The sequence below is a fragment of the Vidua macroura genome, chromosome 5 (assembly GCF_024509145.1).
Source record: "Vidua macroura isolate BioBank_ID:100142 chromosome 5, ASM2450914v1, whole genome shotgun sequence".
NCBI classification, from domain to species: Eukaryota; Metazoa; Chordata; class Aves; order Passeriformes; family Viduidae; genus Vidua; species Vidua macroura.
Window position 1 is genome coordinate 19,770,373 of NC_071575.1, and position 60,948 is coordinate 19,831,320.

Here is a 60,948-nt window from a genome sequence, read left to right on the forward strand (position 1 = left end):
GGCAGGAAGGTAATGTGGTTCACTCTCTTTGTGCAAAACTGAGCCTGTTTGTTTGAAAACGTAAGCAATAGGAAAGCTCTTCTTTCAAAGTTAATGAGGAACTTTAAAGTGAGGCCCGAAGCAGTTCTCCATGGGGATAATAACACCCAGATCAGGGAAGTATCAAAATTGGGTGGCAGCTCTTATTACTGGCTGGAAAGACTATTAGGGCCAACACAAGTAATCAACATAATTTTTGAAGCATTATGTTGTCAAGGAGAGTAAACCTACCTGACAGACTGAATTTTGCCATTTGAAACTAAACTTGATTGTAGAGTCAATAGTATCCTTAAATAAATTACACTTTATTTTGTGGGAGGAAGAAAAAGAAGCAGAAGTGAATGGTGGCTCTAGAGATACCATCTGCAGGGGCAAAGATCTAACAGCAGCAACCTTGACTTTCCCCCTCTCTGGCAGGGTGTGAGCTCCTAGGAAAGAAGAGCAGTGCCACCTGAATACTGGGTAGGTAAGGACAGGTGGTGCCCCATGAGGGGAATGTCTTCAAAGGAGAGGGAAGAACAGGTACTAGCCTGTTGCATGTGCCTAGTGTTAAGCTGAAGCCAGGCGCCTTCTCATACTCCCAGCTGTCTGTCTAGCCATGCCCAGAGGATGCCAGCTGTGCTGGGACCCCAGGAGGTGGCTACCCCTTGGAGCAACCGCCCTATCCCTGTAAGTTTTTGAGGCCAGGCAGGATGAGGCTTCGAGCAACCTTTGAAGGAAGGTGTCCCTGGCAGGGGGGTTGAATGGGATGTTCTCTAAGGTCCCTTCCAACCCAAACCATTCTATGATTCCATAATCTTGGCTCTTTGCAGCCAGACTTCTCTGCCCGATGGAAGAGACAAGAAGGGGTTAGAGAAGCAGCAGCTGCCATAGCTGCTTTTCCTAGTTGGTCTCCAACCTGTTTCCCATGCTGGAAGTTGACGGGCAGCAGGCCACAGCAACCTTTGGATCTGCTGGACAACATTTCTTTCCCGCGCATCTGTGAGCGGCGGCGCAGGGACATGTCCCACTGCTGCTGGGCCAACGTCGCGTGCTCACTGAGCTCATCGGGCTGCTGGCTCCCTTCCCAGCTCTGCGACACCAGCTGAGCATCCTGCAGCAGAAAATAGAGGTAGCTGAGCTAGGGAATGGTGAGGGTGCCATTTTACAAGGCATCTCCACCCACGAGCAGCAAGGAGGCAGAACGGGCAGCAGTAGCAGCAGCTTTAATATGAATGCAAATAAAAGCACTGGAGTGTTATTAGTGTAGAACCTTTCCAGGGAAACTGTTTAGAATAGTTCCCAGATGCTCAGCCTTGAGCTAGCTTACTGTGAATAAGATTCATCAAGCCTCTTAATGGCCTATTGCTCCCTTGTTATGTGAATGGAAAGCAAAAAAAGGAAATTTGTTCCAGTGGGTACAAACTAATGTAAGCCCATACAGCCTCTGTTGTATCAGCAAGTCTCCACTTCCTTGCCACAGAAAGCAACAACAACTACTACCAGCACTATGTGAGTGTCAGAGAGGAGAGGACTGCAAATGTAAACCAAGAAAACACATTTGTTCAGGACACCAACTTCTTGCCTCTGAAATGATATAGCAGTAACAAACCTGGCTGCCAATGAACTTGCTCAGGCAAATGAGATTGAAAACATTGAAAAAGCTGTAGAGGAAAATCAAGGGGTAGGGGGAGGGTTCTAAAAACTTTAGCCAATCTTATACTCTGGGTTTTTTTTCCATGACTGCCTTATATTTCAGTCTTGCTGATGATCAACACAGCATCAGCACCTACAGCAATTACAGGCTTCTGAATGCCACAGGAAGGGGACTGGTGATTTTTAAAAGGGTGCACAGCAGCAGGGCCCTGAATAATTCAGAAAAGTTACAGTGAAAGGAAGTTCCTTATTTTGAGACATGAAGATCCATCAATTCAAGTCAAATGAAGAGTGTGAAAGAAGGCAGACTGCCTACTGTCTGCTTACAGCTCAAAATGTGGAACTCCAGCCAAGGCAGACTGAAGGGTGGTAGGTTGGAGAGGGATTAAAGGTTTGCATGTCTGTCTGTAGTTATGTTAAATAGGATTAACAGAGCCAACCACTAACTGGTGTGGGACACAAAAAGCATGAAGGTTGCTCTGCAGCTGTCTAGAGGGTTACACACACCTTTTTCTGAAGAAATAAGCTGTTGGCAGGGTTAAGCAGTAACATAGCCAAGCTAGTCTGTCCTGAGCTGCAGTGTTTGCATGCCAGCAAGATCATTTATCTCCTTTAATGGGAGGCAAAGACCAGGACTCTTTCTCCACCTGCCTGCACACTGCAATGGAGATGCAGAGGAGTTTCAGGACTAGGAGATTCTCTGCCCTATATAAATTCAGATGACACATCTGCTGCGCCTGGAAGTCACTCCTGCCATTCCTTAAAAGGGTGTGTGCGTGCAAAAGAGAGGAAGAGAGCAGCTGAAGGAGAAATGAGAAGTGCTCACTTGGAGAGCATGCACCTCTGTAATAGGGAAACTGGAGCTTGTGGGTGCAGCCAGCTTCCTTCATTTGGTGACTTCATTCACTTCTGACACTGCATGAGTGGACTGAAAATAATGCAAAGGCTGCATACCTGGGATACCTGAGCAGCCAAAATAGTATTGCCTAGGTCAGGGGACTGAATTTCTCTGTTAATTCACAGGGCCTGAAGCATTTCAATGAGAAAGTCAGCAAAGGTGAGCACTTCTGGCCCAGCAAGGGATGCTCATGGTAAGACCCTAAGATGGCCTTTGCACTGGAAATTAAGTATAACAAGAGTTTATGTGCAGCACTGCATGGCAAGGCTGTGAACACAGCAGGACAGAGGAAGGTAGGATGTCCCCAGGAGCTACTTGGACCATACTGAAAAAAAAATTAATATGCACAAAATGGAAGTTATGCCTATAGGAAGGACTATAGAGATACTTTCTGGTTTTTGGGGGTTTGTTTGTTTGGTTGGTTGGTTGGTTTGGTTTTGTTTTTTTCCCCTAAGGCCTAACTCTATGGGAAGATAAAGAAAACTGGTATTCTTCTGGCCAAAAATGTATAGATTTCCCACCCCCCAAAAAAGGCTATAAATGGACTCCTACTGTGTGAAACTGCATCAGAATAAGCCACATTTTCTTTCTATAGTCCAGTTTGGGAGCACTGGAGGAGCGTTAATCTCCCAAAGGACAGCCTGTCCTTGCAGCTATTTCTGGGCTTTCTGCCAGGGCAAGCGCTATTTGAAAGATTTTATCATCATTCTTTCTTCATTCCCCAACACTGCAGCTGTGGATTTATTTTTGTAAGCTTGCTGCAAAGGTGCATCTGATTCTCCACACACGCATGTGAAGTTGTCTGCAGTGATGGTTTCCCCTTTTCCTTTTGAAAGAGAAGGGCATGCACCTGGGTTTCTCTAAAGGCAGGGTGAAGAGGAAGGTAGTTATAGATATTATGATAACAGCAGAAACAAGCTTGAGAGAAGGGGCTTTGCAAGCAGTGAACTGTAAGAGATTGTTTAGTTATGTGGGGGAATATTGGACTCCTGTTTACTATGAAGCACAAAATTGGCTGAGGGATTGGAGCCTGAGGGTCATACACGCTGTACATGTGAAGTCTACTTCACTGCCCTTAATTCAGAGAAAAAATAACTGAGAAGAATGCCATCAGCTGTGCCAGCTTCAGATTCAAACAGCTTTTATATAATGCAGACTGGGGGAATGCTGCTGTTTCCAAGGATGTAGAAGAACTAGGCTCCTCCAGGGGTAGTAAAGCCCGCATTTCATGCACTACAATCTAATTCTGGACACGGTATCATTCTCTATGCAAGCTGCAAGGCATCAGTTGAAGCACATTTATTCTGTGAGGCTGTGAGAAAAAGGAGAGAGCTCCTGCAGTTTGAAAAATATAAAGGCAATTATTAGGCAGGAAGCTATCAGACTTTACCCTTGTGGGCTAGAGCTTGTGACAGTGCCCTGGGTGCTCCTTGACTCCTGCTGCAGGCTGGACAAGCTGCTGGGCTGCAGAGCCAAGCAGCGTGATGCTTGCTGTGCATAACTGAAGCCTGGAGGAAAAGTCTAGATAAAAAATGCAGATGAAGAATCAGCCCTGATCTCCAGCCCCTGTAAAATCTTAACTAAGTTACTAAGTACGGAAACACAGCGTCATTTCAGCAGGCGTTGCAGGAGATTGCCATATGGGCTGCCTCTGCAAAGCCACAAGCTCAGAGCCTCAGCAAGCACTGACAGTGCTGACTGCTCTTAAAGGGCAGGTTTCTGACTCTCCTGCAAGGAGTTCTGTAAAGCACATGAACAGCTGCAGAGAGCAAAGCAGCATGGATGCATCATGCATTCCTTCTCTCCTGTTCCAGCTCTGATCTTCCTTCCCTGGAGTGAGTGTAATTTGGTAAATTGGACCTGCATACCCTCTGCAGGGCTGTAGAAATCATGTACTTACTGGCTAGCTCAGACACTGCAGCTAAACACACAGACACTGTGGCTAAAATTTGTTTTAGCCACAAGTGGCTCACAGACAGCCCTGCCACGGAGTGGGGAAGGGATAAATGTGCTGCCAGTTTTTCCAGGCTTCAGGAGAACTGAGTAAGGGCAGCAGAACACAGGAGATGTTCCCTCAGCCCTGGCTGCTACCAGGTGTAATCAGAAGTTGCTATGGCTTTAAGGGAAGAGGAGGTGGTTGCCCTGTGGTGGGAAAGGGGGAATCAGTATGAGGAGAGGGGGGTTTTCCCCTGCACAGGGAAGCCACCAGCTGATAGATTCATAGCCACTTGTCTGCGGCTCAACTGAGACCAAGTGCCATGTCACTTCAGGTGCAAATTTGACCAAAACCTTGGGACTTTCTGCCTCTAATTATCTCCATCCTCAACCTGGCTGATGCAGCCGATTTGAAGGAAACCTAATGCATTAGTCTACTTCCTAAACCACAGCAGAGTCCCTTGTCCCTCCTTGCAGTCTCTAGTTTGTCTCATACAGTACATGGTCACCAGTGCCCTTAACCAGGAGGTTTGAGACTACTCAAATTGTCTTATGATACCAAGGAGAAAGTCTTAGCTATCCACTGCCTCCACAGCATGGCATGAGCCCTAACTCCTGATGGGGAGCCTTCTTGTAATTTAAATGGCACAGCTGTAAGCACAGACAGGTGCCACTGAGGGCTTGGCCCACTCAGCCCTCCATGGCAGCAACCAGCTCCTGCTGCCAGCAGCACCATCCATCGGCTGGAGTAGCCTTTGCATACCAGGGCCCCCAGGACACATCTGTTATCCTACCTCACCTAATGGCTTGGGCAAGGAGCTCAAATGTCAGAGACCTCCAACCCCAGCAGGCTGCAACTGGAAAAACCATTCTCCAAGGTTTCCCTAAGGACCTTTTCCCTCCCCACTCCAGCACTGACTGGAGCCCTGATGTCACTGCACTACACATTATGTGCCAGCCAGGCTCAGATGTCCAGCACCTGAGGCCCAGCAGCTCAGGAAGCCACACTAGTGGCATGTCCACGTGCCAAACCGATTAAGCAGTGTTAAATGGGAGTATCAGCAGCCAAAATAAGAAATTGAGCACACATGTAGTTAAAAATGACACATCCCAAATCCTTAACACCCAATACTCCCACACAAACACAGGCGGCTCCAGCACACCAATACCTTCCCTGCAAGCTGAGGCAGGACTAGAGCTGAACTAGTTTTATGGACCTACTCAGCTATAGCCTTGGTTAAGTAAAGGTAAATTTATCTTTAGTTTAAAATTTGTCTCATCAGTGGCTGGCTGAAGCAGCACTTTCACACTGGTACAGGAATGTGACCCATCAGTAAGAACACTTCAGTAACCCCATCCACCTGGCCCAGTTCACACCAGTTTGACAGGGCCAGGAGACAGCTCCTGCTCATGGTTTGGGCAACTGGGAGACCCACAGGCACGTGGGTTACCTGCAACGCAAAGGCAGTGAACACTGGCACTTGCTCTGGACTTGTCTCCTAGCAAGCTTTCTTAAACCAGTGTTCACAACTTTATTTTGTCCCTGGACCCTTTCCCTCCCTTCAGAGAAATATCCAAGTCTGAAAATAAGCACCTCCCACCACATGGTACTACTGACCTTTTGTCTTCCATCGACTCTCCAACCTCACTTGTTTCAATGGTCTTACAAATTTGCTGAAACCCCTGAGGCACCTCAGTGCGATGATGCCCTTACTTCAGACCACATGTAAATTATGGAGGGCACAGGTCAAATGAAACACTTTACACACACTCCAGTTCCAAGCACTCTGCACTTGCACTGTACCCAGCACCCAGAACAAGCAGCACAAGTGACACACTGCACTCACTAGACACACAACAGCTTGTTGTGCTTGTATTTACACCTAGGTGTGGTTCAAGTCATGCTGGTTTTACAGGTACCACTCATCACACACCATCATTGCACATTTACTACAAAATCATTTATTAGACAGCAATACACAGCTTTAGCAGGAAGCTTATATACATGTACACAACACTGCTGACTACCCTACTCGGGGACTCTAGCTCTTTTGCCCTTGGCCTTGCGGACCTCTTCTATCAGATCTTTTAAGTACTGAATTTCCTTACTAAGGGAATCTGCTTTCTCCTTCAGGGCCTGGTTCTTCTGCTCCAACTCTCTGCACTCCCCAGACAGCGCTTCCTGTTCCGCCCTCTTTTTCTGCCGGTAACGTGTGGCAGCAGTCTTATTCTGCTCCATCTTTTTTAGTTTTTTATCTATTTTCTTTTCTCCTTTCACCTTTGCTGACACTACCTTCTCTTCAGGATGATCGTATGGTTTGGACCTCACAGAGCCACAAGGGGCATCTGCAGGGAACTGGTTGCCATTGGGGGATCCAACTGAATTGGTGGGGCTGTGCTGGGGGGTTCCCAGGTAGGAGTCTGGGCTCATGCATATTCCACTATCATCAGAGTGGTTCTCGTCCTCTTTCTCAGACTTGGTGATCACCACCACAACAGTGGGGTACTCCCGTTTTCTTTCTCCTTCCAGAACATCCACTTCACTACCTAGTTCTAAACTAAATGAGTGGTCTGGAGTGGAAGTCAGAGACCCCGGGGAGAGGGGAAAAGACCAAAGGGAAGTCAATGGGGCCATTGGATCTGCTCCAATGGGGGATTCGGGGAGATGGGTGATTACATTATTCATCAGTGGAAGTTCTTTGTTGTGAAATTCCTGGATGGTAGCATTAAATAGATCACACGTGTCTTCCAACGTGGCCATCAGCTCGTCTGGTGAGACGGTGGCTTCCAGATGTTCCATACCTAACAGGGCATCAAAATCAAATTCCTTCAGATCCATCTTCTCCACCATCCACTCCATGCCAGAGAAGGCATCCTCTGCACAATACAGGAAGTAAATTACCACTTCAGTAAACCATCACACAGTGCAACTCAAGCTTATGAAAACAATCTATCAGTTTATCATCTTGCATCTTTCCTCCCTCATGTATTATAGCACAAGGAGTAAACCATCAGGAAAACACTCTTTCAATTAAGCTCCTAAAAACTGCAGGGTACAACATAACCAGCTCTTGTGACATTCCAACCCTCTTATTTAAATACTAAAAGAATTCAGGGACATGTGCAACATGCAACCATGCTTTCTTATTGTTATCTCTGCCAAGAAACAGTACCATTGAGAGCTGGTACGTTATTTCAAGGCCAACACAAGAGGTACTTTACTATAACCAGCAACTGTGTGTAGACTAAGCAGTGTAGCATACACTCTTTCCAAGCCCAGGTAACACATGCAAAATTGCCTTCAGATTTAAGAAAACCTAGCAATTTATTTTCAACTGGAATGTTGTGGTACTATGCAATTGATACCCTTTATGAAAATAAGCAATGCCTTACCCTGACTGCTATCTATGGTGTTGCCTAAACTGTCCACAGCAAGCCAATTGGAGGAGACTGCCTTAGCCTTGTCGCTGGAGAACCCATGCGAACCGAGGGGCTCGGCCACCTCCAGGTAGTCATCTAGGAGTCCCAGACTTTCCTCAGCCACCGAACACGGCTGGCTGAAGGGGGATATTGAATCCCCCAACAGCATCTCGTTGTTCAAGAAGCTCATTTTCGTCAGCTTTTAATGCTTTGACGTCGAAGGATGTAGACAAGTAGAAGGCTTTTTCGTCGACTACAGCAATGCTGCTGTGCGGTGCCGTGAAAAACCTGCGAACAGAATTTGTACCCATCAGTATTTGGTTTGACCAACATAGTAACCTTTTCTACCAGGGGCAGCTCAGAAAGTACGGCGGAACTTCACAGATTATCTCACTTCTTTATTTCTGCGCTGCTGCACGTCCCCCGCCTCCCTCAGGGGCCGGCCCCGCCCTCCCGCCGCCATTTCGCGGTCCCACCGCCATTTTGTGTCCTGCCACGTTTCCACCGCGGCTCAGGCACCGCACAGGGCTGTGCGCCCGACGGCCAGGGCAGACTTAACGCTGCACTAGTACAGTATTTAACATTACTACTGGTGTCAGATGAGTAACAACCCCCGTTCATCTATCTGCGATTATAGCACGTGCTCCTTAACCCTACAACCTCTAATGCCCCATTTTTCCCCACATACAGCAGCACTTTCCCTCGCGAGAGTAAAGAAACCCTCCCTGGGAAAGTCCCTGTACTCCCATAAAAAGCCCAAAAAATAAAATGCCAGATTTTTTTTCGAAAGCAAGGTTTCTCGAACGATAGGAAACGTAGACAGCCCTCGTAAATTCTTTCGAAATAGCATTTCCTGCTATTTCTGACACTGACCGCACACGGGGATACTGAGCTCTACAAGGATCTCCCCACCTCGCACCCGTTTAGAAATAACTAGATAATCATTGTATTAATTTAGTATACCTAGGTCTTTCTACCCGCTCCCATCTATCACCACACGCGCAATAAAGCCACCCTAAAAGCCCACTTCAAAAGGGTAAGAGGGCGCCTATCAACACACAAAAGCCGTCCCTCACACACGATACTCACGCCATGGTTGCAGATGCCGGGGATGTGCTGAGGCCGCCGCCGCTGCTGCTGCGCCTGCTGCACTGGCCGATGCCGCCGCTGGCCCTGCCGCCTTAAAGAGCCATGGCGGCCAGGGGAGGGGGGGCTGCTCGTATCCGCACCGCGCGGGAGCTGCTGCGCACACTGATCCAGTCACGCACACAACCTCTACTCACGGCAACAGGAAACAATGAGGTGGCACCGGCGCCGCTCCGCTCTTATATATGAGACGCCTTGCCAGACGAGATGAGGAGATTAGGTATCCTTCCGCCAAGCGTCACCTGCCTGTCACCAGCAGCTAGGGGCTTGTGGCCTGTCTTTCTGGGCTTCTCTCCTGCCGTTCTGCTACAAGTTAAACACAGGAGCCGCCGACAAGACGCCACAGCTCCACGACGGGATAATCAAGAAGGGACTATATGATGTATACATGCGCGCATGGCAGCCCCCCCTCGGGCGCGGCTGTGCCACGTGACCGGAGCGACTGACGCGCCCCCCCCCCCCCCCCGCCGGGAGCTTTGGGGGGGAATTTTACCCGCCAACAAAGCCGCGGAGCTCGCGCGGAAGACGTCACGCAGCTCACCACGTGGGAAGGCCAGCGCTCATTGGCTAGGGGCGAGTCGTTTACGTGCTCCGTGAGCTGTCATTGGCCAGGGCTCGGAGGAGACCAATGCGGAGGGGAAGGGGGGGAGAAGGAGCAGCGGGACGGGGAGGGGAAATGGCGGCCGGCCGGGGTTGGGAAATAAGGATGCTGCTGGGAGCGGGTCGAGAACGAGCAGCCGGGCAGGGCAATGGCGCCCGCCCACGGCAGCCCTGCGTTTCCCCTGACGTGCCCCTCTCGAAGCAGTGTGTGCTCCCTCACTTCGATTTCCAACGGCTCCTTCTGTTCCCCACACAAAGCCCCGCTGAGGTCAGGCGGGAGCTGACGGCTGCGGCCGAGGCTGAGGCGCTGCCTTGGCGCCCGTGAGGTGGCTGCGGCCCGCCATGGCTTCCTGCTCCCTTAGATAACGCGCTGCCTTCCCTCCCTGCCTGCCCCACACACGGAGCGCGTAGATTACGGGCTCTCCGGGGCTGTTTGTTTGTGTGCGTGCAGGAGGGTGTCTGCCCGGAGCCTGCCGGCCTCACAGCGGCCATGGCGCCGCACCGACGCTGAGAGGCTCCTGGGGAGCCCGGCTGCAGAGCCGCGCTGCCGGGCAGCCGGCAGTGTCAGTCTAACTAGTACCTTCAACCCATGCAAGGGCTGAAAATTAAGTGGTTATTCCACAGCTGAGGAATAAAAATGTCGTCTCCTGCCGTGCAGTTTGTGCTGATGCAGCTGCTTCTCTGTTCTCTGTGCAGACATCACTCGACTGGTGTGAGCATTAATGGATCACCTATAGAGCCTTGCGGCTACAAAGGGCACTGTCACCTTGGGTAACTTTCAAAGTGCGGCTTTGCATTTTATCAGATCCAAATCAACTTGCTTCTAGGAAAGAAGTCAGACCTCTTCCCCCACCCAGTTTCTGCTAAACTAAACAGTTCCACCAGCTCGCCTGGCCCCTACTGAGACGGCTCACAGCAGGAAACTCACAGGGGTCAACAGTTTTCTACTGGCTTCTGTTCCTTCATCATCCTTTCAGTCGGGTCACATAAGCACTGGACAGCTCTGGTGAGCTGGGAGTTTCAATACCTGTGTCATTCCTCACTGTGTCACAGTTACCCAGCTTCAAAAGGTTGATTTTCCACTTTGCCAGCCTCATAGCACCATCAGCTCTGAGAGCTGCGGTGGGACTTTGCTTGTTCAAACATCATCATCCTGCAGCTCAGCTTGCTCTCAACTACTTCTGCAAAAGGCTCCACTATTTTCCAGTTAAAGCCTCAGTAGTATTTGGATAAAGCCATAGCCTTCTCTTTATTTGCTCAGGTCTAACTGCCTGGAATGTCTTAAAAAACTGGCTGATGATTTGCAAGGATGGAGTGTGACCCAATTTTTACTTTTAGCAGTCTGGTCTTAGCACTGTCGCTACAAAGCAGAGTATGTCACTCCACATTTGTAATGTGAACACTGGCTGCTGAATTAAAAAGGGCAATTTTCCCTACATGTTGGTTTGTTGCTATTTTACTTTGATTGTTTGGTTTTGATCCTTCCTTCCTTCCTTCCTTCCTTCCTTCCTTCCTTCCTTCCTTCCTTCCTTCCTTCCTTCCTTCCTTCCTTCCTTCCTTCCTTCCTTCCTTCCTTCCTTCCTTCCTTCCTTCCTTCCTTCCTTCCTTCCTTCCTTCCTTCCTTCCTTCCTTCCTTCCTTCCTTCCTTCCTTCCTTCCTTCCTTCCTTCCTTCCTTCCTTCCTTCCTTCCTTCCTTCCTTCCTTCCTTCCTTCCTTCCTTCCTTCCTTCCTTCCTTCCTTCCTTCCTTCCTTCCTTCCTTCCTTCCTTCCTTCCTTCCTTCCTTCCTTCCTTCCTTCCTTCCTTCCTTCCTTCCTTCCTTCCTTCCTTCCTTCCTTCCTTCCTTCCTTCCTTCCTTCCTTCCTTCCTTCCTTCCTTCCTTCCTTCCTTCCTTCCTTCCTTCCTTCCTTCCTTCCTTCCTTCCTTCCTTCCTTCCTTCCTTCCTTCCTTCCTTCCTTCCTTCCTTCCTTCCTTCCTTCCTTCCTTCCTTCCTTCCTTCCTTCCTTCCTTCCTTCCTTCCTTCCTTCCTTCCTTCCTTCCTTCCTTCCTTCCTTCCTTCCTTCCTTCCTTCCTTCCTTCCTTCCTTCCTTCCTTCCTTCCTCCCTCCCTCCCTCCCTCCCTCCCTCCCTCCCTCCCTCCCTTCCTCCCTCCCTTCCCTCCCTTCCCTCCCTTCCCTCCCTTCCCTCCCTTCCCTCCCTTCCCTCCCTTCCTCCCTCCCAATTTGAAATTACTCATTAAAATAGAGGCAGCAGAGAAAAATGTCCTCCAGTGCCAAAACCCAGCACTGTAGCAGTTGAGCAGTCTGAGATAACTGTTCTGATACATACACTAGGGAGGAGGCAGATCTTGCCTCAAAGGAAAATTGAGAGGATGCAGCAGCTTTTAAAGACGCTGAGTGGGTGATTGGCTGTGTGGATGGGTGGACAGCACTTCCATGTCCTCACTGGCTAAGGGACAGCTCTCACATCCACTGCCGTGCCTGCCTTCCCCTCCTTTGAGTGAAAAGGGTGATTGTATGACCATAATAGCAGCTAAACAAACAGAAATGCTCCCAATATTTATACACCCAATCCTTCATCATGAAAAGATAATTATAGATTTCTCTGAAAGGACTCTGGGAATGTGTGCGCAAGAATCACGTAAGCAAAAATGAAGTATGCAACGAACTTAACCCAGATCTGCCTATTTCCTAGCTGCCTGCTTTCCCTTTTGTGTGTGAACTGAGGTGGAAATTCATCTGTATTATCTATTCCAGACAGATTTTCTGTAACAATCTCCAATCCAGAAAGTAAAATCAAGTAACCAGAAGCCAGCCATTTAGAGAAAAGCATCTTTTTCCCTGTTTGCTGCAGGACTGCAGAATAACTGTTGTTAAATCATTTCATTACTTACAACCCCAATTCCTTCATAAATTATCTTTCTTTTTTTACAGATATTATGTCAGAGATATCTCCACTGTGTCTAGATTTTTTAACCAAGGTAAAAGACACCTTTTTTATAAGCACAAATAACAATTTTTGGGAATTTTTGTAAAAATGAAATTGTAAGTATTTTCTTAGCACAGAACTACTAGCTACTCTTTAGTAACTCAAAAGTGTCTAAAAAGGAATTTCTTTCCAATATTACATATTTGTTGCTCAGAGACTGAGCAGCTCTGAAGAAAATTTAATTTCAGCACAAAAAGGTGGCTTCTGAGGGAACACCAATTTGTGTGTATGGTAAGTGAAGTCCTGCTGTCATGTTAACAGCTTTATCACCATGGATGTTATTTTCCTGCCCTGGGGACCTCAGCAAAGGGAGCTCCTGGGATAAGCAAGATCCATCCTGACACAGAAACGAGGGGCCAGGTGCAGGAGAAAGGAGCTGTTCTTCCAGAGCATGCTGCAGGAGAGAGGCCAAGGGCCTGGCTGGGAAGCAATGAAGTGCCCTGAAAAATCCAGCACTGCAGAGAGCCACCTCCAGCCAAACAGCATCACCAGAAGGTGGAAAACTAATACTCCTCATTCACCCTCCTCCTTCCTTAGGATGGAAGGTCAATATATGGGCTTTAATAATCTCTTTGTTTTTTGGGGGTTTTTGTTGTTTTGTTTTGTTTTGTTTTGTTTTGTTGTTTTGTTTTGTTTTGTTGTTTTGTCTTTTTTTTTTTAAAGTAAACATTGCAATGGAAAAGATGTTTTCTTCTTCCACCAGCAAGAATACAGGAGACAAACATGCTGAATGCTGTTAGTAAGCACACCAAAGACTGAGAGGACGTAAATGTTTCCATAGTAACCTCCCCTCACACAGTCTAGACCGGCTGCATAGGATGCTCTCAGGGACTGTCAGTGGCAGGGAAGCTGGTGGGCCTCTCTAGCAGGGCAGCAAGGGTGGTGGGAAGAGTGGGAATGGCTGGGGCCAGGAGGGGAACCAGCAAAAGGAACAGCGACAGAGATGTCTGCTCTTCTCCAGCGTGCTGGGAAAGCTGCAGCCAGGGGGAAGGTGGGCTGACACTGCATTGGGAGGGTGCATGATGGCCATGGTGGCACTGTGCAGGCAGCTTTGAGCCCCCACTGAGCCTCAGTGCCCCAGAGAAGGAGCAGATGGGCTTTCTGCTGGCCCTGGGCTCTGCTGGGGTGGCTGGGGAGGAGGGGGCATTGTCTGCTTTGCAGAAGGGTGAATGTGAGGGCAAGCCCCAAGGGGATTCTTGTGAGGGATAACTTGAGTCCTTTGAACCTTCCATCAGGAGGGACAGGAAACCTTATCCCACACTTCAATGAACAAAGCATTTCCAGAGACTAGCAGGAATTTTTCCCGGAGACAGAGTCCTGAGGAAAACACAAGGGAGGAATGAGGAAAAGCAGAGAGAGAGACATTTTGAGCAATTTTGAGGGAGAATTACCTACAACCTCTATGGCAAAGGCTAATTCACAGTGGTTGCTTGCTTCTTTCCTCATGTGGTACAAACAGATATCTGAAAGATCTTTTCTGCCAGATTCTCACTGTAAGCTCTTTAGGGATGTTCCATTTTAAAACTAGATCAAAAAGCAAATATATATGATTAAAGATCAGGCTGGGAAGTATTGACATCCATCTTTTATTACATATGAAATAAGTTATCCATATGCTCTGCCTCGTTTGTTTTGGACTAGTACACCGAATGGAATCTCTAATAAATCATTCACTGCTTACCCACTTCCTCACTGTCTTCTGTTTCCATCCTGCTATGTAAATATCCCTGACATTAGAAATGAGACTAATAAAAAAGAGGATTAAATCTGCAATTTACATTTGCAACTTACAGTTCAATTATTTCACACAGTTATGGAAACAACCCTGGTTGTCCACCTACATTTTTCTTACTGGACAAACTTGGGCATGCCAAGCACATGCTGATAGCTCACAAAACACGTATCTCCAGAGGCTTATTTACTCAGAATCAGCCAGGCTGTGGCCAGCTGCCACAAGTGAAAACATTGTGCAAATCTGGTAAGAGGGAGGTGAGTTGTAACTTGCCCAAACATGAGTATCCTAAGCAAAGCTACAACTGGCTGGTTTAGCAAAAAATATGCATGAAGAACGGAGAGGGGGGGGTGCTGACATTTGTTCAGACCATTGGGGATATTTTTAGTTGTCTCAATGTCCAGCCTTGTTTTATTATGATGAAAGGACTTGGGGGTCAAGAAGAATCCTTCATGTGCATTAGCATATGTGGGCTCAGTTTAGCACACAAACAAAGCCTTCCAGTTATCCAAGCAATAAAAAACAGAAGCACATTTCATATCAACTACTGTTCTTCATGGGCCTGTAGTTGATGTGACCCCCCTGCAGACTGTGTGCTCAGTGTCTATCAAAATGTAGGTAGCTGTAGGTTATCAGCATCTGCTGGAGTCACACATGCCAGGTAAGGTCTTGTGCCCTTCTGTGCAAAAGGATGAAGAGCACAGTGACAATGCACATTGCTTATTTTCTGCCAGTGTGAAGTTAGCAAGAGCTGAGGCCTGACAAGCAGGTAGGGATTATGAGACTGCAGCATGTCGGCCCAGAGTCCAATGAGTGAGTTAACTTCAGTGGAGCTCTCTTTCAGTGTCTCAGTGCCCCTCAGAGCAGTCAGCATGAGGGCCCCTTGCTGTTCCGGCCCCACAGCAGCTACACTGCACTCCTGAACCTGGTGCCAAAACTGGCAGCTTCGGCTGAAGCAGGTGGAAAGGTTCTAGGGATCTTTTGAGGGTGTGTGAGATCTCTGATTGTGGTGCTGGCAGGCAGCTTCAGCAAGAACACTGACACGAGTGCTCAGATGAAGCTCTGAAACTCATTTGAGATAAGTCACTGTTGAGACTGTTGAGCTGCCCAGGTCCCTGGGGAGGAATGCTGCAGCCATTATTCAGTAATAATTTTCCACTCTCCATAGGCAGCAGCTTCTCAGTGATTTACCAGCAGACTTTGTACTGTTTTAGTAGATATTTGTTTACAAAGGAGGAGAGAAAAAATCCTGGCGGATGTTGACACAATTGTGATACCACCGAGTTTATAGCTTTTCCTGAAGGAATGTCATTTTCCCTTCTAAGGTCTCTGTGTTAGGGGATTTGGCAAATTATGTCAGAAAGTTTCTTTCAGAAGACTTTGAGCCTATTCTGCTCCCTGAACTTGTACATGGACTGACAAGTGGCCTCAGTAGAGCCTCCTCAGGTGTGTTACAGGTGGACTGGCCATAGGCAGGCTGGATAATAGTCCCCAAAGAAGACTTTGCAGCCAAAGTACCATATTGAGTAGGTGCTGTGGCTTCTCAACCCACCTGCCTTCTTACTGCCATTGCTGTGTGGTGCCTGGTGAGGGAGGTTTGCAGTTCTCTTAATGGGAGGAGGTTTCTGTGCTTGACTGCTGAGAGAACTGGTTTGAGACTAAACCCAGGTCTGTCAGGAGCCAGCCACAGCAGCCCAGCTCTGCTGGGGAGGAACAGCTGGCCTGCTCTTCTGGCACTCAGAGAGTGAGACTCTTGAGGCCATGTTCTGGCTTCAAGAGGAGACATTTCTGGGTTTCAGGCAATGCTGGTGCTATTCAGGAAGGTAATATTTGAGCCATTCACCTCAGTCATGCAGTCTCAGTAAGACACATTTGGATGCTGAGCACTTACCAGAAATACACGTCTTGCCTAGGCAGGGGAGACTCACAAAAGAGTAAGTCTGTCCCAGGGCACAAAGCTTGAGAGTCACCAGTCTGCTGGTGACACCAAACATCCTCCTTGGCAGTGCAAAGTGATGGACTGAAGATGCACCATTTTTCATACATTATCTTGTTTTATATAGGAAAAAAAAAAAAAAAAAAAGAGAGAGGAGAAAGATTCCTAGCCCAAAACATAAGCTCACTGCTCCTTGTTCAAGAAAAGGCACCAGCCTAGGTGCTTTCTACTGTCTCTCTCACAACCACAAGCCAGTGATTTGGAAAAGAGACGGTTTGTGCCTTGGTCACGTTCTTGCCTCAGCAGAAACCAGCCTCCCTGTGAGTGCCAGGGAGCTGGGCCCCTGCCAGCGTGCTCTCTAACAAGCACCGTGGGAGCTGCAGCTCTGCAGCCTCTGGGACTGCTGTGCCTTGTACTGCCTTGGCTCCAGCGCACCTCTGACAGCGCTGCAAACAAGCAGCAGCTAAATATGATTCACATCTTATTATCCATATAAGTGCTGCTACTTACTGTCTCCAAGGTCCCCTGTGCTACATAAATTCAAGAATCTGAAGGCAAAAATGTCATTCTGCCATACCAGGAACAATTGCTTCTTGCCTTTCAAGAGAGGTAAGGAGCCCACCAGGGCCCTACAAGTTTTCAAGTAATGCCCATTGTGGGAGAGGTAAAGAGCCAACATAGTCCAACATTTGCCATCTGTGTCCTCATGTCTGTTGCCTCTGAGGCCTGTCCTTTGCAATACTGAGCACGAGACAATAAGGTTGTACAGGACTGGGATCGTTGTAGTGGGATTTCTTATGGGACCCCTGTGCTTCTGTACAACAGTGACAATTCTACCTCAGATAGAGGAAGGGGAAAGGTGGAATTGCACTGAAGCCAGGGAATTGCTGCCTAACAAAAGAAAATCCTAAACAAAAAAAAGTAACACAAGTGAGCAACTTTTGTCCTTTATTTGTATGGAAAAGGCTTTTCTTGAAGAATGTGGTTAGAATTTATATATATATATATTTCCCCTGAGAAGCTTAGCATTGAGTGTTAATAGACAGATCAAAGAGCTACTTAGTCACAGGAGCCAGAGAAATTGAACCAGGGCAGCAAAATAAAAATCAATCCGACTTTTAGTGTGTTTAATGTGATTTGGTTCAGAACTGATTTCTTCATGAGTACTTAGGAAAGCTTAAGATCATGAGAAGTTTGAGTTCCTTGAGCCAAACTCTGTGTCCCACTCTCTTTGCTTTTTGTAAAGTGACAAGAACGTCTCCTATCTACAGAATGATTTTAGATCTTCCCTGCCTTACCCATTGGTCTTACCACCCTCTTTTGCCTTATTGCTTGCAAGATTATTCCACAGGATCACAGACTGTAAAGAAAGGAATAATAGCCTGTTCACCAGCACATTGCTGGGTCCTTGACTTGTGAGTAATGCTGTCCTTCTAAAAGTATGCTAGTAAAAATTTTATCCTTAATTGTGTAAGGGACATGAAACCTATTCTAAGAAGGTGTTGAATCTTACAAAAAAAAAAAAAAAAAAAAGGAAAAAAAAAAAAAAGAGAGAGAGAGGAAAAAAAATAATAAAAGGGAGGGGAAGTATATTTCTTGAATCCTTCAGATCATAAACTCAGGTAGTAAACTCAGCCTGACAAGGATAAAGAAGATAAAATCCAGATATCTCAAACACTTCCCTGATAGTCTGGACAGCACCAGTTCTCGAAGGGCTGGAAGCCAATACTGGGTTTCACTGGTAGGAGGTAGAATCTCCCATTTCTTCCTTGCTGCATCTGTGGCCAAAGCCCCACATTTCAAGATCCAGTACCAGATTCAGTGAGCCATGCTGGAGCCATTGAATAGTGCAGGTAGTGAGCAAACATATCTTATCTGGAAGAAAAATTCCTCATTTGGAAGAGACTTCTCTTTTTTTCTGTGAAACTAAAAGTTGGAAGAGGTGCTTCTTCTTTTTTTTTCTGAGACTAAATTTAAAAAGCAGCAGCTGTCTGCAGCTTTTCTAAACTTTAGATTATTAAAATAAACCTTAAAAAACCATGGAAACAACTAAGTATTTGGGAACAATGAAAGAAACATTATTAATGCAGTTCAACAGTTCAGCATGATAATCTCAAATTTGGGCTTCAGTCATCCTTACTTCCCCAGTTTAAGATTAGATACAAAATAGGCTAGAATTTATGTATTTATTTTTAAAATTAAGAGATGCAAAAATAAACAAGCAAAATGTAAACTCAGCTACATTAATATCCAGCACAGGACTGTGGTTATATAACAAAGTGGGCAAAAATATTTTGCTTATTCCAAAATTCACTTTCCTCCTAATCTGTTTGTTCCTTAGGCTAAGAACAAAAGAGATTCTAAGTCTTTGCAGCCTCGAGAACTACTTGTGCTCTTCTTCTTTGTAGCAACGTTTTCCATACTTGCAATAATTATCATCACTCCCCTCAATTATTTCTTCTTTACATTAAACAGACACTTATCTTTTGATCTTTCCTCCCTATTCATGCCAGGACAGCTTTTATGCAAAGGTGCAAACCGCTGCATCTATTAACCATGTATTGCAGGCTCTAGGCATTCCAGGGGCTTTAACTTGAGTGGGTAATACCTGTCACAGATTTCACAGAGCAGCTTATTTTAGCTGCTCTGTATGGTATGAAATGCGCTTGATCTCATCTGATCTGTTTCTACCACAGAACGGATTAAAGGAAAAAAAAAAAACAACAGAGCAACGCAGGCAAGAGATAATAGAAAAAAAAAAAAGTTGGAGATGTAGACTTCCTTTGTATCATAAAATACCCTCTAAAACAGTTAATTACAGAGTCCTCATTAAGACAAGTCTTACAGGACAATGTTGCCACTGTAGTATGTCTTCCAAGAATTAAGAAGCCTGGGACCCATTAAAAGCAGCATGACTTCACACGTTATTTGACATGCAACATTTCCACTCCACCTTCCCAAGCAGGCACATTAAACTGGGTCTTACTGTAAAGAATTTCACCACAGCAGACACAGGCCCCTGGCAAAGCGGCTTCCTCGCTGCCTCAAGGCTGATGCCTGGATAAGAGAGGAGCGTACATGGGAGGGGAGAGGCCTGGCACACAAAAACCAGGGTGTGACTGAACAAGGGTGGGGGAGCCCACACAGGAAAATTTAATATTCCAGAGGCACGGAAGCCTCTGAAGTCTGGGGAGCCACATGAAAAGCAGGTGCCCGTCCAGGCACGCAGACTGTTGGAGAGAGGACGAGAGGCTCAGCGCCACAATTACACATCATCTTGTGACTGGTGTGAAAGCTGCCAGGAGCCAGGACGCTGGAGCTGATTGCTCCCTCGAGACAAGCTGCAAAGTGCTGAGTGCCCAGAGCTGCAAAGGGAAAGCAAGTGAATCAGCAAGGGGCAAGTCAGTCCCCAAGCACTGGTGTGGTGCAGAATTATATCTGCATGAAGGTGATGCACTGAGATGAAAGCATAGAGAGATGTTACTCTGTTTATAAACATGCCAGAGACAACCAGGTTATTGTGGAAAGTAATTTTATTTCAGAATTCCACACACTCTGTCACAGATCATGCACTTGGACTTTCCCCTTTGCAAATACACAGCCTCCAGGCCTGGGAGAGATGAGGCATCATCTCCTCACTGCGTGCCCACATGCTAAGAATGAGGGCCCTGATGCCAGGGGGCAGAAAGCAGCCTCTTGTTTCCAAAATTGCTTTTAAACACGGGAAAAGAAATCCATCTGACTTGAAAGATTAGCAGTGGAGCTCAGCAGCAGTGAAACCCACAGCTGAGAAAGTTGGTCCTCACCCTGTGGTTACAGGGAATAAGATGACAATCTCATGGGAAGCTTGCATGAGCTAAACTACAGCAGAACACACAGAAACATTCTTGGAGCTGAGGCAGCCACCAGCCCAATGCATGCCCTGGGCCTCTTACAATCAATCTGTCTGAGCTGCTCTGCCAGGAAGGTGGCCAGGAGCTGCCCTTTTCACATTCAGCTTTAGGCTCTTCTGCTCTGTGCTACAGATTTGACTGGGAAGTAGCCTACCTGTAGGTAAGCCAGCCCTCCAGGTTGTACATCAACACATGTACTGCATTTAATACTGAAAGGTGCCAGTTTGAAAGACTCAGCAACATTCTGTTTGACCCACAGGCTGGGCACAGCATTACTGGAAGTTTCCTGCATACTTACTCTACACCTTCTTCCCTGCTTCTGTTGCCTCTTATACCTGACCCTGCTCTTAAAATATTCCTAGTTGCAGTGTCCCTGTGACCCATCACATCTTTGGCCTTTGTCAAGACTGCCACTGCCAGGGCAGCCGTTGCCTGCTGTGGTGGCTGCCTGTAGGAAGTGATAATTTGCCTCCTGAGAACAGGCTCGTGGATAGCTCAGAGGAGGGCAAAACTGAAGGGAAGAAATGATGGAGATGGTTGATGCAAGTGAAGTGGAGCAGAGTCTACAAAAAAGGCAAAAAGGCAGCTTCAGTCTCCATTTGATACACAAATTGAGCTCAATAGCAGCAAAAAATGGCCATAAAATATTAATTCATTAGGTTGCCAGGAAGAAGTGAAAGCATTCATGTAAAAATTATATATACAGATATGTATGTGACAAGTGTTCTCAAGTCATACCTCACCTTTTTTCTTTTTTTGTATCTAGAGTTTTAATAATTTCCAACCACACTGCTGTTAAAATGCAAAGACCACATGACTCCATGAATGGAGTCAGCACCAAGTGAGGTGAGATCACACTGAAGAAATGAGCTTTGGGGGAACTCCTGACAACCCAGATATTTTAATATTTTGACCTTCAAGTAATTAAAAACAAGGGGAATTCCCCCCAATAGCCTATAGGCTCCAAGTCTCATCTGCTTGCTTTTAGGGTAGGAAGGCTGACATCAGAAAGGCAGTGGGGGGCAAGGGAAGGAAGAGGGGAAAAAATCTGGGAACCAGAGTGAAGAGCAATCAACAGTTGAACAACACTGACTGCTGCAAAACTTACAAAACACAAAGTCATACAAATGGGATTCCTGTTAACCTTTGATAGACTATGGACTTTATATACACACACAGACTCCAAAGTACACATCTGGCAGTCTAGAAAATACCAGTACCCTAAGGATTAAATAATTTAGAATGCAATGTTGCATTATCACTGTATACAGAACACTATCTGACACACTGGCTAAAATGGACGGATTGTCCGAGAAAGATGCTCCCTCCCTCACCTCACCAGCACTGCCTCTAAAAAAAACCCAGGGTGAAAGACTTCCCTCTGTGGTTCCACTCCTGAAATTCACCTTGAAACTTCTCTGTCAAAGATGGGGGAAGTCCTGAGAGGAAGGGAGGAGAAAAGAAAAAAAGGATTCCTGCTCCCTCCAAACTCTGCTGCTGCAGAACTCCTCTCCACTGGCTAAGGAGGCTGGACAGCAAGGGTGAAAAAAGCTCCTAAAGCAGGGAAAAAGCAAATATGTTTCTGAAACATATTTGAGATACACACAGAGCTCCAGACCTGGGGGGACACCTTTTCTCCCACTTTTTGAGGACAGCACGTGGCTTAATGCAGAGTATAAAGAGTCTACAGCCTGAGAGCAGCCACAGACAGGAGTGAGCAGAACTGCACTGCCAACAGGTCCAAACAGACACAATGGGAAGGTGTGCCCTCACCAGCTTTCTTGGAGTATTTGTAAAATGGGAGCACTGGAAAGTCAACACGTAGGAATGAGGAAGGGGATGGACAGCCTCAGTTCTGGGGAGGAGACTAAAGCACACAGAGCAGATGGCAAAGCTAATATATCCCTAAAAGCCAGCTTTGTATATGTACCCTAATACCAGTGTATGGGACAGAACCTTGCTGATGACTTGCCAGTTCAGTTCTACCACCTTCACAGCCTTTAAAGCTGGTGAGAATCTGGCTTGTGTGTGCTTATTCCAAAGCCCTTTGAGGCATGCAGTCTTGTTTCCACCTCTACTAAACCAAAACAGCCATAAGCTCTTGGGGGAAAGATAAAAAAAATCCGCATTCCCATGTGTGTCTCCCACCCTTCCCCTATAATCACCCTCTCTTCCTCTAGGCCACAGACAACTGAAGAGCTGCCTTGCTCTCCACTCCTAAGGCCATTCCCAGCAGATCTGGCTAGGCAGGAACAGCAAGCTCTGCTCCCTCAGCCTCATCACACAGCCAGACCACAAAGGTTCCTTCCTGCCCTGTGATAGCTTCAACAAGAATTGCCTGTACAGGACACTGTGTTGCAGCAGCCTGCACAAATTTTGGCCCTTAATCCTGAACCCAGCTTGCAAAGGATGAGAAGGCTCCATGGGAGCAGGAGCTGCGGGAATTCTCCAATTTCAAGCTCTACAGTCCTAAATATTGCCAGTGTAATCATTATCCACTCAGAAATACAAAAAAGAACCCTATCCAAAATATCTCACTCAGTCTGCCCTGCATGACTGGGCCAAAAGGACATAAAAGAAAGTGAGACAGTGTAGGACAGCAGAGAAAAAGAAACATAGGGCAAAGTCAGGCTGGAGGAAATTAAACCACCTCCGTGCAAGACTGCTAAAATCATCACTGGATTTACCAGCCCAGTTCCACCTTCTTCAGACCAAAAAGGGCTTGCTGCAGTAAGTGTACTACAGAAGAAGTGCATAGTTTAGTTTATTTTTTTGGTAGACACTTAAAACTCAGCAGAATTTATGTGAAGATCTCAGAGTTGCAGTTTTAGCCTCTCTTCCCTAGCCAATGGGTACCTGTTGGGGCAGAGATGGTGGAAATGGACCAGTAGCACCAAGAAATTCAGTGGGAGCACCAACTCCACAGCAGGAATTACTAATGAACAAAAAGGGGGGAGTGGTGAAGAGAGAAAGAGAGAGAGCTAGGGAGAAGTGGAGGAGACATAATTCGCAGTAATCGAAGTCTGCATTGGCTAAACCCTATCAACACTTCCCTAGGTAAGGCCCCATTATGTCTGCAGCAAGACCTCTGGCTCCGACAGAGAGCTGTAGAGGGTGTAGCCCAACTCATCCACTTCTTCAGGGGTGAGCTCTGAAAACAAGTTCACCTTGGGGTTCAGGGCACTAGGGAGGACACCTGCCTCCAAGTAGCGGATCAGCCCCTTCAGTGCCTGCAAGAAGCGATCAGCCAGCATGTCCTGGGACCAGTCGGACTCCTCCTGGGAGAGGTGCAGGATGACATTGGTGAGCTGGCTGGCAGTGAGGTGTCCCAGAGCCGGGTTCAACTTGCACACTGCTTTGAAGATCTTGAGGCACAAGCAGCGGCAGCCAGAATCCCCCTGGTCCAGGGCGCGGAGGCGAGCTGTTTCTGCTGGCCGCAGGCTCAGTCGCCACAAGTTGTCGTTCTGGGCCAATCGGTGAGGTTTGGCAACGAGGACGATGTCCCCCAGTGTCAGGGATGGTAGAAAGTCAATAAAAAGATGCCGATCTGCATCATACTGGACTTCCAGTGTCAAATCTGCTGGGGGAGCCGCAGGACGGATCACATAGTCCAAGAGACTCCCAATTGCTGGCCAGTTGATGGACCCAGCTACAACCTTTTCAAAGGTGTCTGCTACAGTTTTGGGGGAAAGGTAACCTCCCACCACACAGCGGTCCCAGTAGCTGCTCCCACGAGGAAAGTACTCTGGGTTTTCTCGACGCACCAAGTAGAAGCCAGGAATGTTCATGATAGTGTCCTCCCCGGGGATACACGACCACAGGTTCTGCTCCAGCATGAGAGGTACAATGAGCTGGATGTGGTCAGCTGTCACTACCTTTCACAAGAGAGAAAAGTCAGTAAGAATAAGCTTTTTCTCTCCACATTCATTTTATTCACCACCTTTAGGTAGCCTTCTGTCCAAAGGAACCTGGAATAAGGATTCAGCTGTCTCACTCTCCTCTCTGCATGGGATTCTCAGCCTCCCTTTGTTAAAAGGCATTCTGAAGGACTATTTCCAGCCATCAGTGGGATAATTCCAAGGTATAGCCATAGTGCTTATGTGGTATGTACTATTTAGAGACCTGACGTGGACTGCATATAGATGAATCATTCTGCCTCATGTTGCTTTAAGTCTGCTCCTTGGTTGTGAGGTGCAGCTGGCCTAGGGCACAGCAACACCACATGACAATTTAAACAGGAGGCAGAGTATTTTCTTGACAAGCTTCCGTTGCCATGGTTTAATAATCCAATGCTACAGCTAGGTACACTGCCCTCACCTGGTCTGCCACATTGTTTGGAAAAAGGTCGATAAAGATCCCTTTTCATCAATGTGATTAAGACCCCAGGTCTAAGTTTCACTGGACATTCCATGCTCCATTCTAGAGCTCTGACTCAAACAAAGAAGTGTGCCTCTGAATCACTCACTATAGCCATGGGCATCTTGCCATCAGGGAGATATTGCAGCAGGGACTGCTGTCCAATCCAGGTCTGTCATGCATTAACAAAAAAAAAAAAAAAAAAATAAAGGGTAGGAAAGACCTACATGAATACATGGGAGTTCTAAGGGAATGTATTCGGATGGTTACAGAGGGATGGAGAGAAAAAGAGACGTGTACCAGAGAAACAGCAAGAAAAACACAACTAAAAGAAGAGACAGAGGGGAAACAAAGAAGGACTGAGATATTTTGGAGAAATTAACCAGAAAAAAGCAAAGGCTTTGCAGACAATGACAGAGCAGCCTGGTCATGCCTGTTCCAAAAGCACTGTGGGAATCAACGCCTGGCTCCACAGTGGGAAAGGCAACACCAGGGGCCTTATTACTGAGGAATGCTGTGCTGAGCCAGCAGTGCCATCAGGGAAGCCTGAAACAGCCCTGCGTGGTCAGCCTCCCGAACAAGGAGCCGTGATGCGTCCCAGGAGTTACCTGCAGGTCATCGTAGAGGCTGCCACTGAGGTACATGTCCCTCAGGGGCATGTCCGGCAGCTTGGCACGCAGGAAGCTGCGCAGCTCCGCGCAGATATCCACGGCCGCCTGCTTGGCCCGCGCCTGCTCGTCCGCTGGGATGGCCACCCGCCGCCGGTAGTAGGCGAACAGCTTCTCCTGCAGGGACAGGCGAAGGCGGGACTTCTTCAACTCCACCTGACTCCTCTTGGCAGATGGCTTGGGCTTTGTGGGTCGAAAGAAGTCTGCAAGACAGAAGGAAAACTGTTGAGGTTGCAGCTGATTTCACTGTGAAGCGTTCCGCAGAACAGAATCTGCAGCGCAGAACTGCGGTCTCCCAGGTCTCAAAAAGCCCTTGGCAGACATTTTACAGGCTTTACGCAGCTACCACACCAAAGGGGCGTGCTGAGGAACTTCAAAACGTACTACTAAGAGCATCAAAACAGATGAAAACAAGTTACTAGAATTGAAATTTGGACAGACTAATATTGTGTACAAGGATGTAATTTTAATGGCTACGTGGGCAGTATCTCAATTTCATCAAAAATTCAGTGCTGTTACCAGTTCAAAAGCTTTCTGTGTGATGCCAGATCAGTGAATAAAACATGAACAACCACCATGATCTCCTTGAGTTTTGAACATCGAAACAGATTATTACAAATTACCAGCAAAAGCCAGTCCTGACTAGCATATGAGATCAGAGAACACTGTGCCACCTGGAAATGAAATAGTTGTTGGGAGTCTGATCAGTACAGTAATTAGGATGATGAGCTGACAGATCCTGGGGCCATCCCAGCTCAGGCCATCATAGCTCCAGTGATACCCCCCTGAAATCTTCACTGGAAAAAGACCAGAGAGCCAACTCAGAGGCACAATGCAACAACACAAGGTTTACATTGCTGTCTACATTACTAAACAATGTCTGACCTGCACAGAGAGTCCCTTCTTTCCTGACTGGTTTCCCAAAGAAATAAATCCCATCTGTTTCAGATTTCTCTTAACATGGATGAAGAGTTTCAGAAGTTAACAATGAGAATTAAAGGGGAATTACAGATCCAAGAGAACTTTGGAAGGGCTGTGATACCTACGAGGTACAGGAGAAATCCCAAAGTCAGTGGCCCCATTAAAGCAATTGGCTGTTGCAGATTTGTTTGATGATTTGGCCACACAGCACAGGAGGAATGAATGACCAAGCTGTACACAAAGCCATCTATCCCAGCCTCAGTGCTGCTGTCTGTTGTCCCACTGGGTTCTTTTGGACACATTTAAGCTTTTTTTGTGTAAAGGAAATAATGCACTAAACCATAGGGAACTGGATTTCATTGCCTATTTATGAAAAAAATTATTTTTTCTTATTGAGTTTTAATTTACTTCTAATTGAAGAATTTAAGACACCATCATCATTGTTTTTATTACTCAGCCCATATGTTTGGGGACACCAATCAAATTATCTAGACCCCATTTAACACAGCTGTCTAATTTTTACTGTTTCCTCAGCAGAAAACCTATTGCCATCCCAAAGATAACTTCCTTTAAAATAATCTGGAAATCAAGTTAACAGCCTGATTCTGATTTTTAGTTTAAATCTCCAAATGTAAATCTCCTAGAGACCAGGGATAGAAAGTAAAACCATTGAGAACAAAGAACCAACCACACGTAACAAAACAAGGTTGGATTCTAAATCACTGATTATCCCACCCAGAAAGAAAACTACAGTGAAGACAATTGAAGACTATTGAAGACAAACACAGTGGTAAGCAGTACTAAACAGGGAAACATCAATCCAGAAATTATTTGGAAAATGGTAGGAATAATACAGGAAATACTGTTATAAATTGCTACTACATTCCCAGCTCAAGTACTCCCCCCTTAAAAATATGCAAGCAAACTGGAATGACCCAAAGAAAGGCAGCAGAGTGCTTGAAATGAATGGAATAGCTTTCTATCAGGAAAAATTAGATATTCAGATTGAAAGAGCAAAAATGAGGGAGAATAAAGCTTAACACCATGAAATCATGAGAGGAATGAAGAGTGCAAATGGATGACCATTACTGACTAGTTCCCAATGTCAGCTCTGATTCCTGAAGTTACCAGTGGACCTGCTTAAAAGAAAAACATAAAAATCCCAGGCCAGACAGGGTATTTCCTTCCCCTGCATTCCTTTAAACAAATACAGGGTTTATAGGCCTGGATGACTCTCTGATGCAGGAGGATGACCATGCCTCTTACCAGTGTCTGCAGATGAAGGATCAGTGGGAAGGGTCTGCAGGGAGCGGCTGAGGCTGGTCTTCATGTCCTGGGTCAGCAGGCGTGAGGAGGAGCCCAGCCAGTTTGGCTCTTCCCAGCTTCTCTTTCCCGACTGGCTCAAGCGAGTGGGGCTGCTGGGAGCACTGATTGCCCGGTCGTACATCTAAACCGGGAAGAGTCTGAGTCACCGAGGGCCCAACGCTTGCATTCTACCCAGGCCACTGCCAGCACCCCGCTCCGGAGCTGTGCCCGGTGCCGGCCGTGGCGCTCACTCACCCGCTTGACGGCCAGCGTGGCGATGCCCAGCATGGCGGCGCCCCCCACGCCCAGCACCAGCCGCGCGTTGGCCAGCACGAAGTCGATGGCGGTGCCGATGCCGTTGTCATCCTTCTTCCCTTTGCGCTGCCCAGCGCCTGCCATCTTACCTGCAAGCGGCAGGAGCCTTACACAGTGGGACAAAACGCGCGGCCCTGACGGTTCACCCCCTTCTCCCACACCTCACACCCGCCGCTGCTCCCGGGTTTTACCACAGGAAGGGACCACCCAACCCTGCACCCTCCCCTAATTATGTTCCCTCAAAGAGCTGCTTGCTCCCAGCAGTGCCAAGACAGTACTGACCAAGCAACGTCCAGTGCCTGAGGGAACACATCCAAATTTGATGTAAGGTTTCTAATAATTGAATAGGTTTAATGAAAGGAAGTAGAATTTACTTCCACAGTGTTTTGCAATAAAATCCTGCGTATTAAGGAAAACCCTCTAATTATTCAGGTATTTTTCTTATAATTTGTGCTTCTCAAGCAAAGCACATCCAATTTATTTTGTAATTTCTAATGTAACAAGTGTGATTTTGCTCACAGACAAGGCAACTGTCTGGCACAAAGTGGAATCTTCCCCAAGAACTGACAGGCAGTCTCAGAGCTTCCATTCACTGATTAATTTCTGAACAGTGTCCAATCCCAGATACTTCAAAGACACCCAAGAATCAACAGCAGAGACTGCAACACATCATAAAAGGAACAGCTCCCTTGCCTTCATTTGATGTTTATTCCTGCCCTTGGGGCTGGTGGGTTTGACTCGCAGACAAATCATGTAAAACACTGACATGAATATTGTCTTACATGTGTACTTTTGTGTCCTCAAATTTCCACTTAACCTGACCTTGAGATTTAAATTTAAAGAGTCTCTCAGGCCAACATGGCCTCAAGCTGTGCCAGCAAAGGCTCAGGCTGGACAGCAGGAATTTCCTCACAGAATGGGTGATTAGACACTGGAATGGCTGCCCAGCGAGGTGATGGAGTTACCATCCCTGGGGGTGTTTAACTTGGACGTGACAGGCAGTGCCATGTTCTAGTTACAAGGTGGTCATCAAAGATAGGACTCAATGATCTCAGAGGGCTTTTCCAACCTGAATGATTCTGTGATCCTGAAAAACACACTTTGCCATCACTGTAGCCATAGGGAGATCCCCAGTGAACCTGTATGAAAACACCAAGAAACTCCTGCACTGTGACTTTAGGTCTGTTTCCTGAATCAGTGTCCAAGGCTCTGAGCCCGCCTGCCTGATTGGGGTGGTTTAAAACTGCCGTTTGTTTTTTCTAAAGCCAAGCCAGTGGGAACGTTCCTGCCTGAATGAAACAAGAATACATTCACTTGTCATCCCCAAGCAGAAAAAATCCTGCACTCTCGCAAAGCTCACTCTAACAGCAGCATGAAGAACGCAGTTTTATCATTGAAAATGACCTACCTGTGACCTAATGCATTTGTGAAGAGAACAGGAGAGCCCTCCTGGTGTACCTGTGGAAGCACCTTCAGGACCTCTTCAAGAAAGTGGTGGGTAGTGAGTGTTAATCATCTCTTCAGGCTGGTGAGAGGATTTTGGAAAGAAGAGGAAGGTACGTGAGACCGGTGGGAGCTACGGGGAATCGCTAAACCAGGCCCCCGAGCTTGCTCTGCAGGAAAGCCTGTCCCTTCTCCAGCTGCCTTTCCTTGTCCTCCAGCCGCTGCAGCCCCTGGTTCCGGCGGAACTCACGGCGGATGGAGGCGAGGTAGAAATCCCGGTCGGTGTAGCGCAGGCCGCGGCCGCGGCGCAGCAGAGCGCGGTACAGAGTCAGCACCGCCTCCCGGGACCACGCGGCCATGGGGGACAGGTGTGGGGCGCGGGCGAGCGACCTGCAGAGGAGTGACCGAGGGCGGGATCCGGGTCAGCTTCTCCCTTCCCGAGGGACCCGCCGGCCGCCGCCTGCCGCTCCGCGGCGGGCCTCGCTCGGTGCCGTGTCCGCCTGTCCAACGGCCCGGGGTAACGGCCGGGCCGGGCCGGGCCGGGCCGAGGCGCGGGCGGGGCGCGGGGGCCGCTGCAGCCCCGCGGGAGGAGCGCGGCCGCCCCGCTCTCACCGGGCTGGACACGGGGCCGCTCCGGGGCCGCTCCCGGGGTCACCCGGCAGCGCCGCGCTTCCGCTTCCGGGCCGCGCCCCCGCGCCCGCCAATGGCAGCGCCAGCGCCGCGGGCAGCGAGCCGCGCGGGCCTGAGGCGGCGGCGGCGCGGCGCTGCCGCCCCCTGGCGGCCGGGAGGGGAGCTGCCCGCGCCCGTCCCGCCCCGGCAGCCCGGGATGCTCCGGTTCGGGAAGGGCCCCCGGCAGCCCGGGATGCTCCCGGCCGGGAAGGGCCCCCGGCAGCCCGGGATGCTCCCGGCCGGGAAGGGCCCCCGGCAGCCCGGGATGCTCCGGTTCGGGAAGGGCCCCCGGCAGCCCGGGATGCTCCGGTTCGGGAAGGGCCCCCGGCAGCCCGGGATGCTCCGGTTCGGGAAGGGCCCCCGGCAGCCCGGGCTCCCGCTGCCCGGGGCACCGTGTGCGGCTCCGTGTGCTGCGGCACAGCGCGCTGGGCTGCCGGCCCCGAAAGGCAGCGTGTCTGCCGTGCGCCACGGTCATGGAATCACGGATTCCGTTAAATTGGAGAAGACCTCTGAGGTCATGTAGTCCAGGCTCTGACTGAATAACACCTTGTCAACCACATCATGGCACTGAGTGCCATGTCCAGTCTTTCCTTAAACATCTCCGGGGACGATGACTCCAGCACCTCCCTGGCAGCCCATCCCTAATGTCTCATCGCCCTTTCTGCAAAGGAATTTCCCCTAATGTCCAACCTGACCCTCCCCTGGAAGAGAGCAGTGGATCAGTGCTGCACCTCAAGGTTCTTCTGACTTCTTACAGTGCTTTTTACCGACTAACTTATCAAATTCAAGATCCTTTATCTCCAAGGAACCCCCAGAGATCAGGGCTTGGTCTGGAAGCCTCTAGGCTCTAGGAGAAGGGCAGTAGCTGGCAGCCTCTCTGCGGTCTGCCTGAGATGATGGAAGAAGACTCCCAAAGCCACAACTTTTTGCTCCACTGTCCAGGTGTAAATCCCACTTTTCCATTCTCACATTCTGTACCATGAGCTGTCTCTGGGACATATCTATTTCTCTTTAGCCATCCCCTCCTCCCCAGGTCCTACCTAAATATAAAACATAATGTGCTGTGCCTCCCCTGGAGGGGAGGGTGAGAGAAAGAGCAAATGGTGTGTAACAGAGGAGAGCCACATCACTTCACACAATTCTCAGTGACACCAGATATGACAGTGATAGAGCTGAACAGGAAGAAAAACAGAAGCTCTGGACTGGCTCACTCTGTGCCAATCTCCTCTTGCTCATTTCCTTTCTGAGATAAACAACCTCAATCGTTTTGATCTCTCTGTGAGCGAATCTGCCATGCCCCTAATCAGCCCTTTCTGAGAAGGGCTTACTTGAACTGCAGACAGTATTCCCAGAGAGGCCGTGCTAGTCATTTACATAATAGCATTATCATATTTTCCATATTATTCCCTCCTTCTTCCTTCTGCATGCTAATATTTTGTGTATGCTTTTTTTTTTTTTTTTTTAACTTGCAGCTACTCTCAGAGACAGGGTTTGTGTGACATCCATATTATTTCTTGGGTTGCTAGAGAACATCTGGAGCTTTGTAATTCTTATGTGCAATTTGTTTTCCCTCTTCTGACCTTGCACGTACCCAGTTGATCCTTGGCAAATATGTGGTGTTCCCCATTTGCCACATTTGCATTTTACTCAGTCCTTTTTGATCTCCTCAAGAGTCAATAGCTTTGAGTCAGCTTTTAAAAATGTTTGGTATATTGCTCATCTTTGTTTCCAGATCATCAGTTCCTATACTGGGCTATCCAAGACCTTGGAGGCAGCATTCCCACTCTTTACCTGCTGCCAGAATGAAAATCGATCTTTGACCCTTCCTCCCGGCTTCCTGCCTCCTCCTTGGGTTGTTAATCCTCAGAAATACTTCCCTTCTCACAAGCGGGCTCTGTCACCCCTGGGCAGGTGTGCTGATGAGCCCAGTCCCCAAAACTCCCAAGTCTGGACCAAAACTTGAGCAGCCACATGTGGCAAACCGCTGGAGCACTGCCAATGGGATCTGCCGGGTCAGGCCGAGCAGTGATGGGCTTCCCTGCTGCCCTCCTGCCACGGCAGCCAAGGACTGCCACCTCCATAAGCGCCCCCTCCCCAGCCCGGCCCCCTTGGGTTGTGCCTGTTTTGGTGTTTCTCTCTGTTCTCTCCCCCCCAGGCTGGCTGCCAGCTCCCGGGCCTCTCGCCAGCAGCTGCGTGTGCGTGTTGAGCGCTCCTCCACCCACACTGTGCACCGTCTCCAAGTGCCCCAGCCCTTGCAGGGACGTCACTCGCTGTGCCCACTGCCCCATCGGCGCTGCCCACGCCTGCATTGTGTGGGCAGGGGCCTCAACCTGCCCCTTGTCTCTTGCAAAGAGGAGGGTGAGTGCCAGGGCCGAGCAGCGCATGACTGACCCGCTCCAGCTGCCCTGCGAGTGCCCCACCTCTGGTGCCATGCCGGGGGTTGTACATTTGAACTCTGCCTTGAGACAGTGAAGTGTGATCCCTCGTCTCCAGGTTTTCCAAACTCTGCTGACCTGCTGCATGCAGCTGGTGGGACCCACCCAGCACCCCAAAGACTTGTGCTGCCCTGAGGGCCCCAAGGCCCCGTTGCCTGCAGAACCCTGTTGCCCATGGACTCACTGGGAATGGGGTTCCCTCTGTGACTCTAGCCTGTATCCCTGTATGAAAGGGAATTTACTTGCCCTGACAGGGCCAGGTGCAGGCAGAGAGGAGGGAGCAGACCTTTGCTGTGCTCCTGGAGAACAATAACAACCTTTGTTTCTCGAAATGACCAAGTGAGCTTGAAATTTCAAAGGCAGCATGCGTGACAGGGCACAGTAACCTGTGCTGTTACCTGGAATAAGACTAAGGCATCCCCTCCTGTCCCCTGCCTTCTCGGGGGTCTCCAGAGCCGCCACTCCTCTGCTGGTCTTTTCATGCTTGCAGCCAGTCCTCCCGCTCAAGCAGCCGCTGGCACGGGCTTTGATGGTCGCTAAAAACAGCAAATGGCTGCCCCTGAGCCCAGCTTGCAGCCTCTGCTCCTGGGAGCCAAGGGCCATGCCCAGGGCTTCCCACCACCCATTCTGCAAGGGCAGGATCATTCCCAGCCATGGAGACATCCCTGTGCTGCCTGTCACCAGCCAGCAAACCCTCCCTGGGCAGCAGGGAGGTGAATGTGAGCCTCAGAGCTGCAAGTGGCATCTTGGAGGGGCTGTGCAGGGATGGGAAACAAACTGTGCTTGGAAGCAGAAGGCTGGTCTCTTAGTGGAGCCAGAAAGCAGTTCTAAAATGTGAGGGGGAAGATGGATAGTGACCCACCAATGGTATCTGAGCTTGAGCTTAAAATCTTTAGTATCTTCTAGTAAATGGACCTCATAGGAGGCCTTTTGGTAGTCTCAGCCCTGTTCAACAGCTCTCTCTTTAACTGCAGCTCTGTTTCTTTACTTTTCTTGAGCAGTCACAAGGATTAATGGCATTTGAGATCCTGGTCTCCAGCTGTGACAAGCCAGGAGGGGTGGAGGCCCAAGGGTGGCACACGTGGCTTCGTGACCTGAAGCTCCAGCAGTTGAGTGCATGTGGAAAGACAGGTGGTGACGGAGGAGAGACCACTGGTACACAGCCACTTTTTCAAGGAACATTCCTGATTTAGAGCAGAGACCCACATTTTAGTAGGGACAGTAAATATCTGATCTGGGAAGCCAAGCTCAGGGAATGTTTTTGACAGGGGGAAGAAGGGAAAGGTCCCAGCCTCGCTGCAGCTGAAGTGGGGCTTTTCAGACCCCTGGACTTCCATCCCTGCAGTGCAGGGGGCTGCAAACACTGTCAGCAGCGAGTGGTCTCCTGTGTGAAGCAGAGCTGCTGTCCCTGTGAGGGGCTGCTCTGACAGTCACTGAGGAAGCTCAGTTTTATTACCTAACACATTGAAATTGCTTCTGTAGTACTTTCACAATTGGTTTGTGCCCACCTTCATTCCCAGCACGACTCATGTTCCTTCAAACAAATTTCTCCATGGCTGGGTTTGTTGGAGACTTTTCTCATTATTCCCTGATTGGTAAGATTTCATCCCCCAGCCTCCCTCACCCCATTTTTCACTTTGCACCAGCTGCATGCTTCAGGTTTCCAGAGCCATTCGGAGACCCTGCTTTTGTGAGTGCTGTTGTCCTTGCAATCTTGCATCCCTACAACAACCCCTGTTTTCTGCAGGGGAGGTGTCGGCAGAGAGCAGAGGGCTTGCAGCTGGTGGTACCACCTGCCTGAGCTGAGCTGCACATGCTGCCCTCAGGGTTTCTTGTGCTCCTTTGCCTGCTGTGTGCTGGGATGAGGCCCTCTCGGCATGAACATGGGATTTTGGTTTGTGTAAGGGTATCCTGGACTCCAGCATCAGGTGTGGCTTGGTCCCATGTATGTATAGACCACCTGAGAAGGGCATGGCTGCTGTATTCTGCTGCTTCACTTCTTTTTTCCAAAGGCATCAATTGCACACCTTGCCCCTTAAGTCACAGGCCCTTAGATTTATTTTTGTCCCGTTTACCTAGTTTTGGTTTTGCCATGGTTTGACATTCACTTCTGGGTAACAGTTTGAGACAAATGCTTTAAAAACACTGTGAAGCATAAAGAAGTGGGTAGATGTTTTCTACATTCTTTTATTTTTGTGTGTATGCCTGGTTCTTAGTAAGTGTCTGAGGGGGAAAACCTGATGATTTGTTGCTCTCTCTTTGGAAGAAGTCCAGACTGTAGAACAGGGCTAAAATGCCAGGAAAGAGTTTGCTGCATAGAGTCAGGCTTATGTTATTTTATTTTATGCATTCCTTGGATAACATATTTTCTTTAATTTCAGATCCTGGAGAAGTCATTTTAGATCTTTATTCAGCACAGCTTATTTGCTCTTCTTCTCAGTTTTCCTTATTTTTAGAAAGGTGAAGTGTGTTCCCAAATTAAATCGTTACTGAGATGGACTTCAGCCAAGAGGATCCGTGGTTCAAGCCATAAGGCACAGGAAACACAAGAGTAAAACAATGGAGTTTTATATTGTGTTTCATTTGGCAGAGTGAGGAGAGATATGGCCTTGAAAGATTTGTATTCTTACATAGCTGTAATATGTTTTAAAAGACAGTAAGGAGTATTTTCACTTCTCACTTTGCTTAAAAAAAATAAGCACACACAGAAATGCTGAAAATGTTGGGATTGCCAGATGCTCCTTAGTTCCAAGTGAAGTTTCATGTCTGGGGGTCTCAGAGATGCTTACACTGAAGTCCCAAACAATAGCTGAAGAGGGCTACTCCTTTACCTTTTTGCTGATATGCCTGTCCCTGCTGCGGCTTCAAAGGCACAGCTTGCAGCAGCCTGGCCCCAAGCCAGGCTCCTCAACCAAGCATCCATGGATTATATTCCTTATGTCAGCTTCTCACTTCAGTGATCTGGAGCCCCTTCTCTAGATGGGACAGTTTTGCAGTGACAGATCAAAGCCCCACAAAGCTCGCTCCCAGGTGAAGGTTTGCCTTTGGCGCACCCAGGAGCCTCAGGAACACACGCCACTGCCAGGAAGCAGAACGTGCCTGCCTTCTGCCATGGCCGTAGCCAAATCCTCTCCGTGGCAGTGCTCTGGAAAGCAGGGCAGCCAGTGCCTGCAGCTGTGGGCACGTGAGCATGAAGCCATTTGCTGGTGACGTTTTCTGGGGCTGGGGTGACTCTCCCTGGCTGCTCCACGGGCTGCCTGCCAGCCAGCTGAGACCTCTGCTTCCCCAGCTGAGCCGCTAAAGCAGCAAGATTTAGAGAATAATATAAAATTGGATTAATACTTAAAAATTAACTGTCCCTGCTAAGCAGCACATTAAAACATGTCCTTACACAGGGAGCAAACATATCCCAGCAACACAAACAAACAGCCGGCAAAATGGGGTCTGGTATCCCCCTTCCAGCTTTCTGAAAGGTGTCTTAAGTTTATAATGAAGTCACTTTGTTTCCAAGCAGCCTGGTGTTTGGAAACAGCATATCCATCCCTTTATCAGCTAGCCTGATATGCATCAGTAAGGAATCAGCTGGAGCCAGCCCCTCTGTGAGCCAGAGGGTCGCTCACAGCCTCCCCACTGAGCAGTGTTGCACAGTGCCCAGGATGAGCACCAGACATCCATGACAAAGAGCAAGAGCTTTGGGAGAAACCACTGACTTCCCGGCAGGTCACGCCAGAGCTCCTCCAGGATGCATCACCCCATCTAACACCTGCTGGGGTACTGAAATGCCGCAAAACACGCAGGATTGCTTGGCATCAGATGGCTTGCAGGCTCCTGATTCCATATAGTGCTTAATGCTCTGTATCCATACCCAGGATGCATGCTGCATTGCTGTGTTGAGGGACCCTCTGACATGGTAAATGGGGCTTGTGGTGAGGCCACATGCTCCCCACTGCTCCTACAAATTAAAATCTCCATCCCAGACTGGTTTGTCCAAGTGTCAACGCCTCTCGCTCACAGAGGCACTTGAAGCTCCTGCAGCAGAAGCTTGTGCTTTCCAGGGAAAAAGGTCTTTTAAAACCTTACAAGAAACAAAAAGAAATGCCATTCATGTTAGTTTTTAAAATAATAAAAATGTCAGTAAGGATTTTGTGTTAGAGGCAAGAAAAATAACGTGGGAGAACCTTTGACCTAGTCAACGCTCATTTCTTAAACTGTCTCACTAAGTTGCCATTGGTCTGTGCTTACAGACTTATACTTCACCTCTTGAAAAATTGAAATTTCAAGCATGCTGGTCATCAACTATTTTTAGATTATCCCCTGTTCAGGCACAAAAATACAGTGATCACTAAGAATGCTAAAAATTCTCAATAGAAAATTTTAATTGCTAATTTTGAGTAGCAGGTTTCTTTCACGCCCTTTGTTCCAGAGACTGAAACAGCAAAACTGCATTAAGCCATGCACAGCACAAGCCTCTAGTTTGATGAGACCCTTCCACAAAAAGAGAATTGAGAACATTAGACTGGTATGGATGAAAGAAAGATGAGGGAATTCACTGGAGCTAATAATTATGAGGAAAATAACCTATGATGCTTACAGTTAGTATCTCTAAATGGAATCAGGAATGAACCTGAAGCATAAGACACTTTAAAAGGTAAAAACATTAAATAGCTGTAGGTGGCACATGAGATTGCAAAAGGCCCTTGCCAAAAGCACTGCAGAGGCCAGATGCTTAGGAGGATTCAGAGCAGGACCAGGCTTTGATACCAAGTAATGGGAACAGCCAAAACTACAGCAGACAGGTTTAAAAATAAACCAAAACAAGGAGGTCATGTTCTCTCATGCACTGTGCCAAAAGTCAGCCACCAGAGAGGCATTTCTGCAGTGGGTAGGTTTAATTTAGGGCTCCGGATTTCCAGGGCTTTACTTGGAAAAATGGATGCATCCAAAGGAGCAAAGATGGTGTCAAGGGACCATTTTATGAGATGATGCTGGTTCCCACGTCCACCAGCTCTTCTGAGAGCACGTAGCAGCCATCATTCCCCACTCATGTGCCTTTACATGTTCATACTCGCCTAACACGCAGATTAGGTCTGACAGGGGCCAACAAAATCAGGAATCAGTCCCCAGGCCAGCTAGGCTCCCCTTCCATCTCCCTTCTTGGGAACAGTGTTCTGCCAAGATAGGAAGCTCCCTCACTCCATTTTCCAGCAGCCCCCTTGGCCAGGCAATCAGAAATAAAAGCTGTCACACACATCTTGGTTTCCTTTCATACTTTGTAAATTTTTTTAATTTTTTATTATTATCTCCTCCTTTTAAGCATCCCTTTAAGGGTGAAATGAAATCCAACCATTTACAGAGAAAATGATTTCAGAATGTACATTTGATTTATCCTTACAAAAAGTTCATTATTACTTGCTGTTTATAAATTACAGAGTTGAAAGGAGCTTTGCAGATGCTCTTATTTTTTTCTCTCCTTTTTAGTTTTTGGCAAGTCCACGCATTCTTTTTCCAAATCAGGGTGTCCTGGAGCCCCTCCAGGAGCAACACTACCAGTAGGTCCAGGTGGACCCCAGGCTCAGAAGTGCTGCTGGACCACCTCCAGGATGATACTGCGTCATCACCCGCACAGGCAGGAAAAAACAGTCGTTTGAATCTTAGAGTATTTCAGATCCCTTCTTAATCCATTACCTGTAGTGCCCAAAGCTTTAAAATGTCAGTGTATTGCATTAGAAACAGTTCTTCTTTCTCAATGCTGGATCTGAGCCCCTCCTGCCACTCCCTTACCCTCCAGCTCCCCTTCCCTTTCCATAACAGGAGTGAGTTTGTCCAATGTCTCAGAAATCAGAAAGGAGGGGATTAGGGAGGGTAGGGAGAACACAATGATGGAGGGATACAGGAGCCATTCTCCCACTTGCTTCCCTCCTTTCTCACCAAGGTTAGAGGTCAGTGAAGCCAGGACGAGCCGTCCCTTCCCTCTTCACCACCAATGTTCACTAATGGAACCAGGAGTGACCCTGGACACACGTCTTCACAGTGCAGAGGCATAGCAGCCACAGAGATTGCCGGCAGGAGCTGGGACACTGGGACACAGCCCCAGGGATACTGAGGAGGGGAAGAGACACCATCCCACAAGGAAACAGCAAGGCAGCCAGAGGGGAATGAGCACCCATTCTGCTCTGACACTCTCCCTCCATGCCAACTCTGTTTCCTTGTTCACCTGTCACAGAGACACAGAGTAGGTTGGCCTGGGCAGCACAACCACAACACCTCAGCAGGACACAGGGAACAGAGAAAGCAACAGCAAGAGTGGGCTTGAGCATGTCACCTTCCATACCAACCACAGGCACAAAGTCACCGTGTCTTTTCTGTCACTTGGCTGTGGCATTAGCCCCCCATGGGTAAATACTTCTAACTTGTCCTATTCCCTCTGCTTTAGCAAGCTCACCTGCTGCAGGTGCACCAAAGCCCATGTCCTTCCTTTCACTTGGGGCAAAAGAGGAAGAGGCATTCTCCAGTCCAAAGCCATGCATAGGCACACAATCTCTTTCTAGGTGGGAAGCACAAAGACAGACAGAAAGAAGTGCAAGGTTTGGGTGTGCCACACACTGCGTTACCTATTTCCTGGCCCCACTTTTCAACAATTTGAAGGTAAAAAAGGTTTTGGGAATGAAAAAGCACAAGGCTGAGGAGGGCTGCAGGAAAAGGCTGGTGATGTATTCCCTCTGTCCACTGGACAGTTTGGTCCAAGGGAGACGGCAGGATTCACTGCCCACTGCCCCCATGGGCTGCAACAACCCACAGACATCAGGCTCTGATAGTCTGATCCCAGTTCCAGCTCAGTGCCAGGACAAGGTTCTTTCCCTTCTCAAATCTCAGAACCTGGTTCAGGTAAGATGAAGGAGCCTCAGTGCTCACCTCAGAGTCCAGCACTGGGAAACAAGGATCTGACACAAACCTGCCTCCTGCTTTGCCTCTCTCACCACCTCACACACGCACATACTTTTGACTTCCCTCTTGTGGCAGCTGCCTGGAGGGGTGGCTGTCCCACCTGCAGCTGGCTGCAGAGGTCCCAGCAGGCAGCACAGGCAAGGCTGAGCAGAGGGTAAGCCACCACCTTGGAAAATCACTGTGTGAAAGCCAGCTTAGTAGTGTCTGTTCCCTCCAGGGACAAGAAGGAAGATTTTTAATGACAAGCACTCTAGCTCCCTAAGGATAATAAACACAGGGGTAGCCAGACAAATTAGACAAACATTGACTGGTTTGGCCTTAAATCAAAAAACGCTTAAACAATTCTTGAGAAAGAGAAACAATAAAGAATGCATTTCATCTGTAAAGCCCCTTCCTCCCAGTACAACAGAAGTCTGGTTTCAATTTAATTTCTTAAGAATAAGGAAGTGAGTAAGTCCAGGAGGCAGGTAGGGCAGGAGTTCTGCAGAAGAGCCCCAGCATTCCTTTTCCAGCAACACCTTCTTCTCCAGCCCAAGGGAGCAGAAGGGAGAGACAAATCAGAGGAAGAAGAGGAGAATGGTGGAGCAAATAATGGAGGAGAGAAGGCAACAGGTTGTAGTTCAGGAATGGGAGAAGCAGATACTGCAGCTGTGGGTCTGTCAAACTCCCAAGAGACAAGGGCCACACCTCAACACTGAAAACGTGACTGCTGTGCACTAAAAATCCCCAAGGATGGCCATGCATGGGAAGGGCTGATATCAGAGGAAAGGCTGCTCCCACTGTGGGAGATAAGGAGATGCAACCCGAGCACACGCGAACTTCAGCTCCTGCTGAACTGGGGCTCTGGTGCTGCCAAAGCAAAAGACTGGCTTGTCTTTCTCCTCTGCCTCCAGCAAAGCCTGGCACTGACCTTGTGTTATCATCACTGAGACAAAGCAAAGCCCAAAGGTCCAAGAGCAGACCTTAGGCTCCTTCCTCAGAGTAAAAATGGGAAATGGCTTCTTCCTCCCATGCTGTGCTGCTGCTGAATTGCACAAGCTAACACACCTGCTTTCCTCCAGCTGTCCCTGGGGAAAGCATCTTCTCCCCGTGCTGCATCCTCAGTGCTACAGCTTTCATCTTGCTCAATACAGGCTCCTCCTTTCTCAGCTGGGACCCTGTTTCTCTATCATCTCTCCACACCTAAGACCTCCACACAGTAGCTCAGCCCATGACTGAGAAGCCCATGACTGTGACAGGAGTTCCTTCTGCTACATCAATAAGTCTGGACTTAAAAAAGCCACAACTTCCCTTTGGGGGAAGAGCATTCTGCCTAGCAAAGTTTGTCTGTCCACCCAGTTCCCAAAGGGGCTTCTCTAACTGTGGGGAAGACATAACAGAACTGAGAATGGTGATGCTAAAGAAACAAAAATAACATATAAGAGGTTCCCTTCAGTTTTTCTGAGTAGGCATTATGGCACACAACATGTGGAAGCAGCTAAGGTGAACTGCTAAGGCAGTCTCTGCCTTATTAGGCAAGCAAGTTATTTTTGTTGACAATTTTCTCTTTTTTTTTTTTTTTCTTCCTAGTCCCCTCTCTAGAGAAGAGAGAGGCATAGGTAGGAATTAAGCACAAGGGTGGCATGTGCTGGGCAACACAGGACCATGGAATCCTGATGGAGTTAAGGGCAATGAAAGCCCTCCTGCTTTAGAACAGCTGGCCAGAAGGGCCACACTTCTTTGTGCCAATGCCTTCCTCTTTATCCTCCTCCATGATCCCTGCTTGGAACATGAGTCAGTCTTTCCACTGCAAGGCTAAGAGAGCAAGTTCATTATGATTTTCACCCTCTGCCCACTACGACCCAGGCTCTGGGCACCCTGTCAAGCCATCTGCTAAGGAAGGGTGGTGGTAAGGGTGGAGACAACAATCTGCCTCCTCAGTGAGCTGAACAATCCAATACAACAGCAGGCCAGATCCTCACTGCCCGTGCCTGAGCAGACACCATCCCAACCAGCTGAAGCTAGCAGACTCCTAAATCCCTTCTCCTCTCCATGGTCTTATCTGCATGGCCCAGGCTGCAGATGTAGGCTGCACACACTGTGGATTGTACTGTGGTCCCCAAACAGTCTCTTGGCCCCAGGAAGAATCTGCCCATGGCTTGTTTCTTCATGAGAGCCCCTCACACCCTAAGGTCAGATAGATGGATTCTGTGCATTGACAGGTTTTGTTTGCCCACAACAATCAGAATTTTGTCCTTCCTCTTCTCCCTTTTATTTACCCCATGGTAAGAAGGAGTACCCAGCACATGTAAGCAGCAGCCCTGCTACAGGCACAGCCTGCAGGGCTCTACAGGCAGCCAGAGAGGCTTGCAACAGTCCTGCAAGCGTAGCACTGCTATGCAGAGCCGATGCTATCCCTGGTCCTCTCCTATGAATTGCCCAAGAAGTCATCCATGCCAACACTGAGATTAGAGCTTCTGGATCCCACCATTTTCTGCAAGCACACACAGCCAAGCCACACTATGTCCTCCTCCCCCCCTCAATACTGGTAATAAACACCCAAGTGCACACCAAACCCATGCATGTGAGCACTCATGCACACAGGCAACCATGCACTTGCAAACATACACTCCCACCATCTGACTGAGTCCCCTGCAGCTTATCCCAGCCCCAACAGAAGCATGTACTGCAGGGAATATGCTTTGGCTTCTGTAGGACAAGTCCATGCAGTGTTGTGGGAGCAGGAGGAAAAATCAGCAGAAAAAAAACCCTCAAACCCAGCTTTCTCCTCTGCTTCCTATCTGCTCCAGGATTGGTAGGGTACTGGGGCAAGATCCAGCCCAGAACAGAACACATTAAGCCTCTGCAAGGGGCTGCATATTGAGAAGGACACCTTGGAAGCAAAGGATTTCCCTTCCCCAAAATACCCTTTGAATATACAGTATTAAAAAAAAAAAAAGCATACTGAGATGCTTTTGCACATTCACTCATCCAAAAAATGCCAGTGACACACATCTGCACACACAACCACTCACAAGAGTTTGTGCCTGCTGACTCACACGCTCACTGAATAGCCCAGGCTTGCATCTATGCTTGCTCCAATCCACAAAGGATGAGGGTGGATGGGAACAGCTGCCCTCTCTCCCCATGGGACCCTCTCAGCCTCCCCCGGAGGAAAATCTGCCAGCTGGCTGCAGAGATTCTCTCCAGCCAGCAGGAGAGGCTCAGAAGATGCCATTAAGTCTTTATGCTACTACAGAGTGGGTCCTCAACATCTCTCTTCCTCCTGTCCATGCCTCCCTTCGTGTGACTGAGGAATTTGGGTTCCCAGGCATCACCCTGGGATGAAGGGAAGAAGAACAGGAAGTGAGGGAGGGCAGAGGCCCCAGAAAAACAGCACACCCTGCCCATAAACAAAGGAAACAAAAGAAGAAAAGGAACAGACGAAAACACCCGACTCTTTCCCTTTGTTGTGAAGTTCTGATTTCCCACCCGAGCCTGAGCCTCGGTGGCCTCACCCAGCACCCTCTGCCTTTCGGTAGGGGTTCTCCAACAAGTAGCGGAACCGCTGGTAGTTCTTGAGCAGGTACTTGGGAGCATACATCTGCTCCTTGGGGTCAGCAGGGGGATACTCCTGCATAGTACCATCAAACCAGCCCCCAGTCCGGATCAGCTCCCGGATATAATTGAGGTCTCGTTTATCTTCGTAGTCACCCCAGCGGGGAAAGTCCCCATTCTGGGCTGACACCAGTTTGAAGTAGATCCCCTCTGGGGTGAAACACCAGGAGCAGTGCCAGCCAGCAAAGTGGAGTGGGCTGCCCAATGACCACTGCACCAGGATGTGTCCTGTGCTGTTCTCATACTGCCGAAACCCAGGCATGGTGTAGTACTCACGGCGTCGCAAACGTATCCCGTCGGTAGCATAGACAGCCTGGAGCATCCCCATGGTGCAGCCCGAGACCACCTCCAAGGTGCCCGGTTGCTTCCAGAAGAAGCCATAGAGCGACTTACGCATGTGAAAGGCGAAGGGCTCTGTCCAGCCGTCATAGAGCTTGAGGAAGAGTACGCCATCACGGGCCGGGATCTCATCAGCGTCATCAATGATGAAGACGTCGTCCGGGCGCAGGTTGCGGAGGCGAGAGATGCCATCCCGGGTGAGGAAGGTACGCAGGTAATCGTCAGCAATCCAGCCGTCCTGGCGGCCACCAGGGGGGAAGTGGTCCAGGAAAACGTAGAGCACCTTGTGGCGGATGTAGTCAAAGGAGCCGTTGAGGAGCATCTCGCGGAACTTGAGTGGCCGCGGCTCTCCGTAGGCTGTGAAGTTGGACTCGCACACCACAAAAGCATCCACCACGTCTCCCAGCTCATGGAAGCGGACATCCAGCAGGTCAAACTCGTGGTTGACGTTGATGGCATTGATTACCCGCCGGGGGATCTCCCGCGGCACGAGGCGGTCCTTGGTGGGCAGGTTGGAGTACTGGACCACGGTGGGGACCCCACAGCTGGGGCCGTGCCAGCCCGGCAGACACACGCATTCCACCCACTTGCGCCGCTTGGTTCCGCTGGCGCTCAGCGGCTTCCGAGCTGGCCGCCCCGAGGCTGCACCATCCGCTCGCTCCTCCTGCCGACCTCCCACGGGTGGCTTCTCCAACACCTTGGTGCCTGGTTTAAAGCAAATGCCACCGGCTTTGGTACGGACAAAGTATTCCGTTGAGTCTTCTGGCAGCACAAACTCAACCTTGTGCAGCTCTTCGCTGGCTCTGCTGGGAGACAGGGGCTGGAGCAAGGGGGAGTGGGAGTACAGGGGTGTGCGGAGGAACTCCGCACCCCCTGGCTCAGGGCTGACCTGAGGCGTGACGGGGGCATTGTTCCAGAAGAAGCTGGAGACGAGGTTGGGACTAAGCGAAGCCAGCTCCCTGGGGAAGGTGACATAGGAAAGGGCCTTGAGGAAGTGCAAGAAGGAGATGAGGCAGAGACCAGCCATGCAGAGAGTCAGAAAGAGTTTATGGCGTCTCATCTTCATCCTGTGGAAGAGCCACGAAAAGGAAAGTCACATTCAATAGTTACTGAGGTGCAGAAAGTTTACCACTGTTAGAAAAACAGGTTGGGGAAGGCAGGAATGCTGGTCCAAATTCATCATGCATCTTTAGAGACTTGACTCCAAGAACTACACCCCCACCCCCTGCCATCTTCAGTGGGCCTTTTGCTTCTGCTGGGTTACATCAAGCTGAACCTCTGCTAGATCAGTCTCATAAATCCACAAAGACAAGAAAGGCACTGGCAATGGGGTAGAAAGACAGGAAATCCAGAATAACAGGAATTCATGATCTAGTGAACTCACTGCACTTGGCAGATTTGCCCTTATTCACCAATGGAAATTAAATGAATGTAAACCTCCTCAGAGGTGCATCACCAGAGGGTTGGGAGAAAATGAAAAGAGCAGGAAGGGTGAGAGAGTTGTGGGGGCATGGTTGAAACATGACCACTGCAAGAGAGGCAGTTTTAAAGGACCAAGATCATTAGTCAGACTGCCAGAGGCAGCCTACGCTCTCCAGATCTTTACAGTGTTTGTACAACACACACCCTAAAAAACCACCCTTGTTCTTCGGAAATACTACCCAAGTTCACATGGAGGACAGGAAAGCAAAAATAAAATTAAGATTCTGTCACATTTACTCTTCTCCTACCTGTGATTCTCAAGTCCACTGTATCTCCGTATGTTGCCATTTGTTTTCACTTTCTGTGTACCAGATGCTGAGGTTTTTCTGCATCTGGATCAAGGTGACAAAAATAAATGCCTAGCTGTCTCTGCCGGTAATACTGTGCCATCATGACGGATCCACGTCAGGCCAGGAAGAAGCCAGTGGTGCAGAGCCCTTCCCTCCAAACAACATGAAACATTGCCTTCATCCTCCCCTCCACCACCTCCCCTCCTTCAGCTCAGGCAGGGAACATAGAGCTGCTGTCAGACAGACAAGTGATTGAAGACTACAATTCAGAAAAAGGACCAAAATAAAAAGAAAAAAAAATACAAGAAAAAACTAATCTCACACAGTGCTTCACCAAGGAAAAGTAGAAAAGGTGTTCACCACTTGCTGTTTAGGGAAAGGCAAGTTGGGGCAAAAGTGGGCATGGGAGAAAGGTCATCCAAAAGTAGTTTTCAAGGCAGAGGCTGTCCTGGAGCATGACACCCTTCCTGCAGTGACAAAGAGGCAGAGATCCCCAGGTATGTGACACATACCACTTTGGCCCCTCCACATGCTCCATTCTGGTGGTTCTCTCCCTGGCGCAGTCTCCCTTCCAGGGCGAAAGTTCCTGAGAGGCACCATCACTTATAAAGGTTCCATCTGGCACACAGTGGTGCCAGCAACACCTTCACTGGAGGCAGTCCCTGCTCCTGGGGGTCATGGGGAAGCTGCCCCACACCACCACCCCCACACGTGGGCAGGTGTGGAAGAAGAACCCAACCAGCTCCCGCCACTTCAGAGGGTATTAGGTAAAATACAGCAAAGTGTGTTTACTGATTAACTTGAGGAGAATTTAATACTAAAGTGAAAAGCCATAAAGCATTTAGACAGATGGCAACTGCCCAAAGGAAAACGTATCTGGCTTTCCACAGATGGCTCTGGCATGGACTTTGGTAGAGGGACTGTCCACAGTTGTACCTTACAGCTCAGCAACAGCATTTCTGGACACTTGGCAGTCACATTTTTAGTGGAAGTCACCATCCATTGACATTGCCCCCAGTGCTCAGGTGGCAGGGCAAGGAGTCCTGGATTAAGCTCTGACTGAAGGACTACAAGCCTGAAGCTGGTGGAAAAGTTACAGCATGGCCATGTGAGGGGAAAAAAATTGAAAGAAAAATAAACAAGGAAAAAGGAAAGAGCTCGATTCTATTGGTTAATGTTTAGTAGGGGTTTTGATATACTTTGCCACAACACAAGTCAGCGGCAGGGCGCTGGCTCTGGACATCACTTTTGTAGTGGCCCAGCCATTATGGGAAGGGGCTGGATGTTCTTCTGTTAAAAGCCGTAAGAGATCATCTTGGGGCTTGCTGTCAAGCTTTCTTCACAAGGGCAAAACAAGGGGCTGCAGAAAATGCCATGAGCATTTCTTTCTATCCATGCTCGTTTTTTTTCTTGAGGCTCTGTTAATGTCTTGCAGAAGCAGCAAGATCACTTGTAAAACAGAGGAATATTCAGTGCCTTTTCCTTGCACATCACCAGTTTTTCGTCTGTCTTGAAGTGTAGGGAAGAGAAGAGCACAAGGAAGCCAAACCCCCACTAAATTAGCTGAGTGACTGGGGGTCAGTAGAAAGTGTCCCTCACTGGTAATTGAGTACAGCTTTCTCCATTCAGGCGTCCTGTGACTTCTCCGAGGCATTACTTCCAGACATCAGGCTGCTCTCTCAGACATTGAAACCAGGGCAAGATGAACAGCTGACCTGCTCCAATACAGCAATCCCAATGAGTGCCAGGTAATGCTGGTTTCGCTCCAGTTCCTACAGGACACACAAATGCAGGGCAGCCAGCTTCCTCTGGGCCAGCCCAGGGCTGAAGGCAAGTGCTGAAGGAACACAAGGCACAGCATCTTCTCAGACGGCTGTGATGCTCTGCATGCCGCAGTAAATTCCCAGACAAAAATCCTTAACTCTTGACATTCAACAAACTGCTCTGCTTTCTGAGATGTAGGACGCCGTGTCAACATAGCAGGATGCATGGTTTTAGGAAGCAAAGCATATTTTCCTCACTTGACATTAGCATACATCAGTATCCATCAGGCTCAGCATGTGGCTCTACAGCTCTTCAGCCACGGGCACGACGAGCTCTGGGCAGGGTTGCGCTGCCTCGGTTCCTGCGCTGGGCTGGTGTGCACAGCCCTCCCCAGCTGCTCTGCCAAGCCAGCTGGCCCTGCAGTACCCTCTGCTGTTCCACTGCTGACACGGCCCAGGAGGCAATTTTCACTGCTCAGTTGGTTTTGTTAGGGAGTGGGAACACAAACCCATTTCCTAACCCCTCCTGGAAGAGGGAAAGCAACGAAGCAAGGTGTGTCCTTTTCAAAATCTCTTCCCTGGGAACCACCTTCATTCTCACATGCCAGGGATTCTTCTGTCAGGGAGTGGAGAACACTCATGCACCCTTGGGTGAGCCAAGACACTAAATACCATCAATCATGTATCCCTTCCCATATTCTCTGATCAGCCCTGCAGTGAAAGACATGTCTGGTGGCAGCTAGAGAGACAAGCTGGAGATAAAGGCCAGCAAGGGAGGATTCTCCACCCTCCCCATCCAAAATGTTTACATGTGGTGGAAATGAGAAAGGTACCAGTCAGGGAGACATCTCAGTTTGTCACAGAAGAGCCCAGTTGCTCCAACACAAAGCAACCATCAGTGACCAGGAACACAGAAAAAAGCAAGAAGAGGTATTTCCCTTCTGAAAATTTTGACTGAGGAAGGGGGGGGGGGGGGGGAAGTCAACTTGATCTCTGGGAGAGTGATCAAGTTGCTGTCAGCAGCAAGAAAAGCTTTAATGTTCAAGTAGAAGAAAAAGCCTGAAGTAGTATGGACAGTCAGCTCCATTAAGACAAAGCTCTTTAGGAAGTGCACAGTTATAGACCGCTTCAGCAATACACAGTCCTGGAGAGACAAGCTGAAAGCTTCTTTTTATAAGGGATTCCTTTGATATTTCCTTGCTTGAAGTTCTGTCTCTACCATGCAGGGGAAGTGCTTTCAGAAAAGGAGAAAAGCTAGAAGTGTTATGGACATGAGTTATCCCCAGGCACCTGTTACCATTTTAGTGACCAGTTGATTTATACCATCCTGAAATAATATACTTATTTTTCAAGAATCCAGAGAGAAAGATATGCACCGATAAGAGCTGGCAGTTCACCAGCCCCAGTGTTCTCTTCTGGAGAACACTGGCAAGAGGCCACACAACAGGATACAGGCTTGTTACCCCATCTTGTTAGGGCATGGGACTCAAGACTCATTAGACCTCTCCTATGGTTACAGGGAAAACGTAACTGTGGAGAACAAGTCAGAGCAGAAGCTTCTGGTTTTCCCCTGATACCAAAATGCTCATCTCCTCTGCCTAAAGTTATCCCATAACACCCATGCAGTAACATATTTGCAGATCGCTCAGACACTTCAACACAAAGCAGCAATTCAAATTAGAATCACTTTCACATGGCAGATTAAAAACCCAGTATGACTTCCACCCCCCACTCCGCACAGAGGTCCCAACTCTCTCTGTTCCAGCTAGAGACAAATGGAACAGGCTCCATATTTTTGGAGTACTAGGTCTACCTGCCATCCTCAAGCACAGCAACCAAGCAGGCAGAGCCACAGTACCTCTAAACACTCTAAAAACCTCAAGTTACTTTTGTCCTGCAAACATCCACAGAAGGAGAAACCATAAAACTTAGTATTTGTCAACAACTAAAACAAGCTTAGGGACAGCAGGACTGCACTTTGCTTAAGGGTAGGAAAAGGAGATTATCCTACATTGCAGGAAAATCTGAGAGTAGCAGGATGTACCAGAAGGTAGCTAGGGCTCAGCATCTCTCACATGAAGGATGCCACGGTGTTTTCAGGGACTGCAAGCTACAAGGACATCAGTGAGAAGCTCTGGCAGTCACAGCACAAGGTGGTTTCCATGTAAGCAGGTCCGTATCAGCTTCCCTGCAAGTTCCAAGGACAGAATAAAACATTCTTCTGTGTCCTTCATCAAGAGCTGCTGCCCACAGCACAAATGCAAAACAGCAATACCTCACACTCTGTGTTTCCTTTGCAGCCTCGAGGCAACTGACCACAAGGTGCCACTGACTTGGTGCCAGCCCAAACAGCTGGATGGAGCCATCCAGCACGGTCACTCTCCAAGCAAGGTCAGGCTGAGGGACAGCAAGGCTCTATCCTAAGCACCTTCTCTCCATTTCTGCAGACAGGTGAGAAGAGTGGTAAGGTAACCGCTCAACAGCGTGCCACCATGATTCCCATTTGCCTCCCAGAGCTGCCATCCACGCACCAGTAATCGGTCTCATCAAGTCAGAAAGAAAACCAGACTGAGGAAAAAAGATAGCTAAAGGTGAGTCTACACAAAACTAAGGTTTGAGGTTGGCTAGGGAAGGGTGACAGCACAGCACAAAGAAAGGCATTGCCTTCCCCTTCCCAGGGAAGAAAGGCACATGATGTAAGTACATGTCAACCACAAGCCTCCAGATTGTGTACAAGACCTTGCTAAGTCTCAACAGACCTGCAGCATCTACAGTCAAAAACCAAACAAACCAAGTATCTCTTTTATGCATTCCTCTAGGAGATCCAAGTGCTCCACAGCAGCAACTACTATGCGCTGCACACAGAAACTAAGATGGATGCAACACAAAGCCTCCAGCTTTTTAAGTGCTGTGGCTGCTCACCTCTGTAAGCACAGTATCTTCAGAATCCACTCTTCCCATGGACTTTCATTGTTTCAACTGTTCTCTCAAGTATCTTGTCCTGCTCATCAGTGCACTAAGCCTTGGTTATTTCAGATGCTACCCCTCCAATCGCAGCAAGACAGCCACACACTGTGGGACAAAGCAGCTCTTAACCCTCCATACAGAACACATGGGACCTGGAGATAAAGTGGTGTTTGTTGACAGGATTTCGTCTCAAGACTGATCTTCCAGAAGTTAGCATCACAGACCAACATCTGAACACCTTCAGAGTCCATTATAAAACCCTCCACTCAAACAGACTGTTCTTACTACCATATTACTAATAGCAGCATAATTATATAACTTTCCAACCCCTGGTTTAAAAGACCTCAGAAAAGATGAGGAAACTCTAGTGAAATCCAGTAATGGCCTACAAGACACCAATTCAATTTTATCCAAGAAGTACTTGGACGTCACAAGGGTGCAGTACTGCATGCTAAAGGAAACCAAGCTGGATTTCCAACTCCACTGCAATCAATCAAATACTCGTCTCAGTAGCCTTCAAATATGCTGGGCTCCCTTGTAGCTAATCCTCTCTCAAGCTAAATCCAGTCTCACCATAGGAATGTCCACTGCTTCAAGAGATGCTTCTGCACACTCTAATCCTTCTGAGGTTCTCAGAAGCTGCACCTTCCATTTCTTAGCGTCACTAGTCTGAGTGCTCTTTCCACTATAGGAGAAGCAGCATATATTTCTCTCACTTCTGCCTGATATCCTGGAAGGACTCTTCCTCAACACTGCTTATTGCCTCCTCAAAACATCTGGTTCCACAAAGTCTGCTGTGATGACCTTGGAGCTTGCGCCACCCTTGGCTCCAAGGCTGGGCCTCTCCACACATCAGAGGGTGAGCGAGGCATTGCTCACCACACTCACCCAGGATGTGAGGCCCTTCTCCCAGACAAACACGGGACTGCTGCTGCTGCTCACTGCTCCAACTGCACAGCAGTCAAGTCACTGCAAAACAGAGCTGGTTAGATCTTCTGGTGTCTTACAGGGAAGGAATACTCCATCATGAAGAATAGGAATGGGAAAAGGGACAACACTACGCAAAAAAGCAATTTATGTCTTCAGACAGACCATGGGGTAATCAAACAAGTATGTAAGGTCTCCCTGGTAGTTTTGGTGCTTTGCAAAGAGGGACAGGCCAAAACCAAATAATGCTTTCAGAGACTTCAAGTGAGGCATGTGATAACACAGGCTGTTGTGTCAGAGGTTCTCCCCCCTCACTCACCACCATCACAGCTTACCCATCCCTCATTCATTGTATGAATGCAAGTTGTCAATCAGATGAAAGCCTGCTTTTACAGCCATATCAGCAGCAGATCTAACTGGGTTAAAAATAAACTTGAAGAAAACGCCTAGGCATGGGAACAAGCTGATGACCAGCAGAAACTTTCTAAATTATTTCACCAGTTCACTTCTGATCAAAACACATAGATGTAGATACATCCTCAGACTCTCAAAATTACAGAACTGTAGGTGCTGTTCACCTTACCAAATCTCCAACAAGGCCCCCATTCAACCACCATGAGTTCACTAATTCTTCCCAGCAGCTTCAGAGAAGGAGCATATCTCAAGGAAGGAAGTGGAAGCAGCAGCAGCAGGCAACTGCTTTCAATGCAGATCCTGGCAGGCACTCCATGCAGGTCAAGCAAGTGGAGTACAAGCCACAAATCCTGAGAACAGCTCCAAGATGAAGAGTCCAGATTATCCTCAGACCTGCAGGTCCATGGGTGAAGAGCACGTGGCAGATGTGCCAAATCAGGCACGCAAACCTTGTGCAAAGGAAAGCAGGGACTGTGTGACAGCCCAAGCAACAGGGAGATGCAGGTTGAAGAGCCCAGAGGAAGGTGAAGTGTCTGCCCTGTGAGCCCAGAGCAAGGCACTTAGAAGAGGAAAAAGGCAAGAAACACTTGATGCCACGGTGATGGGTGAAGCGCACAGATTCACGCAGGCAGGAGAAACCACGTTAACTCCAGCTATTTTTGAAGCGGGTGGCAGTTGTTTGTGCATCCCCAGGATAAAGGCTCTCCAAGATGGATCAAGGAGCAGAATAATTAAACCCCAGGAAGACAATAAATAAAGAGAGGCCATGGAATAGCAGCAAGATCCTAGTGGCCAGGAGAAGAGCTGGCCCTCCATCCCCACCCTTTTTCCTCCCCCATCCATCACCAACTACTTGGGGTTTGGCAGTGTGCTCACTTTCCCACAGTAGCCGATCTATTACTGTTTGGAAGAGCCTCTTCCTTCCCCTCCTCCCCTCCTTTTCAGGCCACAGGGGTCCTGCTTGGCAGCCCCCGATCCCCCTCTACTCTGAATGTCTGGTGACCAGCCAATCCCATGCAAAGAGCATTAACCCCTCTTCACCAGGAACAAACGGAGAAACCTGACTCCATGCAGAGAGGTTTCTCTAGGATGTCTCTCCCTCCTTCTCTCCTCCCCTTCCCCAACCCCCGCTGCTCACTCTCTTGCCTTTCCCCCCCCTCTCCCCCCCCCACCCCTTTCCTTTCCTTTCATTTCTCAAAAACTAACTCCAGCCCAGGGAGTGTCACATCTTCCCGAGAATGTTACACAAGCCCATGGGAATTTTTCTTGGACCACGAACAGACCCTTATTTATTTGTCTCTTCTGCCTTTGTTCTTAATTTCCTCTTTCAAGACTCAGGCAAGACCTCGACACAGTGCTGCCTGGATCCCCCGCTGCCACTTCACTTTGTTATTATTTTCGGAAAGAAAGGGCTGATAGGCAGAGAGCTCTTCAGTGCCTTGCCCCGAGGCAGGAATAAGTCAGCCCAGACTCCCACCTCTGGGGTGGACAAAGGGCATGAGCTCAGGGGCTCTGGCTTGCAGAGGCAACCTCCTGCTAATGTTATCCTTCTGACTGCAGCACTGCAGCCCCTTGGATTAAATCCCCACGAATCAATTCTGCAGTCACAGCTCTATGCCGATAACTGGCATATGGTACCACGAAAAGGGGCAGTTTCCCAGAATGAAATCAAAAGCTTCCTAATGCACTTAACTCAGGGTCACATAAATCTCTCTTCTGCCTCCCACAGACAACTGAACCTTGTTTACAGGCATTGCAGCAGGCCTGGGTCTCAACAATATGTTTACTACTTCTGCACAAACATTCCCTTTCACTAAGCAAAGCAGTACCCTGATCTCCAGATTAATCCAAGCAGAAAGAACTAGGAGCAGGTCTATGGGGAAAGAAGGAGAAAGTTTGTCCTCATCAGCAAAATCAAATGCCATCCTGGACATCATACAGATTTGGGGATCATTTGTCTTCACATTCTTCCTTTAGGTTGCCTTAGCTCTTAAGAAGGATGAGGAAGAATTTTGTATTTAGCCAGATGGTGATGCCCCTGACAAGAGGTAAAACCATCTGATGAAAGAATGTGTTCTTTTCAGGCTGATGAGACTGGGGGCAAGACAGGACAGCACAGTTTGTCCAGGGAACATACAGTGATGACCTGTCCAACTTTGCCCCAAACGCAAAAGCCACAAGTGAACATCATGCAAATAAAAACAGGGAAGCAGAGCATTTCTGCTCAACTGCACAACAGACAAAACAGTTTACTACCACAATCACTTGATTACAGGCCAAGTTTCTTTCTTTCTCCACCCTCAGCCCTCTTCCTCTCCTTTCAGGTCTTCAGTAACACAAACATTTGTATTGAACTGTGTTTCTGAGAAGTCAGCTGCCACAAACAGGTCAAAAAGGAAGGAAGGAGAAAGACAGAATTTTTGTGTAAGCACATTATGAAAATTGGTTATGAACAAGCAGTACATGCAGTGCAGGAGGGGAGCTATAGTCATGTTGAAGTCAACAGGACAAGCAGGGCAGAAGCAGGACAGCCCACCTGTGTGGTGCAGCAACCTGCCACAGCGAGGCGGAGGGACAAAGGGCATTAAGCTCATACATAGCTGGGCTACCCAGCTCATCTTCATGATGTTCCACTGCTGCAAGAGACTGCAACAAACTGCCCCAGTCAGCTTCTCTTCAGGGTGTAATCACTGAAAAGTGATGGGAATTTCAGCTGCACGCTTTGCTACTCAACCACCTGGTCTACCCAGTGCTCAGGTCCCGATGATCTTGTGCAAAGTCCAATGGACCGTGTCATGACAAATCTAAAAAACACTTTGGCAAGACAAGATGGGCCTTTGAAAGAAGAAAAATGCTTTCAAGGATCTAAATATTTTAGAGAACAGTCCAGAAGATTCCAGCACTGTAATTGAGTGAGGGACCAAATTCAAGCACCGGATTCATTGTCTCCAGCTTGACAGAGTCTCTTTACTACAAAGACAAGGCTCTGAACTAGGGAACCTCTTGCACAATCCCAAGCCACAGAGATGCCCAGCAGTATCATACACCTGAGTGATATGGAAGCCAAAACTGCATTTTCAGGGCAGTTCAGCTGCACAGAGCCATATGCAAACAAACACAGGCAGAAAGGAAGCCCACAGCACTTCCTCATCACTAAGCGATAGACTCTGGATGCCTGACAAACTCCCCTTCCCTCCCCCCCCAGTGCTCATGGGAAACGAGAAGACTCTGTTGCAAAGCACAAGTGCACTATAAATAATTCAAGAGACTGCTAAATTATGCAAAAGCAATCCCATCGTACCCCCGGCCAAGCTGAATGCAGGTGTGGTCAACCCTTCCTCCAGAAGTTGCTGCTGGATAGGGATTCTGAGGCCACAGAGGCTTTGTGCCAATAGCACATATCTGAGAGCACATCGGCCACTTGCTCACAGCCAGGCCTGCACCAAGCAACGGCACGAGGAGGTATTTGGGGACACAGGGCTGATGGGGAAACAGCAGCTCCTTTAATCCACCTCTTCTCCAGAGACCTCACATGCCCCAGGAGCAAATGTAGAAAATCGTGTCCCCTTCAAGCAAGGCTGCTCAGTAGGTCTTGCCTCCATGGATCGGATTAGCTGGCAAAAGCTGCAGCTGGACAGCATTGGCACAGTGAGGCAGGGACAAAAGAACTGCTGGGGCAGGTGGGAGGGAGAAAAGGGAACAAAAAAAAAAAAAAAAACCAACTCTGGAGTGGTAAAGAAAGAAGAGTTTTGCTAACACAAATAACATACAAGGAAGGCTGAGCTGAAAGCAGAGAGAAATACAGTCAGTTCTGCTGCCCCAGTCTTCTGCCTTCGGGAGATCCTGCTTCCCTGAATATCAGGGCTTCCAAAGTTTCCCTTGGAAATGGGGTCATTAAGCAACAAAGTGCAGCTCACGCTGATCACTCCAGGGCACTGCTCTCCTCATTTACCCTGCCCTTTGCTCTGCCTCAGAGCCAGCCCTCACACCACAAGCTCCAGAAAAACACAACTTCCTCACACACAGTGAGCACCATGCACTCCCAGCCCCTATAGCCAAATCCTTCTTCCAAAACCCTACCTTTCCTAGCCGCTGCAGCCTCCAAGATCTGTGCCCAGCGTGCTCAGCCTGCACAGGCCTCCATCCTCCTTTTCCCTGCTGCCCAGCTAGAAGTGTCTGTGTTAGAGGAAGGAAGAACTGAAAGCACTCCTGTAGCCCTTTCTTCAGCCTCAGCACAACCAGCTTAAAATCTCAGGGTTCTAGCCTACCTTCCCCTTCTTAAAGGGCTCAGCATGTAGGAGAGAGACTCCCTTTCAGGACTCTTTGCCATGCTGTCTCCCTGGCTTTCTGTCCAGTTCCATATCTGCACACCAAGCCAGGGGACACCTGCGCTTAGTTCACAGGTGTCACAGCTGCGAGCTGCCATCAGTCTCTCAGCTGTGCTCCAAGCCTGCGCACCGCAGCTTTGCCCTCATGCAAGAGACATGCAGCAATATCCCAAGATAAAAATTACCCCAGTTTGAGTCTGCCCACTAGCCCTAGCCCAACCCGTATAGATTTACACCCCGAGGGGAGAACAGCTCTCCGAGGGAAAGGCAGCAGGGAGCTGGGATTATAGAAGGAGGCGATATCTATGGTGAAAAGGGCTGCAGAACCCAAGCAGTGACTAGAAAGTTATCAATAACCTCTGGCTCAGCACCTACTCCCAGCTGCTCTCCAGGATTTCCAAGACAGCCAGCAGCAAAGAAAGTACAGGAAGCGTGGCACTTTGGTTGCTGGTCTCCTGACAAGCCCCTGCATTTGCCACTGGGCACAGCACAGCCTTGCTCCATGCCCCAGTGTCGCTGCATGGGAAATGTGAGAGACTTTTCTACTCTGGGTAAGGGCTTACCTAATTAAAAGAAGCTTAATAGGTTGCTTCAAGGTCCTTGGAGAGAAATTCTGTCAAAATGCAAGACAGAGATGATCATCAGAAAGAGGAGAAGCCCCTTCTGCTTTTCTCTCTTCTGGTCAGCCACATCCACCTCTCCTCTTGCAATTTGTGCATTACAGGCTGAAAAAGACTTCTGGCAACGCTCAGTATAGCCATACCCCACAGCCACAGCTGATGTTTTGGAAAAAGCCTATTTAGACACAAACCTGGGCACTCCCCTTGGTGGGGAAACAAGGAACCTTAGCTGAGGTCATCAAGCTGCCTATTCAGCTAGTGGGGTTATCTCCGTACAAAAGGCCAAGGCCTCAACAGCGAGCAGCTCACATAACTCTTGCTGTCCTAAAACAGGTAATAATCACTTCCAGAATCACAACTCTAGAACAAACCCTTGCCATTTGTAAGGCAGCCAGCTCCCTTCATACTACTTCTTCCCTCAGCCTGCCTGTTGAAACCTCAAAATGCAGTGCTGCACTCCCTTTCACCTATCAGCTCTACTGAGCAAATTTCCGAGCACAAAAATACACCCACCCTGCTGCAAGTGTTCAGAGGTTTGAAGAGCAGGAGGTACCTGTTGTACTTCAGCAACAACTTTGGGAACTAAAGGGTCTGCATGCCAAGGAACACAAAGAAGTCAGAAAAAAAATAGGTGAACAAATCATGTTTCTGCCTTCCTCAGATATGCAGCCGGAGTTTATTCCGTAGGGATGCAGGCATAGAGTGCTTTTGTAAATCCTACACCACTGCTCCAGCACACAGCATTTCTCTTCACCTTCCCCTGGAGAAGGGGGACCTCACCAGCTCTGTGACAGCAACTCTGCCCTGGCCCCCGGCATAAGCAGCTGGTCCTGGCACCCCACCCAGCACTGCTGCTGTGGCACAGCCCAGTCCTTGCAAGGCACTCACCTCATGCTATCAAAGCACCCCAAACCCGACCCAGAACTGTCCACAATACCAGGCTTGGCCCCTGCACACAGCTCTGTCATGGCTCCTCAAGGCCAGCCTGCATCACTGACTTGACAGCACGGTTCATGTGTGAACTGCAGATATGTCACCACCTTTCCAAGAACAGCCAGGATTGGGAACAGCAGGCACTCCTAAGACTCTCCCCAGATCTCCCTAGATTGCACTGCCCCATGTGCCCACCTTCCCCAAATTTCAGATACCACTGTAATGTTTCATTGTAGTGTCCTGATGGCATTTTGTGCTAGTGAAGTGCAGCCTGACCTTTTGTGCAGAACTGATGGGTGACAGTAGCAGAAAACATGTGCGTACAACTACCCACACTTTTCTGCTTCTGTAGTCAGGGTTGGTAACATGAACCAGCCCTTTGAGGCACCTCCACTGACCTAAAGTCATGAAGACATCTCTTGTGCCAGTCAGTACGCCCTCCTCTCTGCCAGAGTTACTGACAGCTGTACCAGTCTTCGTTAGCACCACCTCCTCCAGCTACATCCCACTGATTGGGTCACAGACTCCAACAATGTACAAAGGGCTCATTTTAAAGCAACTAACCCCACCTAAAACCTAATCAGCCGTTAGGAACGAATGCTGGCCCAGCTTGCCCCATCTATCCATCACCAAACTCCCACACTTCCTTCCTCCACCTTTATGATCCAGCACAGAGGCTGGGGGGTGTAGGGGTGTCAACTTGTGATAGCAGGTGCACCTTAAAGATGCTGTTCTCAAGAGAGGAGGAAGCTCAGACACAGCAAACTGAAAACTCAGCTATAAACCCTTCCACGGGACAGAGTTTATCTCTGCTTGCTGACAGGTCAAAGCAAGGGAGGGACAGAGAGAAACTTGTCTAGCCTAAGGTGCCCTTCACATACTGAATATGCACAACAACATCTATGTGCACTGCCCTGAACAACTGCCATACCCATGACTGCTTACATGCTCTACATTTATTGCAGCCATAAAAATCAGCACAAGTGCCTCTGTTCCATGGCAAGTGCATCCAGCAGGACCCATGTGCATTGCTACACACACCCAGCAGACAGCCACCCACATTTGTCACACAAGCATCCCTCAAAGGCATGCAGTAAGCATGTTACACCAATCTGGCAGGGCCCAGTGTCACACTGCACTTAGCCAGATGTGCGTGGGAGAAGGAGGAGAAGGGTAAACACAAGGCACACAGGAAGCCCACAAGTACACAAACCTCACAGGTACGCTCCTCAGGCAAACACACCGAGTGTGTCTGTGCCTGCCATGTGCCTGGCCGAGGTTCAATGGGCTCTGTGCTCACCATGCAGCCCCAGCAAGCCTCCAGACCAGGTATCTCTGTCTCATGTTGGGCACAAGTGCTCCAGGTAAGTTCATAGTTGTGAGCATCCACTGAAGCTAGCATTCCTGCAAGTACACTATTTTCCACCTACTCTTCTTGACCTCCTTGCTAAGACAATCCCTGCGTGCCACGCAGGCAACTTTTTTCCAATCCTACCAGCATTTTCAGGGAGGGAGGAAAGCAGGCAGGCAACTCAGCCACCAAAACCACTTTGGAAACAAGAGCGTGGAGGACATCTCCAATGGAGGTGAGCTACAGCAGCACCTAGGACCAAAAGTATACTAGACAAAAAGGAGCAGTTGGGCCACTAAATTAGTAAACGGGCAAGAAAACACACCTGCAGCTAGCCAGAATCCATCCCCTCTCCTAAGGATATAATTGCCATATCCAGGGCATTAATAAACAAGCTATGCAGGTAAACTGAGTCTTGGAAGGGAGGAATGCTATACCTTGCAGTGGATTTCTTACCCCTACTGCAAAATCACCTGAGAGTGTAGAGGAGCTATAAATCTTTGAGGGACTTTTACGACATGCAGTAGAAGAGCCACAGCTTCCCTCCTCTCCTGCAGTTTGCAATGGCTTTCATTCAATGCTTGTTTTATAGTGCTACAGGCAAGCTGGAGACTCCCTCCTCAGGAATAGCTCAAAGGACTGCTCTTTTCCCACTCTAGCTTGGAGGACATGATCCCAGCACTGCTACTGGGGCTGAAACAAGCACAGGTGCTACAGCTATGTTTAGGGGGGCTTTAGAAACTGGAGGTTTGCTGGAGTGTAGGGACACCCATAGTCCTTCCTCCCCTCAGACACGTCTCTCCATTGCCTGAGGGCCAAGCAATGAACAGTAGATCCTGCTTGATTTCTGCCCTTCTGAGAAGTTGGCAGCAGCCAGGCTGCAGCAACAGGGACTTGCAAGTGCTTCCTAAATCACAGGTGCCAGCTGGACTTAAACTGCTGCAGGAAGGACCCACAGAGCACAAGAGACACCCTTTGGGGAAGGAACTTGAAAAGTTCCTGCTGACTCACACCCTGCCAAGGTGAGTGACAGGTGCAAGAGCATGCAGGAATTTGAAATTCAGTTTGCACAGGCTTGGGGGTTCCTGGTGACTCAAGTCATATTTGTTAGCAGGGGTGCCACCGAATGTTTTCACAGGCTTGAACTTCCCACTCAAGAAGAGAGATTTGGAATTAACTGGAGGGCTGTTCTATAGGAGGAGAGGTGCTTAGCACCCACACGATGTTCTGGAGACAGGGCAGGCTGAGACCCCAGGACATGCTCCTGACCCCAGCTCTGCCCTAGGGTGCAAAGGAGAAATTCAAGACCCCAGCATCATTTCTGGGAAATAGGCAGGGCTCCCGTGCGACCCAGGCGCGGCTCGAGGAAACACAGCATGTGGAAATCCCCGAAGGAAAACCACGAGCTGAGGCACTGAGAGAAGCCTCTCTCCATCCCGGGCCACGCTCCCTCCCTTACTGAGCTGCCTGAGGGACTCTAGAGCTGCAGCAGATGCTGTGTTCCCCACCAACCTTGTCACGCTCGCCCAGGAGCAAAACTCTCGCAAGGAATGAGGTACACCAGCCCGTGTCACTCCGGTAGGACATACAGCTAATCCAGCCCACAAACAACCCAAGCCCCGCACGAGCGGGGAGAACTTGGGTACCCGCGTCCCACTGCGGCCAGCCCCGAACAGAGGAACTGCAGCCATCTGACATGGACACAGAGCAGGGCAGAGGGGACGTTTGACGATACACATTTATTTGTATGGATGTTTTCCCTCCCACGCACGCACTCCTGTTACTCCTCGCTTGCTGCAGGCTTGGCACGCATCCCCAGCCCGTGCCCTCCTAACAAGCCGAGCCCGGGCAGCAGATGGGCCTTCGCTGCAGTACCCCGGCCGGAGGGAGGGTGCCTCCATCCCCGGCGAGCACTGCTGCGGGCAGGGGGCTGGCAGCATCACCTCCCTCCTCCCCACAGCCGATGCTCCCTAGCAGGGGATGCCGGGATTATGGGGGGGGGGGGGGGGGGGACGGAGGGGGGGGGGAGGGGGGAAGAGAATAAAAAAATAGCACTAATATAAATAAATAAGGAGCGCGAAGGTGGGGGCGAAGGTGGGGGAAGCCTCTCCAGCAGCGCTCGCAGGGGATGACGCCGCACCCCCGGGCCGAGGTACAACTTGCAGGTGGCGACAGCGGCGGGGGGGACGGACCGATGGGGGTCCCGCCGCCGCTGCCTGCAGCCCCGGGGCGGCTCCCCCGGGGCGTGCTCTGCCCGCCGCCCCAGCCCCGCCGCCCGCTCGCTCACTCACCCCCGGCCGGCGCAGTGTCGGTGCCCGCCGGGCCCCCGGCGGGGCGAGGCTGCCGCTCGCCCCCAGCCCGCCCGCCGCCCCCCGGCATGGCTCGGCGCCGGCCGCGGCGAGGCGAGGCGAGAGGCGAGCCCGGAGCCCGCAGCCCCCCGCCGCCTTCCTCCGCCTTCTCCTTCTCCGCCGCGGAACGGCCCGGCACCTCCTCCCGGCCGCGGGAAAGGATGCGCTGCGCTGCGGAGCCGCGGCGAGCCGAGCCCCGCCGGCAGCAGCGGGCAGGGCTGCAGCAGCCCCTTTTGTGCCGCCCTCACCGCCTGTCTCCTCCCCCGGCGCGCCCGCCCGCCCCCCCGGGCCGCCGCCGCGGGCCGCCCGCCCC

The 60,948-nt window shown here is 49.1% G+C and overlaps 4 protein-coding genes across 5 annotated transcripts; all 4 read right to left on the reverse strand.

Annotated features, from left to right (window-relative positions):
* Window positions 1–6,446: 6,446 nt before the first annotated feature.
* ATF4 (activating transcription factor 4) lies at window positions 6,447–9,509 on the reverse strand. The gene is made up of 3 exons (XM_053978442.1): window positions 9,017–9,509; window positions 7,901–8,215; window positions 6,447–7,384 (listed from the first exon to the last, which is right to left on the reverse strand). The coding sequence occupies exons 2-3, from the start codon at window positions 8,115–8,117 to the stop codon at window positions 6,537–6,539; spliced, it is 1,065 nt and encodes a 354-aa protein (XP_053834417.1). The 5' UTR covers window positions 8,118–8,215; window positions 9,017–9,509; the 3' UTR covers window positions 6,447–6,536.
* Window positions 9,510–19,841: 10,332 nt separating this feature from the next.
* On the reverse strand, window positions 19,842–29,280 carry MIEF1 (mitochondrial elongation factor 1). Of its 2 annotated transcripts, XM_053977554.1 has the most exons (6): window positions 29,193–29,280; window positions 27,725–27,873; window positions 27,431–27,611; window positions 25,184–25,446; window positions 24,685–24,747; window positions 19,842–24,094 (listed from the first exon to the last, which is right to left on the reverse strand). In XM_053977554.1, exons 2-6 carry the CDS (start codon window positions 27,866–27,868, stop codon window positions 23,288–23,290), a joined length of 1,458 nt encoding a protein of 485 aa, XP_053833529.1. In that variant the 5' UTR covers window positions 27,869–27,873; window positions 29,193–29,280; the 3' UTR covers window positions 19,842–23,287. The 2 variants fall into 2 exon arrangements, with proteins under 2 accessions (XP_053833529.1, XP_053833530.1); XM_053977555.1 differs by lacking the exon at window positions 24,685–24,747.
* A 93-nt stretch (window positions 29,281–29,373) lies between these two features.
* Window positions 29,374–29,804, reverse strand: LOC128807292 (MIEF1 upstream open reading frame protein-like). The gene has a single exon (XM_053977556.1). The coding sequence runs from the start codon at window positions 29,584–29,586 to the stop codon at window positions 29,374–29,376; it is 213 nt and encodes a 70-aa protein (XP_053833531.1). The 5' UTR covers window positions 29,587–29,804.
* A 7,779-nt stretch (window positions 29,805–37,583) lies between these two features.
* MGAT3 (beta-1,4-mannosyl-glycoprotein 4-beta-N-acetylglucosaminyltransferase) lies at window positions 37,584–60,657 on the reverse strand. Its single transcript, XM_053978094.1, has 2 exons — window positions 60,579–60,657; window positions 37,584–44,279 (listed from the first exon to the last, which is right to left on the reverse strand). The coding sequence occupies exon 2, from the start codon at window positions 44,276–44,278 to the stop codon at window positions 42,770–42,772; it is 1,509 nt and encodes a 502-aa protein (XP_053834069.1). The 5' UTR covers window position 44,279; window positions 60,579–60,657; the 3' UTR covers window positions 37,584–42,769.
* Between the last annotated feature and the right edge of the window lie 291 nt (window positions 60,658–60,948).

Coding starts and splice junctions, on each gene's coding strand:
- ATF4 (XM_053978442.1), bottom strand. CDS start 8,117: ATGAGCTTCTTGAACAACGAGATGCTGTTGGGGGATTCAATATCCCCC. Junction 7,385..7,900: donor CACCATAGATAGCAGTCAGG/GTAAGGCATTGC, acceptor TGTATTGTGCAG/AGGATGCCTTCTCTGGCATG.
- MIEF1 (XM_053977554.1), bottom strand. CDS start 27,868: ATGGCAGGCGCTGGGCAGCGCAAAGGGAAGAAGGATGACAACGGCATC. Junction 25,447..27,430: donor TCCTTCATCTGCAGACACTG/GTAAGAGGCATG, acceptor TCTGTCTTGCAG/ACTTCTTTCGACCCACAAAG. Junction 24,095..24,684: donor GCAAGATGCCCATGGCTATA/GTGAGTGATTCA, acceptor CTCTTGTGAAAG/GTAGTGACAGCTGACCACAT.
- LOC128807292 (XM_053977556.1), bottom strand. CDS start 29,586: ATGGCCGCGTGGTCCCGGGAGGCGGTGCTGACTCTGTACCGCGCTCTG.
- MGAT3 (XM_053978094.1), bottom strand. CDS start 44,278: ATGAAGATGAGACGCCATAAACTCTTTCTGACTCTCTGCATGGCTGGT.